Source organism: Cnephaeus nilssonii, assembly GCF_951640355.1.
Source record: "Cnephaeus nilssonii genome assembly, chromosome: 2".
Classification (NCBI taxonomy): Eukaryota; Metazoa; Chordata; class Mammalia; order Chiroptera; family Vespertilionidae; genus Cnephaeus; species Cnephaeus nilssonii.
The window spans coordinates 98210381-98282469 of record NC_137073.1 but is presented as its reverse complement, the minus strand read 5'-3'; the positions used below and the strand labels follow the sequence as shown (position 1 = coordinate 98282469).

General features: G+C 41.2%; 1 protein-coding gene across 2 annotated transcripts; it reads left to right on the top strand.

Annotated features, from left to right (window-relative positions):
- Positions 1 to 13961: 13961 nt before the first annotated feature.
- Positions 13962 to 57347, top strand: BASP1 (brain abundant membrane attached signal protein 1). 2 transcript variants are annotated; one of them, XM_079793183.1, is made up of 2 exons: positions 13962 to 14174; positions 55771 to 57347. In XM_079793183.1, exon 2 carries the CDS (start codon positions 55780 to 55782, stop codon positions 56473 to 56475), a length of 696 nt encoding a protein of 231 aa, XP_079649309.1. In that variant the 5' UTR covers positions 13962 to 14174; positions 55771 to 55779; the 3' UTR covers positions 56476 to 57347. The 2 variants fall into 2 exon arrangements, with proteins under 2 accessions (XP_079649309.1, XP_079649310.1); XM_079793184.1 differs by lacking the exon at positions 13962 to 14174 and adding an exon at positions 24466 to 24644.
- The last annotated feature ends 14742 nt before the right edge of the window (positions 57348 to 72089 follow it).

The following is a 72089-nucleotide window of genomic DNA, read 5'->3' as shown; positions in this document are numbered from 1 at the left end:
GCATCTCTTGGGGACCACTGTCGATAGCAAATAAAAAAGCCCAGACTTTTTATCCAGGCTTCCTAGCCCTTTGCAGCCTGGTGTTCACTGGCCTCTCCTGGTCTGATGCTTGCATGTCTCCTGCATGACCCCAACTGGATGAGTCAGTTAGACTTTAGTCTAAACGATCGCTCACTGTCTGCCCCCCCCCCCCAGCACACCTTCTTTATGCCTCTAAAGAGTCTTTGGACTGCCCTCCCCCCATTCAAGTAGACGAGTCTATTTTACCAAGAAAACTCAGGCAGATCTCAACTCTCCACTCTTCCCTTATAATCTCGGGGCTACAGTGAGCAGTCCGCTCTGACTCTGAAAATAGTCTTTTGGCAATTAGTCAAATTGCCTGGAGAGCTATTGTCAATTACTGTCTTTACCTACTATTGAAACTTTCATTATAATTATTCTATTTTTACATGCTTGTGTCTTTTTACACAATTTATTTTTCAATTTACAATATCATATTATTTTTGGATGTAGAACATAATGATTGGACATTTATATACCTTACAAAGTGATCAACCTTGTAGGTCTAGTACCCATCTGACACCGTATATAGTTATCTATATATGTAAAAGCCTAAGTGACCGTCTGACCGTTTGACCAGTAGCAATGATGTGCACTGACCACCAGGGGGCAGATGCTTAGCACAGGAGCTGCTGAGCTGCGGTGACTTGGCAGCTGTGGTTCTCAGGTGACACACCTGGAACCAGAGAGGAGGGAGCCCAATTCCGGGGTGTGTCACCCGAGAACCACCCTCTCGCAGTCTGGGACCCCTTGGGGGATGTTGGAGAGCTGGTTTCAGCCTGATCCCTGCAGGCCAGGCCAAGGGACCCCACCTGTGCACAAATCTGTGCACCAGGCCTCTAGTTACAATATAATTGACTACATTCCTCATCACACACACACACACACACACACACACACACACACACACGATACACACACGACATACATACAAAACAAACAAACAAAAAAACCTGGTCCTGCACCACCTGTTTGCTTTGGAGTCCTTCCTACCAATCTCCATTAATTCATGTTGCAAATTTTCTTAAATACCTGACAATCCCTGGTTGTCCTTTTATAATTAAGACTTAACCACTTGAAAGCAATTTACAAGCTCTCTGTGTGAGGGTAGAGCTGTGGACAAGTGGGCTTCACAATAAGTGCCCAATTAAAATGTTGACTAGGGGGCCAACTGGCCTTTTCATTAGGGACCCACTTCTCCAGAGAAGCTTCCAATCTCTTGTTGGGGGCTATTTTCCTGGCTAAGGCCTTCTGGCATCAGGTTCTCAGAAATGGGCTGGGGAATCTACCATCTTTAGGCCAACTTCCAGTTAATTCCCTTATCTTCAGGCCTGTGTCTCTCCTCTCCGTGCTCATCAGTAACAATTAGGCTGGCGCTGCCTGGAGTCAGTTTCTCTAAGGCACATTTCCAGCCAAGGGTGGGGCCAGAGAGCATGGAGGTGGTGGCCTCTATTGAATGGCTGGGGGTAAATCTGGAGGTACATTCATTCTACATGGAAACCTTCCACCAATCCCTTGCACTGCCCTCTGCCTTTGGGTATCTCCTACCTTTAAGTCCTGGACCTCAGAAGGTTTTGCAGGGCAAAGCTTTCAAACCCTCTCAGGGAAGAATTACAGTTTAAAACCATTTTCTTTTTCATTAAAGGGGCCAATTGAAGAAATAGTGTTGTGAATTGTCTGATGGGGTGGAATTCGTGACACCTGATCTGGGTTGAAAGAATCAGCAGGAACTGCAGGTCAGAACCTATGTCGCTCAGGAAGTTAGCTGGTAACTGGCAGATATTCAAATCTGTATTAAGAACATTGAGTTGTCATCAGTTTGAAAGGAAATTTGTATTCTTTGGGACATTATAATGCATTTCTGCAGAAACATCAAGGGATGTAAAAATAATTCTATTTTGGTACCAAAGAAACTTAGCTTTGTTAATCTGCCCCAGGATGAGAGGGGAGTGTACTTTCTTTTCCTTGACGCCAAGAACTCACTATCAGAAGTGGGAAATTATTTCATGGAATTGGCATAGAAAAGTTAGAAAAGTTTAGGTTAAGTCATTTATTTTTATTGGTTGTATTTAACAGTTAAAGGAAGTTGTACCTTCAGAATAACAGAGGCTGTATAAGCCGAGTACTGGCACCAGGGAAATTAATACTAATTGTTCAATAAATATTCTTGAGTATGTGTTCCAATGATGGCACTTGATCACCTGCACTTTCCAGAACTTTCCATGTAGAAGCTATCTAAGCCTCTTTATTGGACTCTAAATCCCATTTTAAACCTTTTAATGATGTCAACACCTTGTAATGCAAATTAGATAAAGCCTAAATATGTTTTGTCATGAATATGGGAGGTAAAAAGAATGATGCAACAATGATCAAGGACATTAATAACTTGTTGCTTAATCTATGCCACCCACAGGGCTAAGTATTTTATAGGCTTTAGTTCACTTATTTTTACAACCACCACATAAGATATTACGTCAGTCACCCTAGACCAGTGATGGCGAACCTATGACACGCGTGTCAGCACTGACACGCATAGCCATTTCTGATGACACGCGGCCGCATGCCGAGGATGAAACATTTGCTGCTCCTGAGGATGAAACATTTGCGACTAGAGTCTTAGAGTTAGTTTTTTCCTCAAAGTGACACACTACCCGAGTTATGCTCAGTTTTTTGGCGAAGTTTGACACACCAAGCTCAAAAGGTTGCCCATCACTGCCCTAGACTAAGAAAGTTATGCTGCAATAAAAAAGAGCCCTCAGATCTCAGAGGCTAATGACAACACACTCATTTCTCACCCACACGACATGTCCATCATGGGCTGCACAACCGCATAGCTAGAAGGGAGAGCAGCCCTTGGGTGGAAATTGGTAGTCTCAGGTGAAGGGATAGGAGAGATGGCAAACCAAGAGCTGGTTCTTAAAACTTCTGTTCATAAGGGATGCATGTCTTGTCTCGCAAAGCAGGTCACATGGTCACTCCTGACCTCAGTGAGCCAGGGAGGATCCTCTCAAATTAGGCAGCCAGTCTGGTATCAGTGGGTGGGGAAGTACAATCCTTCACCAGGGAGGGCAGCAAAGGCTTTGAATAATGCAATCTACCATAAACAAAGCAAAACCAGCAAAACAAAACAAAACAAAACAGTGTCAAGGGTTTAATTATGCAGAAATGTTAAATTCAAACTTTGTATGCCACTTTTTCTAAAAAGAGAAAGAATTAACCTTCACTGCATTTTTTTTTTTTTTTATCCCAGGGTGTAATTGAAAAAGAAAAAAAAAAGAAAGAAAAAAGAAAACATTGATATTATCTTGCCCTGGCCTGTGTACTCAGTGGTTAGAATGTCTGCCCATGCACCAAAGGGTCCAGAGTTTGATTCCCAATCAAGGGCATGTACCTGGGTTGCAGGTTTGACCCCAGCCCCAGAAGGGCAACTAGTTGATGTCTCTCATTGATGTCCCCACCCCCACCACCCCTGTCCCTTTCTTCCAGTCTCTCTAAAAATCAATGGAAAAATATCCTTTGGTGAGGATTAACAAATGAACAAATAAAAAAGATATTATCTTATGAGAAATACCGAGAAAGATTGCCTTACAAAAGGGCTATTCTAAGGTTATTTATAAAAAGGAAATTCAAGTTCAGGTGGCCTCAAAGAGGATCCTGTTTCACTTTGGGGCTCCTTTAGCATTTTACATTCATCTTGTGACTCTGAAACTCACCACATGTGAGAAATAGCTTGAAGCAGTAAGAGTGATTGTTTTAAGGGTACATAATTTTAAGAGGAAATAATTTCATATCATAAGAAGCATGGATACCTAGCCAGTCTTTGCATTTTATTTTCTTTCTCATGGTTGCATAAAGTCTTGTCTGTCACAAGACAAGTAAGTACATACACATCCCAATGCTTTAATTCATTTGTTTCTAGTTTATAAGACTTCATTAAAAAGTCACTTCTCAGGATTTAGCATTTATCTCACTACAGAAATTAGCCAACCAGGTGACACTTTTCTTGAACGAGCCTGCCACCTAGTGGTTATTTGGAAAATCAGACTTGGCAAAACTAGTTGCTCTACAGTGCTTTTTCTTCAATAAATATTTTTTGAGCGCCTAATATTCTAGCTTATAACAGTGAACAAAGTGGACAAGAATCCCAAACCTCCTGGAACTTATGTTTTATAACAGAAGGACCATGTATATAAGTTAAAATTTGGAAACGTGGTTCACCTTCATAACCTGTTTACCTAATATCCTCCCACGCTGTGTGCCCATCTTCCCTGTAGGCTACATGTGAGTGAAATATCCCTGCTCCTAGAGAGGCCAGCTCCTCTCTCTTCTGCTTCAAGGGCTCAAGGACTTTGCATCTGTAATGATCCCCCCTCTTTCTCCTACATTCTCAAAGGCTTCCTCCCCTTGCACATTTCATTAGACATAAATATTTGTATCAATGGCTTTTATTTTTAAAAAATCAACAAAAATTTTTCATTAATCCCCAATTCTTTCTTTGCTTCCCATCACAATAAAACTTCTCTAAAGTTTTATTTTTATCTCTCATGCCCACAAGAACCTCATCTGCTTTGTTGATTGCTGAATCCCTGGCACTCAGAAACAGTTTCTGGCATTTAGCAGGTGCTCCATAAGTATGTTTAGTTTGCATATGAATTCATATTGCAATAATGGTGACACCCACCCCACCATGGTCTATGGGTAATCTGGTATTTGGAAAGTAGAGGTAGAGAGGGCATTAAATTGATGAGAATTGTGCTTAGTACTTAGAAGAATATTTAACCTATGATCTTCCAGTTTGTAAAAGGAGGATTCGACTACACTGGAAATGAAAGTTCAATGTCACATAAGATATCTTGGGGGATATCTAATTGGCAGAGGTATCTTGGGTATATAATATTACAAAGAATTTGTTGGCTACAAAAAATGCTGAATTGAATGATATTTATTGATTGATTAGTGATGTCCACCCTGGACGTGGGAGGTGGTACTGGCTATGCATTCCTGGGTCACGTGGTTTCCTCCTGCTCTAAATGTCAGAGATTAAAAAGGGCAGTCTTAAAAAGTTGTTTCAACAACATTTTAGATTTGAAGTAAGCTTAACCTCTGAACAGTTCTCAACATTTAATAATAGAGCAGGAATTAAATTCAGATTCAAAATTATAAACCACAATCTCCAGGAAAGAGTCTAAGATAAATGGAAACAAATCTGTGTCTATGTATTTACCCAGAGTTCATCCGATATCCTGTATCATGAAGGAAAAGCTTTTTATTGTATAATATTTAAAACTGATCCTTTCAGAAAAATGTCTGCACCAAGTCTGGTACTTATTATGCGTAATATTTCCCTCTAAGATGTGTTATGGCTTCTTCTCTTCTGATTGGCTGACTTCATTTGCACCCCGCACCCCTATTTTGTTTCTTTACAAAAAGGTAATTCCAGACCAGACTGACAAATATTTCAAGCTAGCTTTCAATTATGGGATAGTAAGTGTGAAATTATGAGTTTTAAATAAAATAAAGCTCAGAAGAAAGCATAAGCTTCTTTTAAAGGAAATTGAGATTAAATACAAAATTTTCATCACCTTTTGTGTCAGGCAGTCATAAATGTTTTGAAGGGATTAAAAAAAATCTGAATGGATTTGAAGATTTGAAAGAAGGTATAGAGTTTAGCTTAGTGAAAAGAAAAGATAGGAATTGGTGATTTTAGCAGGAGGAAATTGTTATTAATCTAGACCAGCGGTGGGCAAACGGTAGCTCTGTGTCAAAGCTGACCTGCCACGTGTTGTTTTGTAAATAAAGCTTTATTGGAACACAGCCATGTCCACTGGTTTTCACATGATCTATGGCCGCTTTCTTCAGATAATGGCAGAGTTGCCTAGTGCCCGACAGAAATCACATGGCTTGCAAAACCTAAACTAGTCACTATTTGGCCCTTTCTAAGTTATAAGTGTCACATTAGATTGTATATTTTTGAAGGCAGGGAGGCTGTATGTTTACCCTTAGTTTAAAATGTCTTTTTTAAAAAAAGTATCACTACCTTTGAGATGATCATCAGGTAATAACAACTTTAAGAAATATAGTATGAAAATAGATTTATGCAGTGGGTAGTATTTTTAAACTTTCTACTTGTTGTTACATTTGTCCTTCAGGCCAAGCCTATTTCTCTCAGCTTTTGGCAAAAGGTTTGTGTTAGCTTCTCTCCCAGACTTCAGCAAGGCCCCCCTCCCATCTCCACCCCAGAGGGAGCTGTGCACAGTAGGACCTCATGCTTATCACCTCCCTCCCTCCTCCCCACTTGTTCCCTAGGAGCCACTTATGGCTTCTTTGATTCCCGCCCCTGGGGCTTCCCTTCTGCAGGCCCTCGAGCTGATTTTAAGCAGCTGCCAACAAGATGTGGGGTGTCTACTGCCAGACTCCTATGGCACCCTTTAGACACAAATGGGGGAACCCTTTACTTGGGCCAAAACATAAGTTAAGTTTAGGAGGAGGTGGAGGAGGAGGAGAGGGAGAAGAAGAAGAAGACCTTAAAATACAAATATTTCTTATTATTTTTCTGTCAACACAGTACTTGAAGAAGTCAGTGGCAGTAAAAATAATCATTGAAAATTTGTCCTTTATGAAATTCGGTATCCTTTACATAAAGGAATCTAGCAACACATTCCTCTTAAAGCTGATTGCTGGGAAGACTTGCCCCTCCTGATACACTTGAAAATGTTTGCTTTTATTAGATAAATTAATAGTCCATAATATTTTCATCTTTTCTTTTGGCTGCCAGGAAGCTTGGAGCTAAATTCCTTGAGCAAATGTAGCTGTATTATTCAGGTGTTTCATTATAACTAGCTGTTCCCTCCTGCAATCCCTGATACAATACTCAACTCTCATTTTATCTCTTCCTTAATGGTCCTACTGGTGGCGCTCTACAATCAGGTTCCTAGGACACATTTGCTGACTGTGTTTTATGAATTGGCTAAGAGCTTTAAACACATTTTCTTATAGAATCCTCAGAACAACGCAGGGAGGTTGGAATTTTCCCATTTTCCAGATGAAAAAGACTAAGGCTAAAAATCAGGAAGGATTATGTTCTAAATAAAAAAAAGCTAGAAAGTGGAAGCAAAATTAGGGTTTGAAACCATTACTAACTAAAAACCAAGCTTGTCAATTCAGCCACTAAGATGTTCTATCTCCCCTGGTCATAGTCCAATGGAGTTCAACAGATGTCAAAGAGAACTAATCTGTAAGAACGGAATCAGTTTCCCCAGACGAAACCCAAACAGTGAAGCAGGATTGGAAAAACAAAGTCAATTCTTGTCGGTAATTAAATACATGCAGCTTAAAACCATTTTGCACCTAAACATTTATGTGACATGTACTGGTGTTGTTGCTGGGGAAACAGGTTTTGTTAAATTTTCTGGTTACACTGAATTTTAAAATCTCAGTGGAGGACAGAAACCATAAAAATCAGCATAGCAATGATTGATGGATCCCACTGCTAGAAACTTAAACTGAGAAAATATTTTAAAAGATGAGAACTATGTGTTTAAAGCTGTCACAGCAGCGTGATTAGAAGTAAAAGAAAAACATAAAGGAAGTTAATTGGCCTTCAATAGAAGATAAAATGCTTAAGTGACTTTGATTCAGCAGCAATGCTGTGTATTAGATCATTCAGATAGATCGAGAAAGACAAAAACCAGTGTTGTATAGAGAACAGAACTTTGTGTTGATTACTGGCCCATCAATGCAAAAAGTAAGTTAACATATGGATGGTACAATAGGTGCTAATTATAGGCTAACATCTTGCTCTTGCCATCAAGAGTGGGAGAGGTCTTTTGCATTAGAAGTGGATCAGAGTGGGATGCCTCAGAGACCTGGGCCAACAGCCAAAAGGGTGCCAGGGCTAGGGCCACATTCTTCATCCACTCATTTAAAGGTGAAGCAGCAGAAAATGCAAGAAACAGAAGTGTAGAGTTCAAATACGGAGTGCAGAGAAAGCTGACGAGGAGGCAATCTCTAAGCAGTGATTGCTCAGCCTGGAACAGGTCTCCTGAACAATGCACACAATTATATATTCTCCTTAAAGTAATGAGTGGTCATTGCAAAAACACTCGTTCATGGTGTTAGAAAGCTGAGCAACCTCCACCCCACCTCTGACATGACTCCAGTTCTCAGTGAGAGCGACAGTTGGGGCTAAAACCCTGCAAACACTTCCCCGTGTGTTGATTTAGAGCACAATGGGACAGTTCCATACCACCTGTTCACCAACTTGCTTTAGGCACCTAAAAAGTTGTTTTTGACATCTTTCTTTGTTGTTCAATTTTGATCAAATAAATATTTTCATTGCAATGAAATTGCTTTACTATTATTTTTTAAAATTTTGTTCCAAGTCCTTCGGGAACAGGGACAAGAACCATGATTTTCTTGTTGTGTCAAATACCATGGTCCATCACTGTGACAGGCTGCCTCCTCTTCATAGATGGCATGGGGTTACCCTGAAAACTGCTGACACAGTAGCTGCTTTGCTTGTTTCCTTTTTGGTTTTGTTTGTGTAGATATCCTCGACTGTTTATGCCAGCTTGTCCCTTAGTACACTTTAAGCTTGGCTCTCTCCTTTCTCACTGTCTTACTTTTTTTGGTTTGGCGAGAAGTCCTTTCTGACATTGGGCTGAGCTAACCTGAGGAGGCCCCTGGGCTTGGCGGGCAGTTGGGTTCTGGCATCTGCGGGTCTTTGGGAGTCTATCCACAGAGCAGAGCTAAGCAGATGTGGGGATTTGGACAGCATGTGCACGTGGAGTCATCGGGAGAAACAGCACCCCTCACTAATTCACAGCAAAAATTATGCATCCTCTGCATTCTGTTTGGCAACGTGCTCGTGCATTTACCAATTTATTTTGGGCGCCATTCCCTGCAATGGAGTTCAGTTTCAACCATTTTAATTACCAGCAGGGGCTGATCTGAGAGAAGAATAGGGTAGTAAACAAGGAATGGGGTGAGACAGCGCTATCGAGCACCTACCGGAGCCTCTACAATCTCCTGTATTCAGGATGAGACCTACGGGAACAATTGTTCTACAACATTCTTTAGCCACTGTAAAGTAACTTGTTCTTTGAAGGGTTTAGTGGGGGATTATGGGGGAAGGGCAGCCAAAGTATTAAGGACTGTTTTCCCAACACTGAACTCCCTCTAATCCCAGGCCCTGTGTCTATAGAAACAGGTAGGCGCTGCCTGAAAAGAGCCCTTGCTGGTTAGTGAGGCGAACATCCGTCCATCACTGGTTTTGTGTTGTTTTCTTAACAGAAAGCGCTGGAGAGCGGAGAAAGTACTTTGGGACTGAAGGCGTAGGTGGGGAAATTGAGGTCGATGGCAGGGAGAATGGAGTTGGGAGTGAGAACCTTTCAGGCAGAGTCTAAGGCTGCTCTTTATCCGCCTTTTATCCTGGGCAAACACGTGCCTCGTGTTCGTGCCAAGGCCAGGTTGCTGCTTCCATTTCAAGGCCAGCGCTTCGTAGTAAACACATGTTTGCTCAGGTTCCTTTCACAGAACACAAAGGGAACGTGAAACAGGGAACCCAAGTTAATTTGTTTTCCTCCAGTGGCTCAGCGTGCAGTAACAGAGAGTGGAATTCACACTCCCTGGTGTTAATCTTTGGCACTGCTCTCCAGTGACTGCGTGGATTTGGGCTCCAGTCCAGGAAGGTGGTCAGTAAAGGGCTCAGGGCGCACAGCAGGCCCAGTAGAGAGCTCAGGGCACCAAGCAGGCCCCTGGCCAGAGGAGAACTCTGCTCTATCTTTGTGCCTCCAAACCAGCTGCCTGCTGAAGACACCTGAACCACAGCAAGAGGCGATTCCCCTGACAGCACTGCACGAAAACCAGGCGTTTCCCCACTGCATGGGCTTTGGAACGAAGGTTTCTCCCACTCATTTTGACATTTTGGACTGGGTATCTGCCTGATGTAGGGCTGTTCTGTGTGCATTGTAGGATGCTTTCGTAGCCATCCTGATCTTTATCCATCAGAGGCCAGTGGTACTTTGCCCTCTTATGCTCCCTTCCTTCGAAATGCCTCCAGATGTTACCACTGTCCTGCTTGGGAACGGCTGAGTGAACCCAAGGAAGTCCTTTCTCTTGGCTATGTGAACGGTGAGGCTGTAATAATGGGGGGGAGGCAGGGGGAGGAGGGAAGGTGGTTGTAAGAAGGGAAAAGATGACATAAAGACTATATAGATTTCAATATTGGTCTTTGATTAAAAATTATAAATATATTTAGTGGGGAAAAGCTGTACATTTTCACACTATAATGACAGCTATCTGGCCTTGAGCTTTCAATTTGTAGATGAGATCTTGTGAGCAAACTGTAGCAATTCAGGCCTCTAGCCAACACTTACCAGTAGAGCTACATCTATTAAATTCTCTGCATGGGTCTTGGGGTGTTTGGGCTAATTCAGTGGCCTTAAACAGGAGCCAGCCAGGACGACGCCCAGCAAAGGTGGCCATAGTTAACACTGGGGTGACAATGCTGTCATTAGGTTTTTGCTTCATTCATGTTGGTCTGCATCTTTTATTGGGGACTTTAATCCTCTTTTTACTATTTAGGAGGACAGTATGGGAAACTGGGGAGGATGCCAGGCCTAAATAGGTGATATGGGAGATAGGAAAGGGGAGTTGTGGGTGAGTTTTGGAGGTGAGCTGAGCTCTAAAGGATTATTGTGGACTCTCAATTGACACATAACAGGGACTATTTGAAAAGGCGAACACACACCAAAGTTTTGCTAAACTGACTAGTAGCTTAGGTGATGATAAGTCCATTATATTGCAAGTAATTCTATAGCGAATACTTTAGCGAAAATCAGTAGTCACTGAATAATGTATCCTTTTGATAAATATTTTCATAGTGCAGGCTAGGATTCACTGAAATCAATTATGTAGGTAATTGAAAATAACAATGGAATTCATTTCACAACCCAGAATGTCCAGCTTTGTTTATGAAAAATGTATTGATTTCATTTGGAGAGTAAAACAGTTTTTATTTTCATGATGTAATGTTGAAAGGTAATTCAATTTATTAGAATTTGCATCTTTAATATATGCTCCCAAGTCCATAATCTCAACAGCCAGTGACATCCATAATAGTTAATATTAACAATTTTCTAGACTGCAGAGCTTCAAATGCTTAGTCATTAATTCCTTAGGTGTGTGTTTCAAAAAATCTTAGATGAGCAACTAAAAATATCACCAAATTGGACTTTATAGAGTACTGTACTGCAAGGAAACATTTTGGCTACCATTTGATACATGTTTATAAGTTCTGGAAAAGGTTCCATTCTTTAAGCTAATAGCATTGTCAGCCAGTTTCATCATTATTTAATTAAAACAGAATGCCTTAAAAATATTTTAAGAGAACAGCTAAATTTGATGGAAGACAAAACTGAGGAGACCACAGAGTCACTGGTGTAAGCTTTTGCCTCTCATTTCAATGGAAACCCATGATCTGTATTCCACTCACACCCTTGAAAGGCTTGTTTTCTCCATCATGAAAAGTTAGCCAGAAGCACCGAAGGTACACCAAACATTAATTTTTATGTTGTCTTTTTCTGAAAAATTGGTAAAAGAGAAAACAGAACATAACAATCGGTGGCTTATCATGCAAACACAATAAGACCATATATATTTACTAATTTTAAGGAGATTTACGTGCCTGGAAGATCACAGGGCTAAAAACGGAATGCTAAATGAAATAACTAAATACTCTGATACCCTAACAAATACACTCAATAAATGCCTTGAGTATAAAATTGCAAATGCTCATCTAATAGGACAGGGTAAAAACTTAGAGACTTGCTCACAATGGTTTAAAACTTTTTAGCCCAGTATTTTTCGACTTGGGGTGATTTTTGCCTCCCAGGGGACATTTAGCAATGCCAGGAGACATTTTTGATTATCATAACTGTGGAATGTATGTGGTGGTGGTGTGTGTTACTGGTAACTAGTGGGTAGGACAGCAATGATGTTAAACATCCCACAGTGCACAGGACAGCCCCCCAACAACAGAAAATGATCAGCCCAAAGCAGGAGGTTGAGAAACCCTGCATCTAGCTTCATAGATGGTGTGCTGGAATGAGGGACGCATATTGAACATATTAACTTATTGAATAAATATTTATATTCAAATAAGTAAAATAGCTTGGAGGCAACTCTAGTTGCACTTTGCTTTCCTGTTCTTGTACGATATTTATTTGTTATTCATTTAAATGGCAAAAAGAGGAAAAAATGAAAAAAAAACCAAACCAACAAAATCCCTACTTTTTTCTTACCGCCCTTTGGTTAAAAATGTGAACATTCCCAGCTTGCATGCGTGTGTCTCATTGGGTGCAGCCGCTTGTAAGCTGTAAATACCTGCTCAGTTGGGTGTTTCCACTGCAAACCTCTGGCATAGTCCTGGGTTGACATGGCCACCCCACTGAAATGCAGCTGAGTTCAGGTGAGTTTTTTTCTGTCAATCAAAAATAGGCTTACCTTTTCCAAGTTGAATGCGGATGCACTTGCCTTTGGCGTCTGTCCCCCTAAACATGCGTTTGGTCGTCCGGGTTTTGGAGGACAGCCCTGCCCCTGAATGGAATGGAGGCCCCGGTCAGGAGGGCAGATCCACCCGGAGGAACACCTGCAACTCAGTCCTTTCTTTGCTGGGATACAGGCGAGAGCCGGAGAGCAATCCAAACACTGCCAGAGGGCGCCAACATGCCGCAAATGGAAGTTCCCAAGGTTCGCACGGGGGTGTGCGGGAAGGTAAAACTGGCTGTCTGACGCAGGAGCCACCGTTGTAAGCGATATCATGTTATCTTTTGTGTTTGCTTCTTGCCAACAGATCAGCAAGGTGAGCACCTCTCCCCACCCTGGTGGTAATTTTGTGTCCTGGTCGGTGTTCAACCAGGTGGCAGTCCCCAGGACTCCGGACACGCCTTACTTGGCCCCGTTTTGACTTGTGCGCTCCTGTGCGCATTGCCTCTGCTCACCCAGTCTTCCCCAGAACCGGTAGCCTCCATTAAATCACAGACACACCAAATGCCCACGGTTCCTTTCCTCGGGTTCTTGTCTTCCCCTTCTCTCTCAAGCCTAGAGAGCATCCTCGCAGGGCGACGAAGCCCGCCCAGCCAGCTGGACCTTAAGCCGCCGTCCTGGCTCCACCTGGGGCGTGCGGGAGCCGCCCACCCAGGGCGCCTGGTCGGCCGGGCGCCTCCCAGAGGTGCCAGCGATGGGGGCCACCCCCCACCTCGCGGACATCTGTCTTTAAGGGCTGAGGGGAAGCCACCAGGTCACCCCCAACTTCACTGTCTGCCAGGGTATAAGCATCTGAGCCCGATGTCGCGAGCTGACGGGAATGGGGTGCTGAGCAGGGTAGCAGGTGGCAGGGGGCGTTATTCATCACCTCCAGGCAGCCCCTTAAGTCTGAGCCATAGCCGGAGCACTTCTATCCAGCCGTTGAGAGAGAGAGAGAGAGAGAGAGAGAGAGAGAGAGAGAGAGAGACCGACCTACCCACCCACCCACGGGCAGCCCAGCGCAGGGGGGGAGGGGAGGCACCCGGGCGGTGGGCCCCAGAATGGAGTGGTGGGGAGCGAGTGGGAAACCCAGATGGAGGGCAGATCCAGAGAAGCAGGAGGGGTGCAGGGATGGAGAGGAGGGGGCAAGGGGGGACCACCGGGATGGGGATGGAGAAGGGGCTAGGGGGAGGGGAGGGGACTTAGGGAGCGCACAGAAGTGGAGGGGAGTGGAGGGGAGGCGGGCGGGGCACCGAGATGGAGGGGGAGGGGGAGGGGGAGGGCGGCGGGCGGGGTAGCCGGAGAGAGAGGGAGGCTGGGCCGGCGGACGCGGCGGGGGAGGGCGCTGGGCAGGAAGGGGAGGGGGAGCGCGAGCGCAAGAAATGCAGTGGCTGCAGCGGCGGCGGCAGTAGCGGCAGCGGCGACGGCGGCGGCGGCAGCGCTCCAACTTGCTCCTCGCTTCGGACTCCGCCGTCCAGCGGGAGAGAGAGCCTCCGCCAGCGGCCAGCCACCCGGCCGGACGACGCCAGCGACCCGGGCCCCTCGGCGGCACCGCGTTCCCCCAGGGGCGGCACAGGCACCCAGAGCCGGTAAGGAGGCGCGTCCGGGTGGCCCTGGCCCCGTGGCCACCGCAGACCCAAGGTGCCGGCACCCCTGGGGTCTCTGTTTCCCCCGCTGCGCCACGCCCGGCTCCCCAGGCCCTTCCTCCCCGCTCCGCGCTGCAGCTGGGGTGGGTGGGTGGGTGGGTGGTGGGGGTGCAGGGCCGGGTTAGACAACGCCGGGCATGGGATCCCTCCACGGGCATGGGGTCCCTCCACGAGGGCTCCATCGCACTTCGGGGATCTGGGGTGAAGCTCCCCCGCCCCAGGTGAGACTTCAGCCACTCACTTGGTGGAGAGGATGGGGGCGGCGGGGTGGGGGGGGTGGGGTGGGTGGCGAGTCTGATAAACGGAGTTGGGGCGGGGGATGGTGGGTAACGGGAGAGAAGCTGCTAATTGACAAAACTGCCGAATGCGAAACCCTTTTAGCGCACCGAGCCCCAAAGAGCCGGGTGTGTGGGGCTGCAGGGAGCGTATCTGTCATCGGAACCGTCCACGGCGGGCAGAAAGCGCCTGGTGCGAGGGGCGCAGCAGTAAAAATGGAGGGTGGGGGTGGGGCGGGGCGGGAGCGAGCGGGGAGAGAACATGGGGAATCTGGTCTGATCGGAGGAAGGAGGTGGCTTTTGGCTTTATCAGATGGGTTTCCCTGGCCAGTGGGGACGCCTGAATCTTGGCTCCGAGTGGCCAAGGAATGCGAGGGTCCCAGGACAACGTGCCCCCCTCCAGAAGCACATCTGAGTGGGTCAAAGCCCCAGCCTCGGACGCGGCTGAACTGCTTTCCCACTAACCTGTGGGCCCCTCGGAGCATTCAAATTGTTGGAGTCTTCAGCCCCGGCCGGAGGGTGTGAGCTTGAACCTGACCGAGCTTGGCCCCCTCACGGGCCCAGCCCCTCTGTGAGCACAGATTTGGGGTTTAGCAGGTTTTGCCTCCAGCACGAACCCTGCAACCCGACGCCCGGTTCCCGTTCCTCCCCCCCCCCCCCCCCCCGCCCCCACCTCCGAAAAATGGAAATTGCAGAATCCCTGGATCGGATTGCACCCACTACGTGCGGCTACCGGCTACAGACCAACCGCATTCTTTTCATGAATATTCATCGAATGCTTGGCTGGGCTCCTTATCTGCTTCCCCAGAGATCTTTCCGCCTTGAGACGGGACTCGGTGGACAGCCCTTGCGTGTGTAATTTCCACCCTGCTGAAATGAGCGCAGCGCACACGGGCGCAGTGGTAGTGCCTCGAGCCGGGTGGACACACCTCGGTCTCCCGCGAGGCCAGCAGCACGTACGCGGCAGGTTACCGTCAAACCCTTAGCAGCATCGAGGTGGTCTTCCTCCCAAAGGGGTGTGGACCGACCCCCTCAGCCCCTTCCCCGTGGGATTACAGCCTGGGCTAACAGATCCCCAGTGCTGCGGGCAAAATGAATGAATCCGGACTGTAATTACCTATTCCTTTGTCTTGGCCTCGCGCATGCGCGGGAGAGCTGGGTGTGGAGGGCGCCCGGCAGCCGCGTCTGATCTCTCCATCACCCACCCACCCACTCCCTTACGAGGTGGAGGAACAAAGGCGTGTGCCCTAAATGTGGCATGAAACCCTTGGGTAAAAATGACAGTCTCCCCTCCACCCCTACCCCCGTGTGCATGTTTCTTGTTTATCAGGCTATCCCTCACCTTTTCTTTCTTAGTGATTTAAAATGACCAAAAATTAAGATTAGCGTTTATAATGAGAGCAAATTGTGGATTAAAGTTTTTTTTAAAAATAGAACACTATTATTTTACTTTCCAGTACTTCCATTGTTCTTTTTCCAATAACATAGCACTGCAGTGATGGTCACTCTTCATTTGCATCAATTCACTGACTTTTTTTTTTTTTTTTTTTTTTTTTTTTTGCTGCTGGTCGTTTGATTAAGGGACATTGGTCTCACTAGTTAGGAAAAATTGAGACATCTTGGCTTTTATAGGAACAAGATGGCCTACAAAACCCAGAGCAGAGAAAATGGTTACCTTGTCAGGATCCTAACCATTTTATTTTTCTCTTGCTTCCTACCTCATTGTTTCAGTAGGAATCCCCAAAGGCAAACCCCCATGGAGATGGAAATCCACTCATGGGGAGGAAGAAGGCAGTCCAGCTGGTGGGGTGAATGTGGTTAAGTTCATTTCTCTTTCTTCCTTCATTCCTTTCTTTCTTCTTCTTCTTCTTTTTTTTTTTTTTTTTGGCAATATTTAACAGAAGCCATAATACATATACCTTTGGCTGATTTTCTTTCCAATATGAATTATCCAGGTTATGACATTTTAGATTTCTCTTTGGGCTACTTTGTTTACCATCCAAAAGGAGACATTGTGTATCATAAAATAGAGCTAAGTATATTTTTGCAGATACATATACCTATAGGAATTTTATACTTCAGCACACCCTGATAAGACAACACGTGGCAGGAAAATGGAAATCACCTCTTTTGTTCCTTCTAATAAAAACTTGGACCTTATGTAAAAGAGCCTACGCTGGTAGTTTAGCTACCTGGTACCTGGTCTATTCCTTAGTATTGAATGATTGATTATGATTTAGATGGCTATCTGTACATTTTCTCTTTTTTTTCCCCCCTGTAGATTGTGTTTTTAAGGGAGAGGTGAGTTGAAATATAGACCAAATTCAATAGCAAGTATATACCAATAAAACCCAAATTCAATGAGTCTTAGTTTTCTGAGCAAAATCATTTTAAAATAGAATTTTTCAAAAAGATCAGTTGTCTTACTTTGTAACTAGTTCGATTTTTGCCAAGACTTAGCAGGTGGAGAAAGGAGCTAATTGGGCCTTTTGACAAAAATTCAATAGTGACTACATGGACAGCGGCATTTTTCTCTTTAACTAGTGCTTGTGCTTTTACTGTGGCCTCTGGAAGAGAGCCCTTTCTCTCCCCAGATCACTCCAATGAAAACGTAATGGAAGAGCTCAGCTCAAAGGGATCCAGCTCCGTGTTCTTGGAGATGTCACTGTGTGTGTGTGTGTGTGTGTGTGTGTGTGTGTGTGTGTGAGTGTGTGTGTGTGTGTGTGTGTGTGTGTGTGTGTGTGTTTAATTCACATTAAGAACAATTTAAAACTATTTTCCTTCCATGGTCAAAATAAGTGGAGTATGAAAAACTTACATTTGGGTGAGACTTGATCACTGTAAAATAGATGTCTTGGATTTTCATTGTAGTTTTATTAAAAAAATTGCAAACCCCAAAACCATTTTTAAAGCAATTAAGGTGCCAGGTATATAATAAAGTAAATCTTATTAATGATATGAAATTAAGCCAGTTGGTTTAGAATATTATTTTATAGTGCTTCATATTTGTCTTTGGAAAATAATTTTCTTTCTAAATATGTATGTAAAAGGGAGAGAGACTAGCTACTCTACTAAGACGCTCATTTCCAATTTCTACCAGTGTAACCCTAAACAAATGGGTTTTATTGAACATCTAACGTTAAGATGTTCACTTAGAGGCTTAAAAACTCATATTAAACCTTACTGAATTTTAAAAACTGTAATAAACAATGCCTTCTAAATAAAGGATTTATATAAATTGTTTTGTCTTATTTTTGTGATCTCTTGTACATCTTTGTTTGGAAAATGTTCCCAAAAGGCCTGTCAGTTATTATTTGCTAAAAGCATTTGCCTTTGGTGTAAGATTTCGTTGAAAGACATGCCTTGGTTTGCTTAGGCTTTTGTTTTTCTTATGTGTAGTTTTGACCTTCTCATTGCTGCACCTTCTTTATCAGAAGATTAACATCTTAATGATAGTCTTAGCTGGTAAACTGGAAACCAGGTAAAACAACTTACACATATAGACATGGGGAGATGATGTGTAATCTTCATTTTATCAAGTTTTCTCATTTTACTGAATCTTTATAATTTATTGTCTCTTAAGACTTAAGATAACCTAATGCAATATGAACTTTACTCTTTGGCTTAATTATTGTGGATTAATATCAATAAATGACTTTGAAGTTGTGCATAGTCAGAATGTTAAAAAAGAGTACACTCTTGATGTGTGTTGGGGAGATGTTTATTTATTTATTTACTTACTTATTTAGGTTTCCTAGGGAATAGTGGAAAGCAACTGGGTTTTAAAAAAATCTCTTAGTACTGGCTAGGCCACTTTGGGCAAATTACTTCAAACCACTCTGGATTTTACTTTTTTGTTTTAAAACTAGAATAGTAATTTCTATTTTCAGGCTATACTAAGGACCACACATATGTGTAAAAAGTGCATAAGTACAATAGCTGGCTCTTAGGGGCCTCTGGACCTCTCAGTCTACATTTCAACATACTTTGTGTGATTGACATCACTAACTAATTTCTGTATATTGAGCTGTGTTTTTGTTTCCTGCTGTTTAATCAAGACCTGAGGGCTCTGGGTGTATTCAGTCAGAAACAGGATCTCATTCTCATAGATGCTAATATATCCTAATCCGGAATTTCTGGCCTTATGGATGTACATATTGGAAATTCTGAGACACTGCATGGGAGTTTGCCGAAAGTGGGTTGAATGGAGCCAGGATGACCACTCCCATTGAATTCCCCATGGCTGCTTATTAACTCAAGAGATGGCATTTGAGTTCTTTTGAGAAAATACAGGGGTAGTCTTAAAATCACGGAAATTCCCTGCCTGCCAAAGGAAATGCCATTCTGTTAAATGCCATTTCCTCCACAGCTGATAAGAGAGACATCTAGGTAAGTGTCACGTGAGAAAACTTGTCCAGTGAGCCTTATCAAGAGTAAAATACAACCATAGAGCCAAATTCTTACCAGGATTTCTTACCAGGATATGGTTAAGTTGTAATTTTCAGGAGACACAAGCCCCCAAAACACTCTGGGGATCAGACATGGGGTAAAGTAGGATGCTGAGAGAGTCTCATAGGGTGTTTTCCTTCTGAACCCTAAGGATTTAAATAAAGTTAAAAAAAACAAAAACAGGCTTTCCAAAGGCATTTGATTTTTTTTTTTTTAAACAAACACAGGGAAAAGAGAGATTTCTTGCCGAGTCAAGTCCATCAGTGAGGGGAGGTTGTGATTGAGCAGGCTTCGTAGTCTAGGAATAAATTCCTGAAAGCTTTAGATATTGAGAAATAGAAACCATCTGCTAGCACCACAGGGACACAGGGCATAAGGAAACACTTCAAGATAACATAGGAAAATGGGGTTCAGTGGGGAAGCAAAGCATTTACACAGCATTTCCACCTTACCACTTACACATTGTTTGAACTTGGTTGAATTGATTTTGTTGTGGTGGTTGTTCATTTTGGATGAGGGAGGATTTATTGGTTTGTTTTTTGGATGTCTCTCTGAAATGTGTATTTCAGCTATTATTTGTACATTATGAAGGGAGAATGATATCTAGAAAGCATGGGCTGGAGGGTGGAGTGTGTGGAGTTGTCCTCTGGAGCCAGATTCACTGGGTTAATTTAAGTATCTTGTCTCAGCCATTTTCTGTTTGTGTGAATTTTGGCCAATTGCTTAGCTTCTCTGTGCCTCAATCCCCAGCTGTAAAACTGGGGTTACAATACGGAGCTATTGTTAAGGATTAAGTGAAATCCTCAAACACTTTAGGACAGTGCCTCACACCTATTCAGTGCATCTTATTTAGCACATTCACCATAAAGTGGGGAGAAGCCCAGCTCTGCTTTATCCTCCACCTCTGGAGCTGTTTCATAGGCTTGTTTCTGAGGGCCTGTTGCCAGACAAGGCCATGGTGGTGCCTTGAAGAGAGTAGTTGGTAGGACATTAAAGTCTGAGGTTTAGGATAATCCTGGTGGCATAGTCAAGTCCTATGATACCTTGAATATGTGGCCAGGACACTTGTCTTAGTTTCAAAAGTCTGAAGTGGGTAGGTTAATACAACCCCAGCCTCCACACTGAATTGGCATTAAAATGAAGAAAAAAAAAGGTGAAAGTCCTTGGAACTTGAGAGAGCTCAGAGAAAGGCTCACTGTATGATGTTAGGGATAGACTTAAAAATTCCTCAAAGTACTGGCTTTTGTTGTGTTTTGAATCAAGGTGCATTAATTGGCATTTGAAAGGAGTGTCGTAGTCATTAGATTAAGATTGATATAAACCAATTTATATATTTAAAATTCTAAGGACGCACGTGGTACTACCCTTCCACTTTCCCACATCCCCACTATCTCCATTCTAGGAGTGAAACTGTATTATGTAGGAATGGGAAGGTGTTGTCACCTGGTGACAAAATCTTTGCAAGTAAATATCTGCATGGAGACGTTGGTCACTATGGTCTCTTAAAAACAAACAAACCTGTTTCTTTGGAATGTTAGATATTTGGGGTTGATCCGTCCTTCTCCAGTAAGTTCCAGCCTTTCAGGCATCTAATTCAGGGATCTGTCCACGTGGTTTTTTTTGGCCTTCTGGACACTGGCTTATGCTTTTGAGGGAAGGTAAAGTCATTCTTATTTTGATTAAGTCATTTTTAATAGTTTCTTTAAACATGTTTTGAATCGTATGGATTTGGGAGGGAAATGACATTTTACTTACCTGTCAGGTGTTCACTGTAGAAAATAGGTTTGGGACATGGTGGTTGCCTCTTTTTTAAAACTTCCTCCATTGATGAGGTTTTTTATTTTATTTTAAATCTAGAGAAGTTAAGGGATGGAATTGAACATTTGTTGGCTGATATGCTCTCATTGAATTTTATCCCATGCAGGCCACCCCTGAGCTTATCAGGATTAGTATGTGGCCCCTTTTTCATCCATAAGGGTTAAATAATGTTCATAATCTTCTAGGGCTAATAGAAAGAGATATAATTCAAATCTTTGTCTGATGGCCCTATTCCTCTCCACAATGCTATATTGGACTTCCATAAGCCTTGGCCATTTTACCTTATGTAATATGGACAACTTTCTAATGTATTAACATCTTCAATATTTTTTACAGAGAGTTGTGCTAAGTTCTTCAATGAATAACTATGTCTTATAGAGAAGATGCAGGGAAGAGTCAATATTTGATCAGTAGGTACATTAAGTCACTTATAGATTAGATGTGCTCTTGTCACGGTGAACATAGGCTAATATCCTTAAGTCATACCTTTTTGAGTCTGATGATGATGGCTGCTCCCAATAAAGACTGTGGGTGAATGTCGTGCATTTGCTTGACTCCCTTCACTTTTCCCTTTACACCTCATAGGTGGAGGCAATCACTCAAATAGCTGTAATTCTAACTTTGAGATACCAATCGGATACCAGTCAACCCTCTATGTAGTAGAGTTGCCTGAGTAGAATAAACCAAGCCCTAAGTTGGTTCACTGGTTTTCATTCTGCCTAGGTGCGGGCGGGATTCATTTGCAGAAGTCGGTGGCTGTTTTCAATACTATCCTAACTGCAACTGAAGTCCTCTGTAAATACTCATGTCATCGTAACAAAAGATTTGAAAACTCATGACTAAAACACTTATTTTGGAACTTAAAAGGCCCTTAGGAAAGTTAGTGGCTTACTCAAGGTCCCGTGAGCTGCTTAGTGGCCGAGTGGACACCCAGGTTATTTCCCAATAAAGTCTCGCTCCTACTGTCCCTCCCTTTCAATTTGAGTCAACCTCTTACTCACTGTCTGCAACATAAAAAAAAGCATTCCTCCCACTTTTTTGAAAATCCAAGTTGGAGTCTATGTGTGTCTCTCTGCCGCAGCCGTGCCCGCCCCCCCTCCCCGCCCCGCAGAAAGAACTACTTGTTGATACATCGCTATGCCCCTTGTCTCCAGCGCCCACCTGCTGCTTTATCTATGCACCATTTTTCTTCTCAACCGACCTTTGCTTCTTACAGTATAGGCCCCTGACTTCCTTCATCTGCCAAAGAATTCATGGCATGTATTCAATAAATTGGCTCATAAAACGAAATCTTAATGCCATATCTTTTGTTTTCCACCTAAAATTAATAGTAGTACAAGGTTGGGAGCTGTACATGGAGGTTACATGTTTGAAAATAAGCCAGTTGGTTTTAGACTAATTAGGGGACTACAGAGCAAGTGGGATCATCAAACTTCAGGCCCTAGAAATGTTCCAGGGAAATCCAGCATGCAGCTGCAGCGTTGTGGGAGGTGATGGGTGGACATGAGCTTTTATGCTGATTACCAGTGTTATCTGGCTTCTGGGTTTGAGAGCTGCATAATACAGGAGGTTTAATCTTTTTTTCTTTAGAATGATCATTTATAGTATTTGGGCTGATTTAGAGGATTTAAAGGGCTCTAAGTTTCTGAAGTAGTCATTTAAAATATGGAACTGAGGTACATGTTAAAAAATTTTTCAAACCTTGTTATTTAGATGTTTGAAACTGATGTTAGCAATGTTAAGTGTTTACATTTGTATTTAGTGAAACTGATAGTGAAGTTTAGAAAAGACACAAGTTCAATTCCTATTTTTAAATGATCATCTTTAGACATTTCAATAGAGAATAAGCTTTGATGAATTTGATGACCTCACAGTTTTTATAATGCTTTAAGTTCTTATAATTTTGCAGGTTCAGAAAAAGATGTATTCCTAAAATAAGTTCAAATTAAAACCTCTTTTTTTAAGTCTCTGAAGAATAGGTGCTAGAGAATAGTTTTTCCTGGTTGAACTTTCTACATTACAAGTTTCCTGAATTGCTTGGCAAAGTGATTTTGAAAAGACCCACATCATTTACCCGTTGACAGCCCTTCAAAACACCATTACTACCTAGGTTAATGTAATAGCCAAATCAAATAGTAACAAAATCTAATTGTGGAAGTAGAATATTAAAAGGGAAAACAATAGCAACCATTTAGTAACTACTGTCAGAACATTCCTATTTCTTCAGGATAAATAGAAAAAGTTCTCCTTAGAATTGTTGGGTCTTCACAGAACACTGTCTTAAGCTTCTCTGAGCTATCTTGGAAACAGTAGGGGCTGTAGGAATATTTGCTGTCTTTGACCTTTACAAAATGTTCTCATCTGTTTCAACAGAGGATCAAGAGCTCCTATATTTGCCTTGGGCATATTTAAGATGACTGGGGGAAAGGAAAATCTAGAGAAATCAGTGATTTCCAGGTGGGGAGATTTGAGGTGATTTTCTCCCTTTATCCTGCATTTCATCAAGAAGGTAGAGTAAGGTTATGTGACTGCTAGGGTATTTACTAAATACATTGTTTTGGTTAAACAAGGTGTTCTGGAATCTTTTCTGAATGACTCATTTTCCTGAGGAAAAAAGAAAGGATCTTAGTTAACAATTGGAAGTTACAAGTAGTTCCTGGGTCTTCTTGTGGTAACCCAATCTGGTGGAGACCACCCCGTTGACAGGAGGATTATTGTGGCAAAAGCATTTCCTCAGTAGTCCTGGTGATCTTTTGTTGAGACCTCACCCAACTGGACTTCAGAAACTGGGTTCCAGAAATGTCAGTGTTGGTTTTCAGACAAATAGCAACAAGTGTTTGTCCCAATGTTCTCGAAAACGTTGTCAAGACAAGATGGATAATGGTTTCCCAGGTGTGTGTTTCTTCATGTGACTCACATCTGAATGTTACTCTTCTCCCAAATCCAGTCCAATGGTTGACTAATAAAGTCTCCTTGAAGGTTTCATTGGTGTAAGAGACAAACATTAGTAGCTCACCTTCTTCACCTCTACCCTTCCTATTCAAACTGGTTTTGTTTCCGCCATCCAGAGAGCTTAGGGCTGATTTCAGCTGTACTAGGGTTTCCTGGGTAGGCGGTTGTCTTAGGAGACTGCAACTGGCCACAATGCAGAGAGGAGTAACTACACAATGGAATCACAGCACAAGATTTCACTAAGGTAAGAGTTGTAGTTTTAAATGCAGTGCACTCTCAGTGGGAAAAGCATTCTAGTAATATTTCTAAGATACTATGTTTAATTGACTACTAACTCTGAATGTAGAGAATGTAATAAAAAAGTGAATTCAACAACAAAAACATGAATTTTCAGCAGTCTTCACATCTCCCCCCCTCATCCAAATAACCACGTTAATTAGCCCTTTCTACTTAAAAAATATCACTTTTTTGCTTTTTTGTATTTAAAATTTTAATGCTGTCAATACTAACACTTTTTTTTTAAAAAAACAACAACAACAACTGTATCCTTGCTCCCAGCAACAAATATTAAAACGTTCAGGGAAGAAGTGGTGGTTAGAGGGAACAGTTGGCAAATCAGGACAAATGCCCTCATGCTAACCCCTTTCACTTACCTTCTTTAGACCAAGAGGCACTACTTGCGGGTCTCGTTCTTGTATTGATCCCCCTTGGCTGGGCGGATGACCGATGGAGGATCCTTTGTCACTTCTGCAGTGGGAGCCAGGACTCTCAGATAAAGGACAAAGAAGTCCAGGATGATGTCAGACTGCAAGAAATGTTACTGCTGTTTCCCAGGGGAGTGAAAAAACTCAAGCCAAATTTGAGCTGGGCATGATTCCTGTTGGAAGAGGGTGTGAACTGGAGGAGATCTATCTAAAAGGCAAGATGACACCCAAACGCTTAGGGTCTTTAACATGAGCAGCGCGCCGCGTGGCAAACCAGCAGGCCCTGACACGCTGGCAGTGGTTTGCATAGTTTACCTGGTAGAGAAAATATCTAACTGCTAGAACAAATGTTTTAGAGCACTAATATGCATGCACTGGTTAGTGTGAGGTTTAATTGGCCGGGACGTATTTCCATTTAAATTGGATTCTGATAGCACATTAAACTACCTCCCTACCTAATTAAACAGTTCAGTCTTGAGAGAGGGAGGGGCACCTGTGAGCAACAGAATTTCTTATTTAAAAAAAACCCTGAAAAGGAGGAAATGGCCGTGCTTGAGGGAAGTTCAGCATGGTAATTTTGCAGCCATGTGTTTGGATGGAGAGAGGGGAACACCGTTCCTTTCTGTTCCCAGGAGTGTCTGTATTCCCCTTGTGTGGGCAGGGTTTCTGGTAAGTACAATACAGGAAGCAAAACTACATTATTCTAGGTCAGCAGTCAACGTTACCTCTTGTTTCTGAGCCCCAGGGCTCCCTTCCTGTGTTCCCAGGGTGAAAAGAACACAGCCCGGCAAGAGGAGGGAGCCAATGGGTAGGAGAGGGTTCAGATGCATATGCAGTAATAGAGTTGGTGGAAGACACTGGCGCTTTGTTCCCCTGTTAGTCTGTTGTGTTGCCATTACAAATACCCCTGCCTGGGTGGCCTACATGACAGAAATTGATTTTCTCACAGTTATGGAGGCTAGAAACCCCAAATCAAGGCGTTGACAGTGTGATTTTTCCGGGTTCTCTCCTTGGCTTGCAGATGGCCTCCTGCTTGCTCTGTTCTCACGATCTTTCATCTGTGCACTTGCATCCCTGGTGTCTCTTCCAGTGTGTCCTAATTTTTTTTTTATAAGGACACCATGCTATTGGATGAAAGGTTTGCCCTAATGGCCTCATTTTAACTTAATCATCTCTTTCGAGGCCATATCTCCAAATACAGGCACATGTTGAGGTGCTGGAGTTTAGGGCTTCAACAAAGGAATTTTTGGGGGATACCACTCAGCTCATCACAATTTATGTTTTATGCCAAGGAAGGTATTTTACACTGAAGAACAATTTCAAGCTTCTATGCAAAGTGCTGCTTCATGCCTTCCTGCTTCACGAAGGAAGTGGAGGAACTCCCAACCCTTGAGCCCCCGGTTTAATGCTCATGAATCCAGGTGGGGCAAGCATAGGTGACCTCATCTGACACATTAGATGCAGAGACGGTAATCTCGCTAAGATTCACATTGCTAGAAGAGCTAGAGCCTGGCGTGGGATTCAAAGCCATGTTTCTGTGGCTCCAGTGTCCCCCAGAGGTGCAAAGGGGGTGTGCAGGCGTCATTCCCTCTGTTGTACTCATGATGGACATGGGGACACGGATGAAGCCTGAGGATCCTTCTCAACACAGTACTTTAGGTAGCCACCACTATTCAATAGGCACTAACATAGTGAAACCTAGTTTTCACTCTAGTACTATATAGTATATTACCATGCTTTTCCTCTGCCTGAAAGCTTTTTCATTAGGTTTTTTTTTTAATATATATACCTGAATTTTACAAGAGAGTGCATAAAGGAAGAGAGAAGGATTGACTTAGCACATATAGTGTAAAGAACCATCTAGTCTTGAGTAAATAGAGTTGTTCTGAGAAAGCCCACTTTAAAATCTCCCATCCAATAATGGAAGAATTGACCATATGTGCAGGCCTGTTTCAAATTCTGTTCTAGCATCCATGCTTATTGGTAGGGATTTGCCATACAGAATGTTACTAGGGGGCTAGTCTTAATGGATGGAGACTTGAAGACATTAGAAGACAGACGCTTTAACAAAAGCCCATGTAGGAGGAATGGGTGGAGGTCTAGGTTTCTATATAGTGGGACACTAAGTATTGGGAAGGAAGGTGTGTCAGGAATCACATGTGTCAGGAGTCTTTGATGACATAAAAGTCAAGGCTAATGAATTTTGGGGTTTTTCCAGGCAATAAGACAAATAGTGATACTTAAGGGATTCTTTGAGGGACATTCTCGACAAATGTGGATGTGGGTATGTCCACACTTAACTCTTTTGAGAGGCCCTTTTAAAAAAAGCAATTTTTAACTTTTGAGGGTGCCCTCTCAGATGATGCAATTACTGCTTTCTGTTTCAAATTTCAGATTGTGTCACATTGTGTTAACTATGACAATAAAAATATTGCTTCATTATTCCACAGTCTAATTGAATATAATCATTCAATTTTACTAGACCAGATAAACCACTGGCCCTAAAGATAATGGGAAGTTGATACTGATCAATATCTTTCATAAAAATTTTCACTGGCAAATTTTCTGCATGAGACATGTGAGTTACTATAGAACATCTTATTTTAGCTCTTTAATTTATATGGCCTTTATTTTCAAGCCAATGCCCACGGTCTACTTTCAATGCTCACTGTCTTGGTCAATAGCACTTTCTTCCATTTATTCCAGAAAGAAGGGTTCTTCCTGGTAACAAAGGTCTATCAAATCTACTTTGTAATTATTTCACACATATGCCCATTTCCCTTGTTGGGGAGGAAAATTTTTCCTACACCTTTCAAGGTTCTTCTAGCTCGTCTGATAATCAAGTTGAGACAGATTAAAATTCAATTTTAATAATAGGTATACCACCTTCAACTAAAGACAAAAGAAGATGTTGGGTGTAGAGAGTGAGTTATGGGAAGTTACCAGAAAAAGTACCAGTAACAAGGGCAAAATTATTATTCAGATTTAAGTCTATGCCTTTTTGATTGATAACAGTTTCTAGGGATTTAGATACCTTCCTGATACAATAGGGAAAACACCCTTACAAATGGAGATTCCTTCAAAAAGGCCCTTTTACGAAGGATAACTTCTACTTGACTTTTATTTTTATTTTTAAAAATATATATATTTTATTGATTTTTTACAGAGAGGAAGGGAGAGGGAGAGCTAGGAACACTAATGAGAGAGAAACATTGATCAGCTGCCTCCTGCACACCCCCTACTGGGGATGTGCCCACAACCAAGGTACATGTCCTTGACCAGAATCGAACCTGGGACCCTTCAGTCTGCAGGCCGACACTCTTATCTACTGAGCCAAACCGGTTAGGGCTCTACTTGACTTTTAGAGCTTCTCCCAGACCTTCTATTTCTTAAAATTAACCAGCATAAAATAACCAGTACCCTAAAGAGGCATTTGGGCTGGTGGACTTTGCTCCCCTTCACCCACCCTCTAAGCCATGAATCTTGTCAAAGCCTCTATTCCTGTTCTTGATTACAGCCCAATACTCATCTAAATCTAAGCCTGACATTCCTGTGCCTAAGACTTTATATAATACCCTTAGAATAAAATAATAAAATCCTTCACTGACCTGCAAGGTCTTGCATCTTCACCACCTGTTTCCCTCTTGCACCCCCTTTCATTCTTACTCTCTCACCCACCTTCTGTTCTCTAGCCACACCACCTGCACAATGTTCCAAGGTCTTTCCTACTGTTCCTTCTGCCTGGAATATTTTTTTTCCCACTGTCCAAGTACTCCACAGCTTAAATGTCACTTTTCTCAGAGATGCCTTCCCTGACTGTCCCCACACCTCCCATAGCACTTGCCATTTTATTTTTTGTCCTTACATTTATCAAAACTGATGTGATTATTTAATGTCTCTAGATAGAAAGACTCAGGAGGCAGGGATGTGTTAGTTTTGTTGACCCATGACTGTGCTTTGTAACATACCAAGCTCTCCACATTTGTTCAGTGTCAAAGGTTGCCTACAGTACATTATATTCATGGAGGGCTCATGTCTTTTGAAAGTCACCTTTGGAAGTTTAGATGATTTCCATTTATGGATAGTAAATTTCACCTCATCAGTTGTGCTTACTATGAAGATGGATATCTGATGAATTCCAATTAGTGTAATTATTCTGTTTCCAGGCCATAACCTTAGTAGTAATTGTTCTAAATCCCTGAGACATTATGAGTAATTAGTACTAATGGCTCATGCATCTAAGTTTCCTCCCAAGGTAGAGTCTCAAAGGAAGAATGAATTGTATATTATTTGTGGGAAACAAATAGTATTGCACTGTGGAATCTTTTCAGAAGTAAGCCACAAGGAATGAAAGCTGGGCTCATTGTCCTAACATTCCTCATCCCTCTTCCAAGTCATTGAACACTGTGGGTCCTCTGCAGACCAGTGCATTTTTATGACAGCATTTGTGAAGTCGGGAGTATTCAGCCCCCAGATGAGCATATGGTTTAAAACCTAATTTATGCATTAGTCAATTACAAGCCTAACCAAATAAATAGGAATCTAGTCCTGGTTCTGTGCTGTGACAATTACTCTAAATTGTGAGTTCCTGCAGGCCAGGACCTTGCTTTGTTCATGTTTGGATGTCAGTTTCCAGAGAGAACGACATGTTTTTCATAGTGACCCTTGGCATCATGCTATACAAATAATGCATGTACCGAGTGTTGTCCTTTATTTTCATATCCAGGAACCAGCTTGTAATAAACCTTTTACAAACATCACAGTGTTTTGCGGGGGGAGGGAGAGAAGAACACAACTAAAACAACATTTGTGATCCACCCTCCCCACCATCTTGTCCCATGTTTTCATGTGCTTTTATTTGTTGTTGTTGTTAATCCTCACTTGAGGATATTTTCCCATTGATTTTTAGGGAGTGTGGAAGAGAGAGGGAAAGACAGATGGAAACGTGGATGTGAGAGAAACATGTTGATTGGTTGCCTCCTGCACGAGCCCTGACCGGGGCCCAGGCTGGAGAGGAGCCTGCAACCAAGGTACATGCCCTTGACCAGAATTGAACCTGGGACCCTTTGGTCTGCAGGCCGATGCTCTATCCACTGAGCAAAACCGGCTAGGGCTCATGTACTTCCTGGTGGTCAGTATTCAACTTTCATTGTCTCACCCTTGACGTTACTGGCCTTCACAGATCAGTGTCTAGTTTTCTAAAGCCAGCTCTTATTGATGGAATTCTTATTACATTTTAAAAAATGTAGTTTTTTTAACTATAATATGGAATTGGTTTCTAAAGTAACCTGTAGTTAAATAATAATGCAGAGTTCCAGTAAGCAAGTCTAATTTGGCAATACAATTGATTCATTCTAAAACATTTCTAGATATTGATGCTTTATTTGTAAAAGTTTTATTTTAGTAGGCATCTTTTTTACATATTAGAACTAGTTATAGTTGAGGTGGTTGCGGGGTCTTATTGTCTACATCTGTGAGCTGTGTTGGGGTATAAGACAATCTCTTATCATATGTACTATAAAGACTTGCTACTTTTATTGTTAAATCAGTACCTAAAGTGGTAATTGTCTGCAGCTGTGACTCCTTTAGCCCCTCCTCCTTCCCCTGATGCCCCTCCCCCAACATACAGGATGATACTTCCATAGGATCTAAAGGAGCTGGCCATCAGGACAGGGGTGGGTCATCTACTCCATAGGGTCAAGTCAGTGTGATTTAAGTAGAATAGATAGGCAATAGATTGGCAATTTTTTATTTTATGTACTATTCAGCCTCCCTAACTCGCCATACTGACTGCTGATCTTTCACATACCAAACTTCATGTTTTGTTTTGAAGCCTTGGCTCAGATCGTAGATTGCGTCCTTAGAATATGTAATTAGCTGGAATGACATGGTATCGATGGTTGAGCAGCCATTTATGACACAAATGAATAACTGGGTGACTGATACGTTTTTTGATGTGTATTTCCAAGCAATTTACTAGAGGATATTTTCCTTTATTATTATTTTTAAACCCTCTGATGTGACTTGCTAGGGCGAAGGTATTATTTTGGTTTCGAAATTGGAAGATATAATCAGAATCGTTGCTGTGGCCGGAGGCATAATTGGTGTAGATATTTAGATTCTGACATTACTTCTGCTCTACAAATTCATCATTGGGTTGGACACTCATGATGTACACTTATTCATTTGAAGTCATAACTAGATAATCATTTTATATAGTTAAAAGGTACAAGTATTGCTTTTGCGATGAATTCATTCTTTATTTAAAGATCAGTGGCTTTTGTAAGCATATTTCTAGGACTAAGCTTTTTAAGAGCAGCTCCAGTGAGCAAACAATGTGGGGGTTTTCTTCCCTGTTAAATGCAATGTGGGGAGACACAAACCACATTAAGATATTACACAATTAATGTTTGTTTATTGAATGAGCTGGGAGATAGATGCCAAGACCTGTTTTCCTTCCTTTTAAGGAGCTTATGGTCAGTGAAGGCAAACAAGTACACCAGTAATTACAGTGAGACAAGTGTTAGTCTGTAGATAACATGGGATAGAGGTATTAACCAGCAGATAGTCATTAAATTAACTACTTGGATCATCAGTCATTACCTCTGTTCTTTCTCTGTTTTGCTGTCAGATCCACCTCTTTGACTTGACTAAGCAATGTGAGATATTCTAAGTTCAATGGGCTATTATTTAGTTTTATGTACATAACACTTTTGAGAATATGGAATTCATGATTGAGAGCATACCCTCAGAGTTTAGTTTTCATTCAATGTTTATAAAACAAATATTTTAATAATAGGAATTAAATATTTCTATCAAGTTCTCATAGACCCCAATATCTAGAAGTTGAGTAGTTCAAGTGTGGTGAGTAATACAGTTTTAATTTGATCCATATCTTAACAAAAAATTCTCAGTAGGCAGTCTTGATGTTAATACAGCACAATTCTGTGTATCAAAGGAGCTGCTTGTGTTGCTGTGTAATTCCCCTGAAATTTTCAAAAGCTGGAATTTTTCTGTGAATCTTGAAAGTTTGTTAGTGGAATCTTCCAGCCCAGGCTGTGGTAAACAACCAAGAATTCTTCATGGAGGTGTAAGGAAGACAGATGTCAGGAAGGCTGTCTGACAGGGACATCAAGAACCCTCCTTGAGCTCATCTGGACTGCTGTTGGGATGAGAACACAGACAAAACATCTGTTCTTAACACTAGTGGCTTGAATGGTTTTTATTTTGAAGAAGGAAGATTGCCTCAGCCTGTGGTTGAATGGACTTACAGGCATTCCAGGTGTGGAGCTCTGGAAGTGAGGGGTGTAAATGAGGATCCTGTTCCCTGGACCTTACATGTTCCCTGGTGTTGCTTTCTAAAGTCAGGCTCCTTACAGTGTCACCAAAGTAGTACGGACCATGATGTGTGTGTGGAGGCTATTTAATTATGTAGGCGCTTATTTGGGGGATTCTTGTCTTTAACTGTCACATTTTCCTTGGGACGTTTGACACTTCCACAGACACTTTCATTGGTTTGGAACTTGAAATATTTTTGTGAATTATACCTACCCTATTGCCCAGGTGCCTTTCTATTTCTTCTCCATTTAAATGGCCCTCTTCGTTCAGAACAGCACTGGACTGTCTCCCTGCAGTCATTCCAGGCTCATTTGGATCTCCCCATCATCTTAGTCTCCTGTCCAGGAAAACTGGCCACTATTTTCAACCCACTCAATTTCCATAGCTGGCTAGCTGAGTTTTTATTGAAACCAAAATAAAACTTCAAAGAAACCGAAGAAGCTTGAGCCTCCCTGCTCTCCCTTTCAACTCACACCTACCGATGTTTATCTTGGAACTAATTTGATGTTTATTTGATGAAACATGTAGTTAAGTGTTAATGGAGACTAATGTCAAGCCTCAGAACCGTGTGCAGAAACCTTTATTAGTCTGTGTTGAGCATTTGATACTCTAAGGTCAGGGTTTCTATAGAAACCGTGGAAGCCTGGAGTAAAAATGCTTGCCTGGCCCCCAAATAGTCTCAACCAAATGTACCAAAGTGTAGCCACCGCCATCGTAGCACCTGAACTTGACCCATCTTTTCTTCATCATCTGCTGCCACCTGTTCTTCCTGCATCATACCATCTTCAATTTGTCATCCTATTGCCCAGCACTGTGAACTGTTCCTAATTCCTGGTCAATATCTGAAGTGTGGAATGCTATAACTATTTAAATAGGACTCATATGGATCGTATTTAAATATTGATATGACAATGACTTTTCAAAGAATATGTGTAAATTTCTTTTTGAGGGTAAGCTATTAATCTCCTGCTTTCTATTCAAATGTGATTATCTTTGGTAAGCTTTTAAGTATCTTTCCACTCAATTGAGGACTGCCCAGCTCCCTCGTAAGTGCCTAGAAAATGAGTATTGATTTAGTGTTTGCTCCTTTTAGCCCTCTAAGAAACCACTTTAGCTGGCTCATTCAATAGAACACATAAATGAGTTGGGGAGTAAAGCTACACAAATCCATATCCCTCCCTGAATAATCAATCAAACTCGACTAAATAGCACACACTGTCTTTAGCTCTTTCTGAAAGAAGGCATGGCATATATGAAAAGTCCCCTCATTCACTTTGTTTTTTTCTTTGTCAACCATTTTTTGAAGTCACCAAAATCAGGGTCCAAGTAAAATAGGTCAACGTTAGTGCAGTAGTCATCCCCACCTCCTTCCCCATTCTCAGGGGATATGTTCCATCCTAGCAGACGCCTGAGACTTCAGAGAGCACCTATACCTTTTCACATTAAGGAAGCACGTTATGACTTCTCTTTGGCAGATCCAAAGTGCCAGCCAGCATCACCGCACTGTGCTTCCGGCTATTCAGTAAAGTAAAGGTTACTTGAACGCAAGCACTGCACTGCGATACTCAGATGGTTGATCTGATAACCTGAGGGCTACTGAGTGACTAATGGGTTGGGGAGATGCTGGTCAAAGGGATGATTCACGTCTTGGGTAGGGCTGAGCTGGACAGTGAGACTTTATTATGCTACTCAGAATGGCGCACAATTTCTAACTTACGAATTGTTTATTTCTGAAGTTTTCCATTTAACACATTCAGACCACTATTGACTGTGGGTAAGTGAAACAGTGGATAAGTGGGGACTACTGTACAGTTAACAGAAGGCTGTATATTTGATGATAACATTGGCCCCGCCCCCCCCCCCCCCCCCCCCCCGGGGTCGGGGCCTAAGTGTCCTGCAAGATGTGTTGAGACAGCCCGAGTTATTGATCTTAGTTACAGCTTCCATGATCTTCCCGGGGCCTTGCAGCGTCAGGTGGATCCTAGTTGGTACCCAGTTAGGAATTTACATGTGTGGCACATCTGCATCTGATAATGTCCTCTTGTGGTTAAAAGCACAAGCTTCAAATAGTGAAGCAAAACTCTTCTAGTCCGGATTTCTCCCAAATCTGTGAACTTGTGCTTATTCAAAGTCCTCTTTACTGGTAACCTCCGCTGGAGGTAGTCAGGTCTTTGGAAATGCCAGCCCTGTAGGGTAGTGGTGTTTGCCTTTCCTTTTTCAATCTACAGTCCTGCAGTTGGAACTGTTAAGAGATACATGTTTTCAAAGACTCTACCAAATAAAAAGCCTGGATGGTTGTGATTTTGAACTACGTTGAAAACATAAAACCATCATTACAAGGAAGGCGAAACTGCAAAGATTTATTTTTAAAATGACATTTCACAGCATTTTTGTAATCTCTTTTAATTATAAATTGCAGAAAACCCTACCTTTTAGTTTACTGAACACAGGCTTACCCTGTACTAAGCGGGGTTCTTGAGCTTTACAAAGATTAACATTTTGAGATGCAGCAAGCTGATGAGGTAGGTACAGCTGTTACCCCGTTGTGCAAATGAGGAAGCTTTGGCACAGGGAAATAAGCAACAGGTCACGTAACCAGTGTGACACAGCCCGTCTTGGTCCACATTCCATGCTCTTAACTTGTTTGAATTGTTCCCAGTTAATAAAAAAGCTTACTTTATTGCTTCCAATTAGGGTAACTTTTCTTTGACTTTTTAAAAAGAAGTGCCGTGCATTAGCTGTGTTTGTTGGAAATGATGAGATTCTGAAGCTTTCATAGGGTCCGTTCCAGAACTGGAGCAGAGCCAGCGTGCACAGCGATCGCTCTTCCTGTGAGCTCCCGAGGGCCACAGGCTCCCAGACGCCTTCTTCTCCAGTCCCTTGGACTGCGCTGGGTGGGTGTCAGGCTGTGGGTCAATTCACCAAAACAAAACAAAGCCTCCTGGCCCACTTACCCACCAGGAGCTGATGGATTTGGGGACAGACAAGGCTGCAAGACTACTACATGGAGACAGCATGCCAAGTTGGGGTTTTCTGAGATTCAAACTGAAGCTTTTTGAAAATATTAAGTCAGGGGACTCTTGACTGAGATATTGAACCATACTGTGATTTCCTCACAACATTTGAGGTGTGCTGCATTTTCAGGCTGAGTGGTTGGTTGCTTGGAAGAAAAGGCCTCCCTCATTCACTCACACTCTGTGGTTCTTGAGTGACAGAAAGGACTAACATCACAGTAAGGCACTACCTCACTGTGCTGCTCCCAAAGAGTAAGAAGGCATCCTTTGATGCGCCATTCATAGTTTTAGTGATTACTGTCAACCACAGTGTAATCGTAGTTTCTTTTTTTTCCTTTTAAATGTGATTATTACTCAGTTAATAGAAAAGCAGGAGAGGGAGAAACTTGAATATACACCCATATCTGCAATGTATGGGGGTGAAAATGATTCTGTGGTGTTTTCCCTCTCTCTCTCTTTCTTTTAATAGACTTTAAAAAGTAGTTTTGGATGCACAGCAAAACTGAACAGAAGACAGTGATTTCCCATACACCCTCTGCCCCACAGGTACACAGCTTCCCCGCCCCCCTCCCCCCAAAAAACATCCCCCACCAGATTGGGACATTGTTGCAATCCATGAACCCACATTGACACATAATCGCCCCAAGTCCATAGTTTACATTTGGACTCACTCTTGGTCTTGTACATTCTATGGGTTTGGAAAAACTTATAATGACATTGACAATTATAGTGTGATAACTTTTTCTCTTAATAGATGCTCAAGTCAGCACTTCTAATTTAAGAGCGATTAAGAGATTGTAAATATTTATTATGTCTCTATGACTATCAATAAGATGTTTAAAAACCTATAAACAGCAAAAAAATGACTAACATTATTTGTAATAGTACATATTTGCTCAGCTTTTTAATATCCTGTGTACTGGAACTTTAGGAAAAACAACTTAAACAAAAGGCAAGCACCTTTTTTCCTTCTAAAAGAAATATTGCAGGGGAGGGAGGCTGAGAGAGGAGGGCATATCTTTAAATAAGTGATGTTTTTATAAACCTTCCCATCCCCATAAATTTGCACCTTTCTTAAAACGGAAGTATGAGAAAGTGGATCATGTGTGTAAAGGAAGAAAGAACATTCTGGAACACCTGTAGCATACTGCCTCCACCCTTCCATGAGATAGGTGGTAAAGGCTGTGGCTCCTGACTTCACATATACAGCTATGTTATGTTACTGTGATGTTTTCATTTAGTTTAGGGGATAGGAAAGCATAAATGTTACCATGTGTTTTTTCAACTACAGTAGAAATCAGTTGAATACCAGACTGCCGAAAGGATGTGTGTGCCATATACTTTCAGACTTCTGAAATGGATCCGAAGCTGTAATTCTTTTTTTTTTTTTTTCAAGTGGTACAGCATTTACTTAAAGCAAGACTGGAGACAGTGTACACAAGATCCAATCCCTCACAATTGATGGGTCCACCATGGTCAGCCGATCCATTCTACAGCCATCACAAGCAATATGACTGCACTCACCCCACTTCTAGCTATAATATAAGGACCTCAACCCCTCCCCAGTGGGGTCTGAAATACAGGAACATGGAGACATGTCTTAGGGCCATTTACACATGCCCTTAAGCAGAAAACTTTTAGTCTGAAACAGGAAAAGATGCCCCCCACTGCACCCCTACAACTTCTTAACATCCTTACTACTTCTCACAACTTCTATTCACTTCTAGATCTACGAAGCTGTAATTCTTAACACGAATGCTGTTTCAAACAGCACCAGTGATTGGGAATCACCTTTGATGTGGCCCATATACAATTCCTGGGCCAGCACAAAGTCTGCCTTTGATGGACCAACCCCCAGTCAAACTTAAGAAATCGGATCCCTTTTAGTATAAGACAGTGGCAGGAGTAAAGTAGATGGATTCGGTAATTCAGATGTTTCAGATTTAACTCACAAGACGTGGTGGGCTTCGTACTATGGGAATTGGGGGATAAATGTATTGCAGAGGATTTGGGAAATATCGAGCATAGTCTCTTTAGCGGCTCCCCACTGTTTCCTGGAAAAGGGGGAACCAGTGAGCAGAGAAATCTCCTCATCTGGGCCACCATGAAGCTCTTAGGCATTTACTGGTCTGCAGCCCCAGGGTCATGAGGCTTCCTCTGTCTTTGTTGCTTATGATGATTTCAGTCCAAACACTCAAATACTCCAGCTGTGGGATCAGGAACAGATGGTTTCATATATTCTAGTAAATATAGTTTATATGGTGGCTTGTAGTCATATTCTCTGAATTCTCGCTCCAGCTCTAACTGCAGCCATCTCTCTGGCACTCACTTACATTGAGCTGCTGTTTGTAAACTGTTGCAACGAAAGGACCAAGTTCACATCCAGTGTCTATTATCTGGAGAAAGTGACCAATAAGTGTGCGTGTCAGGGCAGCCTCCGTTGTGAACTGAATCTGCTGATTTGATGTGAAAACAATTGTGTCATACTTTAAAATAAAAAAATAAAAGATTGGGTTGTTTTTTTTCATCATAAACTGTTGCTGTGTGTGCTGGATGAGGATTTTGCAACTAAAAATTATTTCTGAATGTTGGTGCATATGTGGCATTAATTCTGTGACTGAGTCTGACGTGTAAATTTAAATGGGAGGACACTTCAGCAGAACCAATAAAAAAAGATCTGCTTCAGCTCGAGCCGGCATGACTCTGGGGGTATGGTGGTGTTTGGTAATCATCACCATAAGGGCAGTTCGATGTTTATTCCACAACTGAACATTCTCGTTGCATAAACTTGAGGACTAATAAAACCAAGTTCAGCTGCTGACCAAGTTCAGACACAGCAGTGTTCTTTCAAACTCGGAAGAAGGAGGCAACGTGTCCACTGTAGGGTGTGACTAGTTTTCAGTCCGAAGTATAGCACGCCATCCTAAACCAAGCATGTTTATGGGGGCTGGATATCTCTTAACACCATGATGTCGATAAAAATCATTAATAAAAATACATGTCACATTGCAGTTGCGCTTTGTTGTAGGTTTTAAAGCACTTTTACACGTTGTTGCTCTTGTTCTAGGTCTCCTCAGTTACTCTTTCCTATTCACATACCACCATTCCATGGACTCTGGCGTCTCTTAATTATGGAGGCCTTCTTTGTCGTCACGTTAAACATTAAAACACTGAAATCACAAGTTAAAGATAACTTGCATAACTAGAAATCTGTAGGTGTTGAGCTGTAGAAGCTCATTGGCATAACTACTACTATAGACACATACCTTAGTCCATTCATGCTGTTTTAACAAAATACCATACAGTGGGTGGCTTACACAATAAATATTAATTTTACTGAGCTTCGGAGGCCGAGAAGTCCAGAATCAAGACATCAGCAGCTCAGGTGTCTGGTGAGGCCTCTCTGGTTCCCGGAGGACTGAGTATTGCTGTAATGTCAGTGGTGGTGAAAAGGGCAGGGAGCTCTCGGGGGCCTGTTTTATTTTATTTGAGCACTAATCCCACTCATCAAGGCTCTGCCCTCATGACCTAACACCTTGCAAAGGCCCTGTCTCCAAATACTATCACATTGGGGATTAGGTTTCAACATATAAACTGGGGGGAGAGGGGGCTGGTTTGCAAACATTCAGTCTGTTGCAACACTGCTAATTAAAATCTGGAGGTTTTCTTTTTGCATTTTGGAAGCACTGTTTTATTTAGAAGATCCCAAACTTTTAGACTTTCCCAGCGCAGAGACCATTGCCCCAGGCCTGTTGGGCCTGCACCCGGAACTATTCCTGTTGCTGGCCTGGCAGTCCTTCACCTCTGGATGGGCAGGTCAGACCTGGCTCGGGTGCAGTACATGTCAGCCTTCCCCAAGCCTGTTCTTAACTCAGAAAAAAATTTGGTCCAAGGTGAGAAGCCACGTGCTCCTTTTGTGCATCCCTGCAGCAGTTAGCCCTAGCTATCGCCTTGTTCAGGACCTTCCGCTGGGACTTCCCTCCTGAGCTATGGGGCTAGCAACAGTCTAGAGCAGGCGTCCTCAAACTACGGCCCGCGGGCCACATGCGGGTGTTTTTGCCGTTTTGTTTTTTTACTTCAAAATAAGATATGTGCAGTGTGCATAGGAATTTGTTCATAGTTTTTTTTAAACTATAGTCCGGCCCTCCAACGGTCTGAGGGACAGTGAACTGGCCCCCTGTTTAAAAAGTTTGAGGACCCCTGGTCTAGAGGATGTGATTATCTGACTCAGAATTTGAATAGCCAGATTCAGTTACTACTTCCACAAGACCTTTCGTCTCATTCTACCAATGTTGAAGCACTTTCGCATCAGACATTTTTCTAATCCTACATAAAATCACTTGTTACACATAGCCTCTCTCCCTGTTTAAACTTCAATTTAGACCAGGGGTGGGGAACCTTTTTTCTGCCAAGGGCCATTTGGATATTTATAATATCATTTATGTGCCATACAAAATTACCAACTTAAAAATTAGCCTGCTATGTTTGGTCAAATATGCAATTAACTCACCCCTAATGCCTTGGCAGGGCCAGGTCAAATGAAATCGAGGGCCTTATAGGGCCTGGGGGCCAGATGTTCCCCACCCCAGATTTAGACTCTATTATGTTCTCTATGAATGGCTCCTTTTTCATATACTAACATTTCTATATCTTTGCTTGCTTTGTGCTTCCTACCTCATTCATTTTTCTTCAGCTCACAGCTTGATCCAAGTCTTTTTTCTTGACCATCCCTAAGGCCTCTCATTCAAATGTGTTTTTAGGGTCTGTTTTGTTTTTAATCGCTAAGGCTCTTGCTAGAGCTGTTTTGCCCACCTATACTAAAATATGCCTCTTCTAATTGGTGTTCTCCTTGACTATAAAAAGTCACTTTGTTCTTTATAAAAATGTTTGGCTTTATAGAAAGTGTGTTCTTTGATTAACTTGTCTATTCTTTTGTGAGATTAGCTGCATTGACTTTACAGTCAGTATTAAAAATCAACTTAAATCTTTGTTACTATTTTTTACAGCATCAATAATATTTTATATGGAAAAATCACTGAGCAGACTTGGTATTTTTAAGTAGTATCATAGTCTGAACACTAATAATTGAGAAATGTATGTGTTTGAGAGATGGTCATGGAGCTGGGGGAATTCATAAGAATGGCTTATTGTATTGAGACATTTGAACATGAAATTTTTGGTGCTTGAGGAGTGGTTTTGAGAAATTTACTCTCTGATAGTATTGTTGCTGTGTAGACAGAACAAAAAAATCCAAAATTTAAAGGCTTAAATGAGTGAGAAATGTAATTCTCTTTTACCTAACATCCCAGAAATGGGCTCCAGGGCTGATGTGGTATTTCTCTGGTGTTGTCAAGGAACCAGGCTCCTATCTTTCCATTCTCAGTATTGATGTCTGTCCTTCTGGTTCAAATGGCTGCTGGAGCTCCAAGCCGTCTTCCTTTAGAACAGTGGTTCTCAACCTTTCTAATGCCACGACCCTTTAATACAGTTCCTCATGTTGTGGTGACCCCCAACCATAATATTATTTTCGTTGCTACTTCATAACTGTAATTTTGCTACTGTTAATGAATCGTTATGTAAATATCTTTTTTTTCCGATGGTCTTAGGCTCTACAGCAGCTGTTCTCAACCTGTGGGTTGTGACCCACAGGTTGAGAACCGCTAGCATGGTCGCCTAAGAAAAGGTCAGGCACAGTCTAATCTGAAGGATGCCACAAGAGCACACCCTTGGCTCAAGAGGAGCATTGAAGTAGTCTTCATTATCTTATTCAACTGCTATAAATTCTGTCTCATGTAAAGTTATTATCATCCCCATTTTATGCTTATGAAAGAAACAACACCACACAGGCGCACATAGGTTAGGCAACCCAATCCATGCAGCAGAAAGGAATGGAATGCTGGCTTGGAACCCAAGCGACATTTTTTTTGGGTCTGGTCTGGATTTTGTGCTATGGCATCATGTCTCCTGAGAGATTAGAGTTTTTGTCGTGGTAAGTGCTGTGTTGATACTACAACAACCTAAGTCTCTTTGCTCTCAGGCAGTCAGAATACACAGAGTAGGTGATAAGAATTTAAAAAAACAACAACAACAACTATCTTGTTCCTAATCTTAAAACATTCCCATGTGACATTCTTTTTTACTGATGATATTGCTGCAAACCAAAAAGAGCCTGACTAATCTTTGCAGCATCGTTTAGATTTGAATCAGACAGTCATCTGACAGTAGGAAATGAGTCGCTGGCTAAGTATGTCCATCTAGGGATCTAGCCGGGGTCAGCAACCTTCCTTGAAGGACCAGGTAGAAACTATGGTAGGCTTTGCCAGCCAGACAATTTCTGTCACAACTGCTCAACTCTGGCATGAAAGCAGCTGCATTATGTAAATGAAAGGGCCTGGCTGTGTCCCAATTAGGCTTTGTCTTCAAAAACTGGAGGCCCAGTTTGCTGACACCCTGGTCCAAAAGAAAGCTAGATTCTAGAATTTCTGCTTTTAATCCTGCAAGAAAATCATCTGACAAAATTGTGAGAATAGCCCATTTTTCTTTTTCTTTTTCAGGACTAAAAACATCTAGCTAATAATTGTTTTTAACATCGACTTATTTGTACAATAATTTTTTTTTTATGAGTGTAAGGACACTTTCTGGAGAACAGTGGCCAACTATGAACTTTGATTCTCCATTTCTATTTTATTTTCTCCTGTGTAGTCTGGATGGAATTCTGAGTTATCAAGATTCTCCCAAAGGTCTCAACATAATCTGTATCTTTCAAACCAGCCCTGAAATCACAGCGAGCCTTGATTTCCAAGCTGAGCTGTGTGTTTGCTTTGATCACCATGAATTCGCAGGCTGTGGGGTTTACAGACTGGAATCTGTGGCTCAGAGAAAGCTTAGCTGCTCGAATTATCAGAGAAGTTTCATAGCTTATTCACCAGTGATAAGACATAGCACATTCAGGAGGCTTTATGGAGTAGAAAAATCCTTCAATATTAGTGACTATCTGGTGTTTATTATTTGTGTTATATAGATACATATAGCAATCTTAGAAAAAAGCATGCTAAGTGGAATTTTCATGTTTCTAGTTTCCTGATATGTTCAAATTGCAAATCTGCATTTGTACTGTAGTTGAGTTTTGGGTAATAGGAATTAGATTGGATTTTTGGGGGCAATACCTTTTATCTCATAAAAGAACAAACTAGGAGGACTTCAGCATCTGGTGTGCAAATAAGTGCAGATGATGACAAATGAGCATAATTAATTTGTGGGAGAATCATAAGCAGGTTCTGTCTTCATTTCGGCAGTTCTCATTTGCATGGAAAAAGCAAATGTTTGCTAAAATAATCGTAATTCCTCCTTTGTGTTCATTTAGAAGCGCCCTTTCCCTCCGGGGAGGCTGCCATAACACAGGATGCACCTTTAGCCAGTGGACCTCTCACTGCTGCTGAGTGGTGTTTATCTGTTTGACCTTTAGCTCTCCTCATGACTTACAGGAAATAAAATACTTCTGCTTCTGCAAAAGGTCTTTTGAAGTTAGGTTGACTGGGGGAGCTGAGAAGACCTGGCTGGGTTTGGGGAACCCTATGAATCTATGGTAGTCATCCACGACAGTCAAGTTTCACTAATTCCCAGGTAAAAAGAGCCACTTTTGCCTGACTGAGAGGATGGTTAGGATTTTAGGATGGTCTCCTTTCAAAGCTATGTTATAAATGGAATAAATCGTGTGCATGAGGAAAGCGAGATCAGTCGATAAAACGTTCAATTTGCCATGGATCTTCAGGATGTAATAAACTCAATGAGAGTTTTGGGTAATTATATTTATTTCTCAGATTTTAATTCGATATGAATTGCAGATCCCATGTTCAAGTTACCACAAACTGAATCATGTGATTTAGAATAAAGAATATTTACTATCCGCTGTGGTTGGTAGTGCTCCCTAAGACATTTTAGGCTTAAATTAGTAAGAGACCCAACATAAAAATGGAAAGAATACAATTTAAAGCACTATATTGGATTTCCTCATTTCATTAGATAACACCTTGACATTAAAGGAAGTAACTGATCTTTATCTTAATAAATGCGCCCTCTTTTATGGGTGGTTTTCTGTAATTTCAGTTTACGCTCTGCTGCTTTTTAACCTTCCAACTGACTTAAGGGACAGCTTTGATTTGTTCTGACAAATGACATATCTCTCTATTTATTTGAACCCATTGTTGCTAACATGTAAATAGCTTGGGACATGCAATTTTCTATGTTGGCGTGTATTGTATTAGTGTTTTAGACTCATGAAATTTTCGAGATGAAATAGCTCAATTCCTTTGTTTTGTAGGAAATCCTTGTAGATCCAGAGATGTGAGGGACAGGTGTACAGTCATTAAAGCCAGGGGATGCTGTTCTAACAAAGATGCTTTTCCCCTTTGGTTCAACTTAATCTGTATTAGGACTGGTGGGAATGACATAGTAAAACAATTTACTCACCTGATACCAAAATAAGTTCACTAGGGTTTTTTTCCCATTACCAGTAAAAGACTCATGAGTCATAGCTTAGTATTGCCTTCCACGCTTTTATTCTATTCTCGCCTTACATCTAAGAGTCATATGGAACCTGTGGTATCTTGGCCAGTCTGAGGCTGCTGTGTGTTTTGAAATCTCTTGCCCCACACCGATGCCTAGTGTCAGCCAGGAAATGTAATTTGTAACAGGAAGTTGTGGGACGGCAAGGTTGGTGGCGGGAAGGAGTGGAACCCTCAGAATCTCTACTGAGGTTGAATTTGCCAGCTTGGATAAGTCAGGTAAAGTTTGTCATATTAAACACATCTTTCACTTCCACCTTCTGTTTTACATGGTCGATGTATTTGCCTTCGCCTTTCTTATTAAGAAATGCACCTCTTCTCATGTGTCTGTCACAACTCCAGGATTATGCAAAACTCATGCTGTCACTGGTATATTCCATTTGGCAATGTCCTACATATCAGAGTACATTTATATACAGTAAGCTGAAGGCACCCACATGTTTGAGTGCATAGGATAGGACCCTTGATCTACCAAGCAGAGGGAATTTGTACCTGATTAAGTGCATCTTGAGGTGTCTATTATTGACATCTGAGGTTCCACTTCTTCCTTGTTTATCTGGTATTAGCATGACTTTCCACCCTTGCCATTCAGCACCCCACTCTTAGCAGCTCCACTCTTGGTCCTCATTTCAAAAGGTACATAAAGCATTTGAAGACATCAAGGAGAACCCAAAAGGCCTCATTAGGAAAGATTTGGGCCCCTACCTAAGTGTTTTCTGCTCTAACTCTTGCAAAATAAATTGAGTTTCTGTTGTAGTGTACTTGTTAAAATAGTTTCAGCCACGTTATCAGAATTTAGCCTACAGGCTAGTATTTGCTGTTACTTTTGACATTATTGAGGGGTATTGTTTTCCTGCACTTTAGACCTGAAAGGTCTGTGGGTAAGTCAGAGTCAACCTTGTATTACATTGGGTGCCCTGGGTCTAACACAGTGCCTGGACGTTTGTGGCCTTTCTGTAATAAATGCATGAATTAATTTTAGTGCTCAATACAATCTAGTTAAATATATAAATTATTACTGCAGATTTGTATGAAGACTAAAAATTGTAGACCAAAGCAATACAATTATAGCCATTTATATACAAATGAAATAACCAAGCACTGGGAAGTTAAAAGTGGCTTGATTAACATAAGCAGCTGATAATGGCTACGGTGAGATTCAAGTCCAAGTTTAACAGATATTATTTAAAGATTCAAATTCACAAAAGCATGGCCAATGAATGGTATTAATTCTTTTTCTAAGTAGAGTAATTCAGGCTGAGTACCCTGAGAGGGATGCCGTTGGGGCCTTAAGTGGGTACCCTGTTTTAAGTTCCACATGTTGGGATGGTATTTAGCACTTTGTCACCAGACTGCAGTACCAAGGTGATATTGGTGTGGCTTGGAATGCAATGCCACATTCCCTAGTGGCTGGTTCCCTGATTCCAAGAAAAGTACTCATAGATTGTGGTTTACTTGACTTGCTTTTTCTAAGCCTATGGGAATAAATAGAGATGTGGCTGACTTCTCACCTGAATTTTATGCTAAAATTGAGGAAGGCTGGCTGGTAATTCTTTACTTCGTGTTTGAACATACTATTTAAATAGTTGTAGATAAAAAAATAAAATATCCTCAGGGAAAGGGTCTATTGGTCTTTTTTAATTTTAAAACTATGATTGAACTCCAAACAGGTGGAATGGACAGAACAGAGTATTATTGTGGATGGCCTTTTACCACAACCTCACAATTTACCTGAAGCAAATAAGATGGAAATAGAGTTTGGAAAAGACTCTCTTTCCCAAAAGGTTGCTTTAAAGGTGTGTTCTCCCTTTTGATGTTTTATGTAATGCTTTTTCATATATGCTGAGCTCACTCAGCATTTGGTGTTTCTGATTATCATTCATCTTTGCCCTCTGTTCATACTATTATAAAAACTTGACCATTTAGTAATATTTACTTCCCTTTAAAATCTACAGATTATATAATAGATATTATAATTTTTTTAAATAATATTTTTATTGATTTCAGAGAGGAAGGGAGAAGGAGAGAGAGATAGAAACATCAATGATGAGAGAGAATAATTTATTAGCTGTCTCCTATATGCCCCCTACTGGGGATCGCGCCCACAACCTGAGCATGTGCCCTTGACTAGAATCGAACCCAGGAACCTTCAGTTGCAGGCTAATGCTCTATCCACTGAGCCAAACTGGCTAGAGCTGGCTATTATAATTTTTAACCTAATCTAGGATTTTGATATGTAGGGAAAATATTATTTTGAATATAATTGAATCAATTTCCATTTGTTTGTCCATTTGAATACAGTAATTTGTTCCACCTATATGTTTACTTAATCTTAAAATTCAGACTTACTCTCTATTACATATTAATAGGACTGAGAAAAATGATTTTAGGTAAAGAAAGGTCAATGAAAATTTACCGAATATTATGTCATGAGCTGAACAATAGCCTTTCCTGAAAATACTCCATTTAATGCTATTAACAAACTCTTTCCACTCCTTTTTCTTTTATAGGTGAAGTTGAATTGCTGAGGCTCACTTCCCTGACCAAGTTCACATAGCTGAACTTGGCCTGCTGGCCCCATTGCCCATATGCTTTCTCCCACAGAGTATATTAGAGCAGGGCTCAAAACTCATTGGCAAGCCATCAAAGTTCCATTTGAACTGAAAGAGAAAAACCTGTTTTCTGAAATGTGAACTCTAATTACATAAAATGGATGCTTTTGAAAACAGTATTGTCTCACAGGGCTGGCTGTAAAGCTTGAACAATTGAAGCCCCACATTATGTAAAAAGGGAGTTTATAGAGGCGAATAGCCACTATACTGTGTTTCCCCACCAGTGGCCGAAGTTGCTGGAGTAAGGAGGTCACCTCAGACCTGATGTAGGCATGGGGCTTCTCGGCAGCTGGTAGAATTGCTCTTTGGTCAGGGGACTTGCTCTTCTATGCAGGCTGCTTGTGAGATGCCCCTTCCTTAGCTGAATAATGGCACTAGTGAGAGGGCTGGGTGGGGGGGAGAGGCAAGGAGGGTGGTAGAGAGGTAGTGGGGGCAGTTGGATGTTGGGGAGTGTCTGGGAGGAAGAATAAGCCCAGGTAATTCTAACGTGTTTGTGATTCTGGTGCAGAGAACTCAGACTAAATGGTGCATTAGTTGATAAGGTTCCATTGGGGTTCTGCTCACTGTTACTTCCAGGTCCCACACAGCCAGGGGTTCACTGTGCAGGTCTGTTATCCAGTCCCATGATGGTCTGTCTAGTCCATTAGTATAAGCAGCAAAAATATCTCAATTGCTAGAAGTTTTTCCACTGTGCTTTATTTTAATTCTGTCTTAAGAGTTCTAAATTAGTTGCGGTGATAAGACATTAGTTTCCTGGGTCTGTGGAAGAGAGGAAGGTTCAGAGGTGATCTTGGCAGCTTGCATTTCCTGGGCTGGTTGCGGTTCACCTACTCACTTTATTGACTAAAAGAGCAGATGATTCACACAAAGTCATATGTTAGAATGCTGCAGCCAGGGCTTTTGAAAGGGCTACCCGTTAAGTACAAATAAATAATGATGTGAATGGACAGAAGAATCTAAAAGCATATTAGACTATTGATGAGAATGAATAATACATGTTTTCTGATAGTGTTTGCATCATGTGGCAGGATGTTTTAAATGGGGTAAATCTCCCCTCTACATAAGGTCTGCATTCAGTCTTCTTTTATAGTCAAAGACAAGCTTAACTGTCACATGCCTGATTTAAAGCAGCAGCATCAATTCAGAGTTTTATGGTTAAAACCTGAAGAACCAATCAGGAGATAGACTTTGAAAAACTGGTTTCTACAATATGCACATAATAACTTTAAGGAAAAATATCTTGTCAATATGACTATAGCAATGTCTGCCTTCTCATCTTCATGGGATGGGTCCCATGCCATAGACTTGGCCATCATGATGATCCCTGGAACTTGGCCATGTCTCATTCAATGGAATGGAAATTTCAGTTATAATTTAGCCTGCTTATTTCTGCTGCTAACTGAAAGCTGAGTTTACATAACTTAGTTTACAGTCCTGGTTGTATTGACTCGTACAAGTTTATAATTTGGAAATTGCGTGTTTCAGAGTCTGCAGTGTTTATCAAGAACCCATTGTGCATTAATAACCATAAAACAAAATTCTTGTTCTGAGGTCATCCGAAGAAAGGCTTTTGGTCAATGTTTGAGTGAGGCTAGGTTTATTTTACTGCTAAAACTCTCAGTACAATACAACAGAATATACGAGGGTTAAACAATAAAGATATAGATAAACAACCAGAGCTGGATGGCTTGTCTAAGACAACACCAGATTGCGTAATCAGGAAAGGAACAAGGAGAGTAAAGGAGTTCTTAAGAAGTGTGGCACTTTTTCTGTTTACACGGAGCATCCATGGCGAGTACCTGTGCATTCCCTTGTCTCTTAAATCCCTTGTATAGCGATGAGCCTATCTGCTTTACTTTTGCACAGCAAACCGTCTCACAAGAAGACCTCTCCAGGTTCACTTTGGGTCACCATGTTAATTCTCTAACATTTTAGTTTATGAAATGTCTGTATTTTTCCTCCCAGTACTTGAGAAATCCTAAGTGTTGTAATATGAAAGAAACTGAGACGATAAACAACTGGACAAATAAAGACATAAAGTCCTAAAAGATAAAGGACTATTTCAAAGACACATGACCTAACATTTACTATAGCGAGTCTTTGGTCTGGAATAATTCAGATATGACCATATTCACTTGAAGGAGTGTGATGCCGACATGGAGCCTGGGAACAACCAGTGGATTTGGAATTTACATCCCTCCTTTCTCTCCCTCCCACCATCTGTATAGTAAATGTATGTCCCTCTTTACCAAACTTAATTTTGGTGTACTTTCCGAGTCTTCCAGAACCTTGACTTTTGCCTTCACTTTGCTTACAATCATTTATGTCAGTCTTTTATGTGGATCTCTTTTCTGGCTCTTCATATGCTCTCTGAGTCCTTCCAAAGGGAGGCATATGTCTTCACCCCTCCACCTGTATCACTACAGGGTCAGTAGTGGACAACTCATCACAATATCAAATTGCACAATTTCTGTTCTTATCTTTCTTAACCTTATGGCAGCAGCATATAACTTCTTCAAGATGCTTCTAAAATTCTCTCTTGATTTCTGAAACATCTTTTTTTCCCTTTAACTCCTTTAAGAGCTGTTTTTCTGCTTTCTACCACCTTAATGCATTCTATTAGGCAAACTTTATAGATGGATCTTCCATCATTTCTTCCTACAGGTCAATGTGCCCTCACCCGTCTCCTAAATGTAAACAGGATGTTCTTATAATCCTGATTAGACCCTTCCTGTTGGTTCACCCTGACATAAACACTTTTCCACTTCCCCATCTTCATCTGTAGATAGCTTAGCCATTTTTAAGGCACTTTACCATGATGATTAACAGACCTCACTCAAGAGGCAGAGTGCCTTGGTTCACCCCACATCTCCAGGCAACTAGTTGAATGGTCTTGGGTAAATTATTCATCTCCAACATGCCCTAGTTTCCTCATGGTAAAGTGGAGATAGTGATAATTCCTTCCTTGTAGGATTGATGAGACTGTTAATGGGCCAAAAATGTAAAGACTAAACAGTAAGACAGTCCTAGGCAGAATAAGTACTGTGGGTATAAGCACTGTTGATATTCTTACCATCTCAAAGTTCACCTTCTTGATAAAACTTTTCCCACATCCCATGAATCCAACAAAAGGCCATCTCTTCTGGGAAAACTCTTTTGTTTTTCACTCTATTATGACACTTAACTGACTAATTTTAATTGTCTCTGTACGTCTTATCCCTCCTGCTAAACGGGAGTAAGTTTTTTGCTCACTTATATCCCCTGTCATTGCTTACATTTAGTACCCACTTCAAAAAGGTTCTTTCCCCACTAAGATCAAGTCTATTTTTCTAGAATAATTTGTGAACATCTGAAGTTCTTGGGGCCACTCTGCATGTTAGATTTTGATGAGAGATCCCCAAAGACACTCTGACAGTGTTTCTCTAGGGCTAACCTGGGCTTTCTTGAAGGAGAAAGATGGAGGGGTCACTGTGATTAATCTTCTATTGTATTGGAGGGCTTTCTGACCTTGAAGATCCAAGTCAACTTAATGGAACTTTTTTGGGGAAAATTGGGTTATAGAAGTGTGAGTGTATGTGCTCTCTTTTTAAAATATATCTTATACATTTTTAAAGTACTTTTTTTTTTTTTACAATGCTGAGTGAACATTTTTATTGTGACAAGGGAATAAATTATCTTGAGAATGTTTTCTCTACAATTTTACTCATGGTATTTAATAAGTGTGCCTCAGAAACTCAGGATTGACAATTTTCTCCCCAAAGGACATTCTCATCTAAATGTTGGTGATGTTACAATTGCTGAATAGAAGCTTTGACTGAATCAGATGCTGAGAACAATGAAAATTACCACCAGGCATTGATGAAACTTGACAGCAAATCATTGTGACTGAACACATCCCTGTAGGAATACCAAAAATACAGACAGGCTACATTATCTTTACTTCATTTTCTTCCTTTAGAATAAGTCTTGACCATTTAAAAGAAGAAAAGCCAGCCATTTGTTGAAAATAGAAATGGTTGGACATAACCAAATGTTTTAATTTTTCCTCCATTCTTATTGAAAATATTTCTTGAATTTGTTTATTTTCCTTTGTGAAAAGAATCTGTGTAAATTCTTTCCTTAAGGTTAAAAAAAAAGATTCATTCTCTATGTCTTATCGCAACATGTGCTTCAGCTAGGTTTGATCAATAACTTGGGTTCTTTTGGCCTGAGAAATTAATAAACCCAGTTTGTCTGTGATGAGTTTGTAGATGTAACTCAGGAGTCAGTTTTAACTTTGTATGTTATCTTTAAAAGATCAATATAGATTGCCTTGTATATAAACCCTTGAAGCTTTGCAGCCCTGAATTGGCAGCAACAATTGCTTTTTCAAGATACAGTTAATATGCTGCAGCCACATATTTAACTTTCCAGAAACATTGATTCATTCTCAGCATCCTTGTGAGGCAGGTATGTTTTCTTCTGATTGTAATATGGAAACAGAAGCAAAAGGAGACTATTTCTTGTCTTGATCACATCATGAAGCAACAATCAAACCAGAAATAACACTCTAGTCTCTGCCACTCACTGTTGCATATTCATGTTGGGTTTTTCTATAAAGTTGCAGTGATCTTTATTATCATCTGTTTGATATCATCCTTAAGAACTATATTCTCTTGTTTCTAGTTGAAGTAATTAATCCGGGTTTGTATTTTCAAAGTGGAAATTTGGCAATGGATTGGATCTTGGTGTAATTCAAACTGTCCTGCATAGTAAGTACCTAGAAATTATTAGTGAGAGACAGAAGACATAAAAATAGCTTGTGAAGCCATAAACATAGTAACTATGGGATCATAGGAGAAATTCTGTATCAGTCATTTTCTTGTTTTGTTTTATACACCAGTTAATGCACACCAATAATTTTCATGGTCACAAAGTCTTGTTGTTGCTTACCCACTGTAATACTGTAGAATGGAGAGGTGTCATGGAATACGTAATAACTGTAGGCAGAATACAGGGAGGATAAGCCCTCGTGGTTTTGGAATAGTTAATGCCTGCAAACGGTAATTATGCAATGCTGCATTTTTCTGAAGGGGGAAAAATGCTATAGCGGGGGCTTGCGTTTTTCATCCAAAGACTTGGGTAACACTAACTAATGGATATAACCAATAAAGTGCTATCAAAATGAAGATTTAACAATTACAAGTGGTGATTGCTTATATATCAAAACATTTAAAATTCTGTTTGTGGGCTGTTAGTTACCAATAGTTTTGCTTGCTACCAAGAGGCAGAATGGTTCTTTAAAGCTATCCTGATGACCCAGATCTCTGGGATGCCTGATGGCATGCTACTACTCAGCCCTGCCTCAAAGGGCTGAAATCTTAAAATTGGTGATGACAATGCTCTTGTTTCTCCTACTCAACCTCCTTTTGACCCAATGTGTCCCCTCTTCTCTCTCACCTACACGCAACTAGACTATTTAGTAAGTGTTATATTTCAGGGGCTAAAGAAAGGAAACAGTAAGTGATAGCTTCCAGAAACCTCGCATTTCATTGAAAAGCCATAAGAATAACGTCTATAATGGTTAAAATATTGATTAGACACTATCTGGGTATGTAGGGCTGTGCCTTCCTATATCTTAAAATACTGGCAGTTTTCTTGACTGAAACCAAAGGCCATGTGTTTTCACTTGGTAGCAGTCATAGGATTTGAGAACCTCTGTCCCTGGAAGGGTCAGAACTGTCTGTCCTTTCAAGAGACTACTTAGGACCAATTCAGCGCAATGGCTCCACTCACCATAGCAATTGGCGTCTGCCAAATTGGGCTCCTCTCTTAGCACTGGAGAAAGGGAGATTATTCGGGGGTGGGGTGGGGTGGGCTTCCCGATTCATAATATAGTTGCTTGAGCTTTGGTGCAGAATGGGGTCAAGATGTCAATCCTACTCTGCTGGATAATGTCATTCTTGTGTGCCTCTGTGGGTGTAAAATAAGCTTGTGGGGTAGACTATTGGCTTCAGTTTCGATAAGTCAAAAAAGAAAAAGATTGTATCCAGAGGAGAAGTAGATTTTCAGAAGAAGCAATATAGGGAAGGTGGGGAGACTTTATTAAAAACGAGAAGCTCTCTCTCTCCCCTTTATGTGAGGCTAATGAATCTTTGTTCTTACTGTGCTTAAAAGTCACCATGACCTTGTGTTGATATTCCCAAAGCTAAGCTGTTGGCATTTAAAACCTATAACTGGCCTGAAGCTCTCTTCCAATTTATGAACTCCTCGAAAAATCTTCTAAAATGTCACATGCAACAGCTCTGTAAAAATGGTGATATTTCCTACTTTAGTTATTATATCAACACAGAACTCAGTGCATCAGTGTGGGTCTGGGTGTTTGTGGCTAGTGAATAACCAAAATGTGGAGAGATGCAAAGATTGTTGTTTCCCTGTGGCTCAGATTTAAGTTTAAGGGATTTCCAGGGTGGATTACTAGTTGCTGTGTGTCTTTTTTTTTTTTTTTTAACTTAGAAGTTCCAACTTTCTACACCAACTGATTTCTTTCAAAATTAGAAGTCATAGAAAGAGAACAATAATTAAAATGTGCCCATCACGTGCTGTAATTGCTTAAGGATCACGATACAAAGCTGCACTGGCAAATGGGTGATAAAATGTTTAGGGATAGAGAACACCTGAGGTTCTGAATTTTATCATTATCTTGTCAGTATCTTGAGTTCTGAGTCATCCCAGATCTGTATCAACCCTGTGACCCCGGGTGGGTAACATTCCTGAGATGAGAACTCGGCCCATTTGCAAGCTTCTGAGTGTAGTTCCCTTTGACCTCCAAGATGGTGCCTTCCTGCCTCACCTAATTCTGTTGGACTCGGCCTTTTGCTTGTACTGCTCCATGAAATCAGCTAGAATTTCCATTTGGGTAAAAGGAAGATGCTACTGGGATATTTACTACCTTATGGTACTGTTGGAAGATGAAATAAAATAACTGTGTTTAGGGTTAGGATGGTGCCTAAACCCATGAAACAGTTAATAAATTTGAAATTATAATTTTAATTTACCTTTGGGTGTAGGCAAGGTTTTCACCCATAATGTCTTGGGAAATAACCAGCTATCTTGCCTTTCCAGGGTTCTGGTGAATTCTATACCCCCCCCCCCCCCCCCCTCTGATACCTCACTATAACACACAAAAACTAGCAAAAGGTAGAAGGGTTGGTTAACTTTTTGTGTTTGAGAAGCAAACAGGAATGGAAACACACTTTCTTACTTACAACTGGATTATATACAATCATTTCCTACCCAGAAAGGAATCACAGATGGGCTTGAAACAAAGAATAGAAAGTGGCCCTAACTGTGTTTCAGAAAACCAATTTTAGTAACGCAGATTTTAGGTTTGTAAACCAGCATGACTTTCAGCCTCTGGGATAGCTATATAGAATTTCATGCTGTGTGTGTCATAACGCGGTGCTCCTGTTACATTCACAATGTACACTTTGTCTGCTATTCTGTGATATCTTAAGTTGGTGTATGGGTTTCTGTTATGGAATTGGTAGGCCATCCTAAAGGCAGGCCTGTCAGGGTTTCTGTTTCTTAGGTATTGTGACATATAAGAGCTGAAATTATTTTGACATAACACCATTTGTGCATATTGGCTAATTAAGAATTCAATAAAAGAGTTCTAACTATAATGTAAAATACCAATCTAATTTATTTTATCTCTTTATATTTTGATTTATTGCCTTTGTGATGGCTTATAGGATAAAGATAGATTTAATTGTGTTGTTTCTACATCTGATTTTCCCACTTCTGAGGGAGAAATAGCTAAAGATTAAGTCAAATAGAGCCCACTGCATATCTCAGTTATGACCAAAAATCACTCCTTTTTAAAAAGAGATATGTAAGGGAAATTCTTTCTTTGATACCGTAATAAAGGTCTTTCTTGGGAATAGAAACTAGTATTTTAGACATCTTTTGGTTTATTGCTTTTTTCCCCCTCTCCCAACTATTAAAGTCTCTCCAGACAGGAAATTAGCATATAGAGTGGGGAGACAAGTCTCGACTAAAGTCAGAATTCTCCAGTTAGCACTCTCCTACCCAACACCTAACTTAGAATAAATGTAGGTTATTTAACTGTCATGAATTATAATTTCAAGGAATATAATGAATAAACAGTGAATTTCCTCTTTTAAATGAATGAGGGTTTTTAAAAAATGACTGGTCAAAGAGTACTTTATAATTTTGTCAGGAGTAGACCCTGACCTGGAACCAAATTAGATGGTCCCACCTGTACTCTTTATGACCTTCACTGGGGCCCAGGTCAAAGCACTCTCTCTCTCTCTCTCTCTCTCTCTCTCTCTCTCTCTCTCTCTCTCTCAGACTTATTTGTGGGGATGAAAGAGGATATTGCACTATATATCTAAGAAGTTGGAGACTTAACTTTAAGTGAACAAGGCTGTTAATGACCATTGAACTTGTATATCTAGTTTGAATCCTAATCAGAACTTTGGTAATGAAGGATACTTTTATATTGCTATGGGGCTATTTCTTTTAATCCAAAAACACTTTGAAAAACAATGAATACAAATCTGACACAACTAATAATCTAAATGTAACTGGGAACACTATACTTTTTGTTTCTTGGGGGATAGTTTTCCTTTAGCTGATTCTAGTTAATGAGCTAGACCAAATCCTGCTTGACTTTGTTCTTTGAAGATGTGTGTGCTTATATGAACACTAGAGGCCTAGTGCACGAATTTGTGCATGGGTGGAGTCCCTCTGCCTGGCCGCCTATCGGGGCTGATGCGAGGGGAGGGACCATGGGAGGTTAGCTGTGGGAGTGCACTGACCACCAGGAGGCAGCTCCTGTGTTGAGCGTCTGCCCCGTGGTGGTCAGTGCATGTCATGTTGATCGATCTGCCGGTCGCTTAGGCTTTTATATAATGGTGTTTGAAAGAAGTTTGTAGTTCGAGATTATTTTCTTGAAATTTGTGAACTGTGCTTTGTTAAAATGTACCCTTTCTCTGGAAAGCATTTTAAAACTACTAAGTCTTTTACTGGCTATGCTATGATCTGAAGTGGCTGCTAGTGTCATTTTGTACCTGTGTTCAGTATTGGGTATTTGAGTTGGCCATGGGTGGGGGGGTGGGGGGGGCAGATAAGAAACAAATACTGCTCCACTTCTTTATCACTGACAGGCTTAGTCTTTAATCACTGAATCTTTGACCTCAGCTTATTTCCTCAACTTGCTGTGACTAGACACCCTATAACTGAGCTCTTTTTATTATTATTATTTTTACCATTCACTGTTTTATTTATAATTTTAGCAAAATACATGTAAAAAGTCCACCATACTGATCGTTTGAAAGTGTACTGTTCAGTAGTGTTCTGGACTCTTTGTACGGTGAAGCCTTTTAGTTTTCATACTTGAAAGGCTTCTTGGTCCGTTCTGGCTGCTATAACAAATCACCATATACCGAGTGGCTTTTAAACAGTAGCAGTTTATTTCTCACAGTTCTGGCGGCTGGGAAGTCCTGAGATCAAGGTGTGGGCAGACTCTGCTTCCTGACTGTAGATGGCTGGCTCCTCCCGGTGTCCTCAATGTGGGGACACGTGGGGACGGGGCATGGAGCCCTCCGGGGTGTCTTCTATGCCAGCACTCCTCCCCTTCATGAGGGCTCCGCCTCCATGGCCTAGTCACCTACCAAAGGCCCCAGCTCCAAATACCATCATCACGTTGAGGGTTAGGGTTTCAACCTATGAAGGGGAAGGGGGGCGGGCCCAGATATTCAGTCTAGAGCCACAAGTAACACCGTTCTGTTCCATTTTGTGTTGTTACAGAACTCCAAGATGGGAGGCAAGCTGAGCAAGAAGAAGAAGGGGTACAATGTGAATGATGAGAAGGCCAAGGACAAGGACAAGAAGGCCGAAGGAGCGGGGACGGAAGAGGAGGGGACCCCGAAGGAGAATGAGACCCAGGCGGCTGGGGAGACCCCCGGAGTGAAGGAGGGCAAGGAGGAGAAGGCGGAGAAGGATGCCCAGGATGCTGCCAACAAGCCTGAAGACAAGGAAGGCGAGAAAGACACAGACGCGGCCAAGGCGGATGCTCCGAAGGCAGAGCCCGAGCAGACGGAGGGAGCAGCCGAGGGGAAGCCGGAGCCCCCGAAGGATGCGGAGCAGGCGGCCACCTCGGGCCCCGCCGCAGGCGATGCCCCCCAGGCTCCCGAGGCCGAGGCCCCTGCGGAACCCGCGACCGCCACCAAGGTGGATGACAAGAGCAAGGAGGGAGGGGAACCCACAAAGACTGAGGCTCCCGCGGCTCCTGCCTCGCAGGAAACGAAAAGTGACGGGGCCCCAGCTTCAGACTCAAAACCCAGCAGCACTGAGGCTGCCCCATCGTCCAAGGAGACCCCAGCAGCCACGGAAGCACCCAGCTCCACGCCCAAGGCCCAGGCCCCCGCAGCTCCCGCAGCCCCCGCAGACGAGGTCAAACCTGCCGAGGCCCCGGCCATGAATTCCGATCAAACCGTGGCGGTGAAAGAGTAACAAGGACAGCCTATGGGAAAAGAGATCGCAGCTTAAACAACCTGTTTCTCTCTCTCTGTCTGTCTCTCTGTCTCTCTCCTATACTAACTTGTTTCAAATTGGAAGTAATGATATGTATTGCCCAAGAAGAAAAAAAAAAAAAAAAGAAAAGGAAATGAAAAAGATGTCCCATCAAAGGAGGGAGGGGGGATGGGGAGAATCCAAATAGTATTTTTGTGGGGAAATATCTAATATACCTTCAGTCAACTTTACCAATCAGTCCTGGAGTGTAGAGGTCAATGTCTGAAAGTACTCCGCCACCAAGATGGGTACCGTCTTCTGCAAGGGGAGTAGGGAGTGTTGCGTTTGATTCTGCCCACAGGGCCCTTTCCAAGGCAATCAGATCTTTATGAAAGCAGTATTTTCTGTGTTTTCTTTTTTAATTTGCAGCCTTTCTTCTTTTGATATTTTTTAAATGTTTGTGGATGAATGCCAACTTTCAGACAGCCCACTGAGCCTGTCCACATGTATCTCCATGCCAAGACTCCATTCCTCCTCCCCAGGTATTTTTGGGAGTAACACACATTCTCTCATCCAACTTAGCCTCCCTAGATTTCTCATGACGAGTTAATGCATGTCCGTGGTTGGGTGCACCTGTAGTTCTGTTTATTGGTCAGTGGAAATGAAAAAAAAAATAAAATAAAAACGTCTGCGTTCATTGCAGTTCCAGTTTCTCCTCCATCCTGTGTCACAGACACCAACACACCACTCATTGGAAAATGGGAAAAAATTAAAAAAAAATAACAAAAAAATGTACAATGGATGCATTGAAATTATATGTAATTGTATAAATGGTGCAACAGTAATAAAGTTAAACAATTAAAAAGAAGTAATGACGACTATTGGTTTTCTTTTGCCACCCCTTCCTCCTCGGTAACCTCAGTGGAGCACAGAGCAATGTATCCGGCATTTTGGAATATATTTGGATAGAAGTATAAGGCAGTATCCTCAAATTTTTGTGAACATTACTTGTTTAAAAAATTAGTTGCAACAGTGTCAGTAAGTTATCTTGGAAGAGGCTAAACTGAAAAGCTACTATGTCTATGGGTATGCACCCCATAGAAGTATGGGTGTGATTAATTTATTTCAAAAGAAATATTTTGAATAAAATAAGTGAGTGATAATAGATTTGGTCTTGAAGGTTGGGAAGAAAAGAGTCCTAAGATCTTACAGAAACTTCGTATGTATGTACTGTAAGTGGTGTTGTATCCCTTTATTCATCATACTAGAGGCCCGATGCACAAAGATTTGTGCAAGAATGGGCCTTCTTTACCCTGGCTGCTGGCGCTGCCTTTCTGCCTTCCCACGCTGCCCAGAGGCCCGGAGCAGCTGGGGCGGTACAGAACGCTTGCCCCCGGCTGCTCGGTGCCCGCATATACAAATTAACCCTCCAGCTTTGTTGGGTTAATTTGCATACTCACTCCCGATTGGCTGGTGGGTGTTGTGAATGTACGGTCAATTTGCATCTTACTCTTTTATTAGTGTAGATTCATTCTTGATAGAGCCTGGAAAGGGGCCCCGTGTTGCGAGCAGGCAGTGAGAAGCAGCAGTGTGGAAGCAAGCACAGAGCTGGCCTTTATGGTGACTAGGTTCCTATCCAGGTTTTGCCACTCCTGTATGGCCTTTAAGTCACTTTTAACCTCCAGACTTCCCTGCCTTATCTACAACTGGGCAAAGGCTCTATGACCTCTTAGGAAAGACTCCTTTCAACTTTTGAAATACTGAGTTGCTTGTGTGTATATCTGTTGGCAATTTTATATTATGATGGGTATGTATGTACTAACAGATAATCACCCCCATACCCTGATTTATCCCCCGCACTGCTCAGTTTTCTCAGGTTTCATAGATTCTGTAGATGGGGAAAGGGTAGGAGAATAGGTGTAAGCAGTGGCTTATGGAGGGGCCAGGCTTGCACATCAATTCTTTAATGTAAGAAAAGAAGGAATGGTCACTTAGATCTTGGTAGTAATTTTGGTCTTTTCTAATTGGATATTAGAAACCAAGTCTTGAATATAAAGCATTTAAAAATGAACTTAACCCTAGCCACTGTAAAGATCTCATGCTTGAATCAGTTAAACGTCAGGTTTGTGGGGAGAGTAGGTCTAGGCAATAATTGCCCAGTGATAAACTCAAACGATTTATATTCTAACACGGGAAGTTTTCATACTTGAACATAGAGAATTTTCTATAGAATTTGAGAAGGGCTATACAGAAATTTATTCCCAAAGGGACCTCAGCAATACAGTAGATGAGGATGAACCTGAAATTGTTCTTATGCATTAAGTTACACATGCTTAAATAAAGGGGAACAAAATTCCAATTTTGGAGTGACCTGCAGTCTTACCATACCTAAGATGTTGCCAGGGTGTAATAACGGGGAAAGAAGAAGTGAAACATTAGGCAGATATACCTGTGGGGTTCAATTCATGACTATGATCACCTTTTGGAACTTTTGGTTCTTGTTTCTATAGTGAAATAAATTTGACCTCTTAATGCTTGAAAGCACAGCATATGAGAAATATGTAAACACAAAACCACCAAGCAACTGTTTTAGGTATAAAAAACAGCAGAGGACTGCCCAGATTATTACCAGTGTGTCCCAGCATATATAAAATAGCTTGGGGGTGGGTTGGTGGTAGGAAGACAACAGATTCAGTGAACCATGGAGGACATTTATACAGTTACTAACATTAAATAGCATGCACTTCTTGCAAGTAAATGTGCTTGGTGCAAGTAATGGTGATATAGCCACTGTCTTTTCATTCACTTCTTTTAATTTAAAAATTCACTAGACATTTTGGTGATTAGAACAATCAAATCAGCCTCCTGGATTAACATTTATTACTGTAAATGACTGTTTAGGGATGAATGAAATTAAGACATTTTTCTAAGTTTATTTACACTTAGAATTATTGAGTTGGGTATCAAAGAATTAAAATCTGAGCTATATATATTTTTTATAACTATTAGAATTATGTTCAAACAAGAGTACATAAATGTGGTCACCAAAGTATTTAAATCAGGATTTTAACCTAACCATGACTCATGACATTTAATTTTACCACACCTAAGAAAAACAGATGTAATTTCAGATGTAATTTGAAATTCAACAGAAAATGTCATATGCATGGGTGATTGGTGATTGGGTCAGCCAGAAAGGAAACAGTGTTGGGCATTCAAGTTAATTTCGGATTAACCTAGATCAGTGGTCGGCAAACTCATTAGTCAACAGAGCCAAATATCAACAGTACAACGATTGAAATTTCTTTTGAGAGCCAAATTTTTTAAACTTAAACTTCTTCTAAGGCCACTTCTTCAAAATAGACTCGCCCAGGCCGTGGTATTTTGTGGAAGAGCCACACTCAAGGGGCCAAAGAGCCGCATGTGGCTCACGAGTTGCAGTTTGTCAACCACTGACCTAGATTGTGCCCTCCTCTTGAATGATCTAAAACGAAGGGAAGGCAATACATAGGCTGTGTTTAACAGGCAAGTCAGCATTATTTGGGAACCCACCACATTTGACCGACTAACTCACAAGTATACATCTCTATGAAGAATAAAGGGGTTTCAGGGTCTAACACCTGTGAAGTGCTTGTGAGCATACTGCCAGGAGGAAATTAACAGGAATCAGAATGATCTTGTTTAAGGTTGCTAGCTTTGTTTTTCCACCTGAAGGTGCTGTCCAGTAGCTGACACTGGCTCTGAATGATGAGGATGGACCCAAATCCCTAAGAGTTGGGGTGCACCATGCATCCCAGGATGGCCCTATGAGAAGACATCTTCAGTTGTCCCTAGCCATTAAGGGAGAGGTCACACATGGCCATGATGCAGGCATGCCATTCACCATTCTTGAAGAGACTCCAGACCCAGGTCTAGTGCACAACAGGGACTTGATCTAGACATTCTTCAGCTGCCTAAGTTGGGTAAATTATTAGGTGCCAGCAACTACACAAAGTTTGTTTTCATAAAGCATCCTGAACCTTAATTTTCATTAAATGAAACATCAAGGAATATTGAAACAATGTCCTCATTGAAACATACCCACTGTCAGATATGATTCTGGTACACGTATTTTTTGTTGGTCCTTTATACCTATAGGGCACAGCAAATTTCATTCATTTCATTTATGAGGAGGAGAATCTATTTGTACAATTTACTATTTTGGTGTTATCCAACATCTTGTCTCAGTATTGATGGGGTTAATCTTCATTCTTTTGATTTCTCTTTCACTTTTTGGGTGTAACAGTGCAGTTATTTGAGCTTTATTTTAAACTAATTTGCATAATATTGAGAACTGGATGCTTGGAAGGTCATTTTAAGACTATATCAGCCCTAGCCAGTTTGGCTTAATGGATAGAGCGTTGGCCTGTGGACTAAAGAGTTCCAGGTTTGATTCCAGTTAAGGGCACATGCCCGGGTTGTGGGCTCGATCCCCAGTGGGGAGGGGGAGTGGTGGTGATGGTGTGTGTGCGCAGGAAGATGTCTTTTTTTTTTTTAACCTTCTGCTAATGGGAATGTAAAAAGGGTAATATAGGAAGCTTTTGACTAAGGTCTTTGATTTTTAAGAAAGCTATTCCTTATCATGAGCTTATATGCTTCATGTCTTTTTAATGATATAAATGTTGTTAGTGTATGAAACCTCCAAATCCAGGAACCATGGGTCCCCTACATTTCTCCAGGCTTTCTCAGTCTTCATTTTAAGAGCAATTTGCATTCTGAAGCTGTACACTTCCATTCACATACATATTTCAGCCAATTCCTAGAGCGAATATCTTTTGAAAAAGACCTATGATCTTGAAAAAGAATACTCAGTTTAACTGTACACATTGAAATAGAAAAATTAAATAGCAATATCATATACCTCTATCTCCTCTACACTTGATCTTCAGATTTTCCCAAGTCCAAATATCACATTTGTTCCTAATTTTTCTTTAAAGGTGGTTTTTTGTTTCCTCCGAGTTTCCCCCTGAGACCAGGGAATTTCACCTTTAATAGCATTCACTTATAAATTAATTGGCCTTATATAATGTATCATTTCTTTTGTTTTAACTGAGGTAAATGGTCAAATGACAAAATGATGGAGCTACATGCACAAATTTAGAATTAGAGATATGTGTGTTTGCTTTCTTCACATATGCTTTTGCTTGTATAGTCCAGGATTTAAGAGAGTAAGCTTGAGGAAAATACATCCACTTCGAATACACTTTTGATAACAAAAAGAATGGGGAAGAAAAATGGAAACCAAAACCCTCCACCCTTAAAAGGACAGCAATCCTCTTAATGGAAGGGAAAGACTACATGTCGGCACGTTCCTGACAGAGCTCTGTTTTGAGATTTGCCAGGAAAAGAAGGGGATGGCATGTCTGATCATAAGAGCCTGTTACGCAGGATTGGGTGATTTGATCTGACAGGTGAACCCCATTAAAATTGCTGAGGAGAAGGTCCTGGAGCAGCAGTGAACAGTTTTCAGCCTACTCTGCCTGACACAGGGCTAAGAATAGAGCTGCCTCTGGGCTGGAACCACCCCCGGCAGCACACCAAGTCTGACTAGTATGCAAATTCCCCACGGGGTGGTGTGTGTGTGTGTGTGTGTGTGTGTGTGTGTGTGTGTGTGTCTAGGATAGAGACTATATTTTACTTGCTCCCTATTCAGCTGCCTTCACTTGCAGGAGCTGAACTTGCCCTGATATTCAAAGCGGATTCTACCTTTTCAAAATAAAAAACACACACACAAAATAGTAAAAGCACAAAACCAAAAATAATATAATTAGGAGGCAAACTAATTAGAGTCCCTCAGAAAATAGCTGCTTACATTTCTGATGTTAATGGAATTTTATTACAATGTTTTTGTCTTTTATTTCCTTCCTTATTCTGTTTCCTCGACATTTTGTCTTTTCCATCAAGTCTTCTATTTTTTTGTCAGTTAATTAAATTTTAAAGTGATCATCTCCCTTCCTTCCTTTTGCCTTCTTTTTCTCCCTTCCATCACCTTCACACTGAGGCAAAACTGCTTATACCAAACCAGAACTATGAAAACTACAAGCAATTTTAATGTGCAGTTCGTAAATACCCTTTAAGTGTACTGTTCTTTCTGACTTTGCAGAACTCTTATTATTTACTAGTATTTGTTCAGGAAGAACAAATATAATTTACCTGAAATGTACCCATACTTTGCTTATCTCCCTCCCCACCCCCATACCCCATTATCTGTAAGAATAACAAGTGATTGGTAAGGTTATCCATTCATTTTGATGAGTCAGAAACTAAGAGAAACTTTCTCTCTCAACCCTCCAGCATACATCATACCCTAATGTTTCCCAACCTTTATTGTCACCACTCCTCTCCCTGGGAGTGAGAAAAATAATCAGGATTGAGAGGGAAGGTCAAGACTTTATACTTCGATATATTCCATTTGAGGTGTTTTATAGACATAGAAGTTGACAGACTGAGTAGCCACATGGATCTCAAAGGATAGAGCTGGACCAGAAATGGGAGTCTATATCCTTTACTAGTAGAAGGTAATTGACACCATGAGCCTGATTGATATCATCTATGCAGGGACCAAGGAGATAATGAAATGAGAAGTGCACCCTGGACTGAGCCTTTTAGCTGATGATCAGAGGAAGGATCCTGAGCCTGCAAAGATTGGGAAGTTGTACATGAGCGAAGGAGGGAAGCTGGGAGAGCATTGGACAACAGAGTAATAGGAACAGATGTTTCAGGAAAAGAGAATGGAAAAAATAACAAAAATTGCTAAGATGTCAAATAAAATGACAAAAAAATGCAACATTGAAAACTTTAATAGAGGTTGTCAGATTAGAGGGATAGAGGCTGAAACCAGATTATAGGAACCCAAGGAAGGAGTTGGATGTGAGGAGATTGAGCCTCGTTTTCTAGAAACTCTTCTGAAAGTCTGGGTTTGAATGGAGAAGAGCAATAGGACTGAGAGTCAAGAAAGAAAAGGAATTTTTGGTTTCTTTGTTTAGATGGGAGAGATTTGACCCAGTGTACACATCAATGCAAAGGAATCAATTGAGAAGGATTAGGTGAATACCAAGGAGATAAAAGAGAAGTGGTTATTTGGGGATTTGGACAGGCAGATAGGATGCAAAGCACAGGTAGAAGGTGACACTGGTTCCAGAGCACACATGGCAGCATCTGGGAGGTGGGTGGGGAGCTCAGCTGAATCTGGGGCAAGGAAGGAAATTGGGCCCAATACTGTGTGTTGCCTCAACATCTAAGGGAAAATGGGGAGTGGAGTCTTGAATGGCCTAGCAGCATGCTTTCCTCGCTCTCTGCTCTACCCTCTTCTCATGAGGACCAGGCATTGGTCCTGCTCATCTCTGAGTAGCAGCTTCAGTTCCCTGCCAGCCCATGGATCTGTTCAAACAAGCCCATCACATCCTCCCATGGGCACCACCTCCTCCACCTGCTGCTACAAAGTTTACCTCCCACAGCCTCTGCTGTTCCCTCTGCTTTCAAGTTCAACTCCCGTGTGGCCCTGCAAGGAGCAGTGTCCTCCTCCCTTCGGCTGTGGGTATGTGTGACTAAGATACTGTTGCTGATCTCATCTGTCCAGTGCTGGGTGCCATCCCCATAACACTGGGATGGGAATCCCTCCCTTAGCAGTGGGGTAAAGAGGGGTGATCAAACGACATCTAGGATTCACCACCACCACGACATCCCATCATTCTGGTGCCCTTTGCTGTGGAATAATTGGGATGGGAGAAATCAATTAGAAGACACATTTACCTTACACTGTGAACATGAGGCCATTTCCACAGGGTTCTGGGAGTGCAATGTTGGGCACTGTCATTGGTGAATGGGAGAGATACTTTGGGAAGTAGAAATGCTACAATCCTATTGCAGGGGTGGCTGATGTCTTTGCCTGATAATTAGTCAGCTCGTGTGCTTATGCACCAGAGGAGGGAAGCTGGCCTGCACGTAAAATATAGTCTTGGACGGAAGGCCAGATGTGTTTTCTGGAAGCCACCACATGCCATATTTTAACATTTTAAAGTCCTTGCAAAAAACACACACACAGAGATTGTCAGGTGAAAAGAAAAGACATTTCTCCTGCTCTGAAAGCAGATGTTATATGTTGGGATTGATAATAGATGCTGGGGTTTCACTCGCTGGGTTTGAGATGGAGTTCTGACTCTAATTGTTGATAATCCTGTCTTATTTACTCTTAGCCTCATCTGTAAAATGGGGGTTCTTGTGGGGACGAATGGGTTTATAGTGCCAGGCCTTTGGTAAGAGTTGTTCACATTTTTTTTAAATTACTTTATAGAAATCTCAATTTAAATGGATGCTTTACAGCATCCATATGTTTTTATAATGCTATTTTCTAATATCCTAATTATCTGTGGATTTATGGATAGCATTTTAGTTTAAATCTGCCCTAAAATCGTACTTGTTTTTGGTTAAATTGCCATTTAAAAAATATATATTTTATTGATTTTTTACAGAGAGGAAGGGAGAGGGATAGAGAGTTAGAAACATTGATGAGAGAGAAACATCGATCAGCTGCCTCCTGCACACCCCCTACTGGGGATGTGTCCACAACCAAGGTACATGCCCTTGACCAGAATCGAACCTGGGACCCTTCAGTCCGCAGGCTGACACTATCCAAACCGGTTAGGGCTGCCATTTTATTCGAAAGTAATTTTACCTCTTGTCTGAATTAGTGCAAGGGGAAAGCAATGAGTACTGGGCATAAACATGTTTGGTGGCCACTCAGCAAGCAGCTGGTAAGTGAATACAATGTTAGGCATACTTTCTGACTTGCTAGTCTGGATTTTTCCACTATTGCCTAATTAATTTCTGCTTTCATATATATGTTTAAGAGGCTAGGTTTTTCCAAAAGTCTGACTTATAGAACAAGAGAGATGTTACTCAATTATTGCCTTGAGGAATTATGCTTTGGTCATCAAAGGTTTATATATTCACTGTTTTAACTGAAAAAAATCGTAACTTAAAACAAAAGGTTATTTGTATGTGTGTGCTAGAAATATGGCTGGAGTTCCAGGTGTTGTTTGTCTAGTTAATCAGACCTCTAAAAGGGTAACATTACTGGAGAAGTACTAATATGGTTTGGGAGGGGCTATTATTTATAGATAATGGATTCAGATAAGGGCATGGTTAATACACCATATTTATTAGAGATAGGGAGAGCAAAGAAAAATTGGACTGAGGCATTATAGATTTAGACTCAACCTTTAGGTTATTTTAAGTACATAAGTGGACAAACAGGTGGCAGTTGGTGGAGAGCATGTCTCTGTAAGTACATTTGCATGTGAATGTAGGTGCCTATAAGGAGTGGAAAACAAGCAGGTTGGAGGAATGGACAATAAACACCAAGCGTCAGTGGTCCTATGAAAGGGTTGAATGACATTCAGTGCAGCACAGGAGTGACAGCTCCTGAAAGGGCAGAGAATAAGAATTATTGCTATGCTCAAGGTCATTTCTGAAAGAAAGAGTTTGCATATTTTCCGTAAAACTAGAGTAGCACTAAGGATGGAAATAAGATTAGACCTCCCAAAGTTGTTTTTATTATAAATTTTCTAGCTATTGAGAAAAATGTATTTGTTATCTTGGATCACTCATAACTGGAGGAAAAATCCTTCATAAGTAGACATTCCGAGTTAAAATCATAAACAGTTAAGAACTGAAGCACTTCGGTAGCCATACCCATGCGCATTTCCAACAGTAAAAATTAGCTTTTTGTTCTAAAGAAATGCTTTCTTTTTTTTTTAACCAGTAAAATATTGTAAGTATATTTTGTGAAGTCCAAACAGTACAATTTGTGAATGCATTAGTACACCCCTCTTATCTGGGGGTGAAGGTCAGGCTAATGAAAACTCATGAGCATGAGCAGAAACCCAAGAAAATTCCTATTGTGAAACCTGCTTTTCTCTGTTCAGTCTCACAACACTGGATTGTTGCAGCTAGCTCTTCTTGCTGAGGAGTCCTCTTTTCTTGTTACTGCTCTGTGGTATTTACCCGGAGTAAACTGTTCCCTGGAGAAACATACTCTTTTTGGGCTCCTTCCACGTAGAAATTCTATGTAGAGGGCTTCTCACACCGGAGATTTAGCCCAGACTCCTGCAGAGAGCTGCTCTGAGAGCACTACAGAATGATTGTCACAGCCTGTGCCCTCGCTGGGCTGGAGGGCGGGGCAGAAGGGCCATGGGATTGCAGGGAGTCATAGAAGAGACAATACAACCTTTCCTTCCTTGATTGAGATGCTCGCACCCTCGGGACCTTTGGTTGATACTGTGCAGGTTGAAATGCATCACAGTTTTCTTACACTTAACAATATACCTTGGAGATCACACCATATGAGGGAATTGTCTCGTGCTTTTAAGGAATACCTGGTATAATTTATTTAATCATTCCCCTCTTTAGGAACTGTCAAATTTTGGTCAGACATTGTTTATTTTTAATATATTTTTATTGATTTCAGGGAGGAAGGGAAGGAGAGAGACAGAAACATCAATGATGAGAGAGAATCATTCATCGACTGCCTCCTGCATGCCTGCCACTGGGGATCGAGCCTACAACCCGGGCATGTGCCCCGACTGGGAATCAAATCATGACCTGGTTCATAGGTTGATGCTCAACCACTGAGCCATGCCAGCCGAGCAGGTCAGACATTGTTAAAGCAAATGTTCCTATACCCATGCCATGTCATCCATGTGTCAATAAACCCTTCTCAGAAATTTTAAGTAAGTATAGCCTGCCTTGCCTTATTTATGACAGTTCAATGAGCACCAGATCTATTAACACTCCTCCTCTTTCCTTCCTTATTTCCTTGCTTATTTCTTTCCTTCCTTCCTTCCTTCCTTCCTTCCTTCCTTCCTTCCTTCCTTCCTTCCTTCCTTCCTTCCTTCCTTCCTTCCTTTCCTGTGTTTATGGAAGCATAGCAGCACACTTTCAAAGGAGCTCCCCCACTTCTCCTTCCCTTCTTGGGATTCGTGGTGTGGGTTCAGCCTATGCTTTTTCTCTGTAGGCCTTACCCATTCTCAGTAGGTCCAGAGGGGCTGGGCTACCTTAAGGTCAGTCAGATATACTAACCTGAGAATGGCTGACGGGGTGGATTGGTATCTGAAAATATGGCTGTAGGCAACATCCTCTGCCTCAGAAATCCTAGCCTAGAAGGATTCCAAGCAGATCTCTTGCAGTCTGGGAAATGTGATTATATTTATTTCAAGGGAAAGCACTGGAATTACATTGAGAAACTTCAATTCCATTGAGAAGCCAATATAGGACATCATGTCTCTGGGTTTGCACAACATGGAAGCAGAACTTGAAAAAAACTCTTGGCCTTTCTAAATGAAAGTGGCCAAAATCTCCCGGGCCCTCTCCGTCCCACTTACTCCAGATGGGAAAGAGTGCCTTCAATAAAAGATTCAGTGGGACTGTGGTTGCTTCTGTGCAAAATTCTTAGTCAGGAGGTAATTACTTTTACTTATTTATTTCATGATTAACCCCTTAAAGATTTAGTTTAACAATAACAAGACAGTTTTAGAAATGAATATAGAACGAGGTGCTGTGCTAGCTGGTGCAGTTATATAAATGACTAAGACAGTATTTTCTCTGAAACAATTTATAGTTTGGACAATCACACAGACAGTGGAATAGATTTGAAATAAATGAAAATGGCTACTTCTTACAAAATGATTGGTCTTTTCCCCTCAGAAAAATCTATTCAATATTTTCAAACAAAGGGTTGAAATATTTCTGATAGTCTTGGCAATGCTGGCAGCTGCCTGTTCCTTGAATTTTCAAGTTCTAGGAAGGGGGAGGGAGGTGTTATTGCACATATTTGCTCAGCAACTAACATGTCACCTACTCATTTCCATATGCATTCAGCATCGTAACATTAATTAACAGGCACCAGAAGTACAAATCCTTGCTCTGAAACACCTTCTGGTTGGAAGGGGGAGGTTGGGGCTTCACAGACTCAATGTCTCAGAGGCCTCCTGGTTGTCTGCATGGTATAGTTTACTGAGTCAATGGCAACAAGGTGTCAAGGTTTGGAAATATTTTTCTTATAGAGAAATTTTGCTTATAATGGTATTTGTTTGGTTTGGACTTTGGCCTAAACTGTGACGATCCCTCAGTTTTTGTCATTGAGCTCTGAGATAGTGATGGACCCTTGTGGCTATCTTTCAGTTTTAACGTTTGGAGCGAGTTCTATAAAACCTTCGTTTGTCTGCAGTCTGAGGCACTGAGAAGGTGGACAGCCATACAGAGACTACAAATGGCTAGAATTTGTTTCTGTAAGTTGAGGAGCCCTAAGTGAAAGTATATGAACAAAGTTGTGGGTGATTATGAAAATAATGGCTTTATTTACTTGAGGAAGACATGCATTTCTTACAACTGGCCCTTAATATTGAACTGGCATTGGCTCAGCAAATTGCAGAGTTAGTGCAGTTGTCACAATTCTCTCTCACCTACATAATTAATATTATAATGCATTAGGAAAGCTTTAGCTGAAATAAAAAAAGGCATATTGGCATTAGAAATCTAAATATGGCCTTCATTAAGCAGTTTCTTGTACAACTCATAGCCACTTGGATGGAATTGATCAGATTAAGTAAACATAAATATAGGATAAGTCTTACAACCGTTGGAGAGGTACACAGGGTCAGATAAAATAACCTTAATGTGTTGGGGAAGTAGAATGATGCAGGGAGTGTGCTCTCAGAGGTCACAGAACAAGTCACAGAAAGAAGAGGAATATCTCAAATTCTCCTAAACTCTAGGTCAGTGCATCTCTAAAAACCCTAACACTGTGAATGATCACCAAGGATCAAATATTTGGCTCCAGATAAAAATGAAATTTTTATTGTCACAATTCATTGAAATGGTGTTGACTTTGGGTGGCAAACAAGCTGGGATCAGACCTGCTTGACATTGCTTCAGTCAGTGATGTCAGCAGTAGTATGTTAAATAAATAAATTAGAGATTTGTTTAATGCCAAGTATATAATCAGAAACCAACAATCTCTTTCCATTTGCTTTTCACAACAAGGTTTGTGTAACTTCAGGGCAAAACCCAGAGCAGGTCCACTGTCAAATCTGAGGACTAGTGAATATTTTATAGCATGGCAGATAAAAGACATGAATGCTGGGAACAATTCCAGCTATTTTCTCCAACCACTGGGAAGTGTTCTGAGGAGATGAAGAGTTTAGGGCAGGCTGTGAAATGCTTGGTTCCTTGTAAGGATCTGGTCCTCTGCTCACTCCTGCCCTCCAGATTGGACCAATGCTCTACGAAGTTTGCATTTAGCTGTGTGCTGTTACAGTGTTCTTGTAATTATTATTGATAATAACAACTACCATTTGTTTAGGGCTTTTTATGTGCCAGGCATCATTTAAAGGCTTAAATAAATTTGGTTCTTTATCACTGTGGGGTCATTTGAAACATTTTTCAAAGTTTCAAATATGACTTTTGAACAGGTTGAGAAGGGGATTAAGAAAAATTAAGTTTGAAAACAGGTCCTCAAACAATTGTATAAATATCCATAGGAGCATTTATTCACAATAGTCAAAAGGTGGAAACGGGCCAATATTGATCAGTGAATGAATCAATAAACTGAGGTTTTTACAAACAATAAAATATTATTCAACCATAGAAAGAATGAAGTACTGCTATTTGCCACAATGTTAATGATCTTTGAAAGTGAAAAAAATCCAACACAAAAGGTTTCACATACTGTTTGATTTCATTTATATGAAATATTCAGAGTAGATAAATCAATTGAAACAAAAGGCAAGTCAGTGGTTACCAGTGGTGATGTTGTGGGAGGTGGGAATGGGGTGACTGCTACTGGGTGTGGGGTTTCTTTTGGGGTGGTGACAATTTTTTAGAACTAGGTATAAGTGGTGGTTGCACAACATTGTGAATGTACAAAATACCACTCAATTGTACACATTAACATAGTTAATTCTATGTTATGTGAATTTCATATCAGTAATAATAACTTCAAAAGACTAAACCTAGAATAAAGCCAAAGGAATCTAATTTCCTATAGCACGTATTCTCACTTCTTTTCATTCCCAACTCTCAGCACTTCTGACAGGCCCACTGGAAATGAGCTGAGCAGTTGGGTTGGTTTCATTTACTTTGAGTCTTGGTTCAAAGGTCAAAGGTCAAGATCACCTTATCAAAAAGGCCTTTCTGGCCCAGGTGTAACAGTGCCCTCATCATTTTTGTTGCCCTTACCTTTGTTTGTCTATATAGCACTTTCACCAACTGGCATATACTTGTTAGTTTTTTCTGCTTCTCCTCTCAATTGAATGTTATCACTACAAGAGCAGGAATTTTATTATTTTTATTTGCTGTTGTACCTAGAACAATGCCTGGGACAGGAAAAAGAAGTAAAAATAACACATATTTGAAGAAGAGAGTATACATATTTGGCAAATAAACACATGAACTAACATCAGTATTGATTCCTGATTTTCTTCAACATTTTGGGTTTCCACAAAAAGCATCAGATTCACGGGGGGAGGGGAGGTGTCACTTATCTTTTACTTCTAACATGTAGGATGACACCTAGAACAGAGATGATGCTCATTGGGTAGTTTTGGAACTAAAGACAACCTGGTAGGCAAGATGAAACATAGGTGAACAAAAAGTTAAATGACAATGCAGAAGCACAATATGATGCTACAGTGGAGGAAAGAATCATCTGGGAGTCATTAAATTTCATTTCTAATTCTGGCTCTTTCCGTCTCTCAGGAGAGAATTTTAATCTCTCTGGGCCACAATTTTCTTGTCAGTAAATTTAGAAGGTGGGGTCAGATGGCCTCTCCTACCCATTTTAAACTTTAATTATTATGCACATTGTATGTGTGGCAGAGGTAACAAGTGCTGTGCATTTAACTACATGGAAAATTGCCCTAAAAGCGACAGTTATCACTTCAACTACTCTCCCTGCACCCTGATCACATGACAGGTCTAAAGAAGAAAGCTGAAGAAAACCTCCTTCAAAGGTGAAATAGTGTAGATTAGTTATAATTTTGTGACAGGTGGGTGAGAAGGAGTTTGGAGACATAGCCTAAGCCTTTGGAGACAATAATCCTTTTTTGGAAAAGTGGTGAGTTCATGAAGTTTGACTTACTGATGTAAACTTTTCAAGGGCATTTAACACTGCATTAAAAAAATTCTCACGGTTGTTAGGTTCTTAAATGGATGTTTACATCTACTCAGCAGTGAAAGATGTCATTGCAATGATTTGTTCAACTAAAGTACTAAAGTCCCCCCAAGATTTCTCTTGTTTATAACAATGTACAAAGCATTTGCAAACTCTAAATAAATGCAAACATGGAATTGAAGTCCAAGCAAAAGTTCTGTTCTTCTCTGTGTCAAGTGCTTAAATGGAACAGCAACAGAGATATTATGCAAATAAAAGTCAGGGTTCCGCTGGCTCCTTGAAGACACTGTTTGGCTTTAAGACACTGAACGTGTTTGCTGAAATCTTTGAAATTTGACAATAGGAACCTGGCAGTTCTCTCTTACTTTCAGTTTTAGTACAAGAGCAGAGAAGGGAGTTACAACAG

Coding starts and splice junctions, on each gene's coding strand:
- BASP1 (XM_079793183.1), top strand. CDS start 55,780: ATGGGAGGCAAGCTGAGCAAGAAGAAGAAGGGGTACAATGTGAATGAT.